Raw genomic sequence first — 62,670 nt, forward strand, 5'->3', positions numbered from 1 at the left:
AGGTTTGCAGTTTGTAATAACGAGTATGTAGTGTATAATAACGAGTAAGCAATGTATAATAACGTGTATGCACTGTATAATAACGAGTATGCTGTGTATAATAACGAGTATGAACCGTATAATAACGTGTATGCACTGTATAATAACGAGTATGCTGTGTATAATAACGAGTATACAGTGTATAATAACGAGTATGCAGTGTATAATAACGAGTATGCAGTGTATAATAACGAGTATACAGTGTATAATAACGAGTATACAGTATATAATAACGAGTATGCAGTGTATAATAACGAGTATACAGTGTATGATAACAGGTTTGCAGTTTGTAATAACGAGTATATGCAGTGTATAATAACGAGTATGCAATGTATAATAACGTGTATGCACTGTATAATAACGAGTATGCTGTGTATAATAACGAGTATGAACCGTATAATAACGTGTATGCACTGTATAATAACGTGTATGCACTGTATAATAACGAGTATGCTGTGTATAATAACGAGTATGAACCGTATAATAACGAGTATGCTGTGTATAATAACGAGTATGAACCGTATAATAACGAGTTTGCAGTTTGTAATAACGAGTATGCAATGTATAACAACGAGTATACAGTGTATAATAACGAGTATACAGTGTATAATAACGAATATGCACTGTATAATAACGTGTATGCACTGTATAATAACGAGTATGCAATGTATAATAACGAGTAAGCACCGTATAATATAGACTATACACTGTATAATAACGAGTATGCAATGTATAACAACGAGTATACAGTGTATAATAACGAGTATACAGTGTATAATAACGAATATGCACTGTATAATAACGTGTATGCACTGTATAATAACGAGTATGCAATGTATAATAACGAGTAAGCACCGTATAATATAGACTATACACTGTATAATAACGAGTATGCAGTGTATAATAACGAGTATGCAGTGTATAATAACGAGTATGAACCGTATAATAACGAGTATGCTGTGTATAATAACGAGTATGAACCGTATAATAACGAGTTTGCAGTTTGTAATAACGAGTATGCAATGTATAACAACGAGTATACAGTGTATAATAACGAGTATACAGTGTATAATAACGAATATGCACTGTATAATAACGTGTATGCACTGTATAATAACGAGTATGCAATGTATAATAACGAGTAAGCACCGTATAATATAGACTATACACTGTATAATAACGAGTATGCAGTGTATAATAACGAGTATGCAGTGTATAATAACGAGTATACACTGTATAATAACGAGTATGCAGTGTATAATAACGAGTATGAACCGTATAATAACGAGTATGCAGTGTATAATAACGAGTAAGCACTGTATAATAACGAGTATGCAGTGTATAACAACGAGTATGCACTGTATATTAACAAGTAAGCAACGTATAATATAGACTATACACTGTATAATAACGAGTATGCAGTGTATAATAACGAGTATGCAGTGTATAATAACGAGTATGCAGTATATAATAACGAGTATGCAGTGTATAATATAGACTATCCACTGTATAATAACGAGTATGCAGTGTATAATGATATATATCCACATAAGACAGTTTTGGCGTGCCATAGGTAATAGTATGACTACATACATGTACCCAGGGTATGCACCACAATGCATTATTGCAGAGAGTTGATCCACAGAGACCATCTAGGAGACACACACCAGTATAACGAATTGTGATGCTGCGTCAGGCACGAGGCAGCGTACCAATGTGCCATTAGCTGGGGTGACCACTACAGTGTCACTGCACACCACACATCAGTCATTCATCTACTCGCACTGTAAATGATTTAAAATACAACAATATTTGATGAATTATTATTAGTTTCTTTCTTACTTAGGGGCCAGTGAATGTGAAACTGTTTTGCTTCATGTGGATTTTTTCTGAAGCCTTTTAATGGCAGCAAATCCACTAATATTGACAATGCTACAAAATAATAAACTCCCTGCCAACCCATAATGAACTTAAGTACACTTTGTGCTTTGTGTATATGTACTTGACTCGTGCCTTGCACACATTTGTCACATAAAGTGAGCTTTCACCCATTATGGGTTGCCAAGTTGTTCATTATTGTTTAAATATATAGAATACATTGTTTTAGCCACATACATTACAAGAGAAAAAAACTTTTACAAAATAAGTAGATTGATAAGAAGATGCATGTTTTGGTAATTGTTTCATAAACAATGCTTTAATCAATATTTACATTCATTTTTCCAGGACGTTCTTCCAAGTGATAACCTCTACAGTAACAATACTTAGTTAGATAAGGATATTGTTGAGCAATGCATTTAGACTGGTCACCATAGAGATTTATCCTGCTTATTTCTTTATCCACAATGCACTGATCTTTTTTATCTTTATTGCTAAATACTCTAACCGCTCCTTCAAATAGTCCATGCCCTGGAACTGTTTCCATGGTGATTTGGTAATCAATGGCAACTTCATGGACATCAACTAAAGCATGATCTTCAAATGATGCAAAGCGTTGATCTGTATCCCATGTACCAGAAAATCGTAAAACCTGACAAAAATAACAACAACAGTATCTCAATATATAATATACGAAGGTCAAAGCTAAAATCCTAGAAGCTGCTGACTAAAATACATATGGAGGTGATGAAACGATTTGGGTCGTGTGGGGTGATGACATGATGATTGTGGTATATGGGGGTGAAATGGTGATTGGTTATTAGATGATGAAATTATGATTGAGGTGTTTGGAGGTGATGAAATGATGACTGGGGAATTTGGAGTCGATGAAATGATGATTGGGGTATGTGGAGGTGATGTCATGATGATTTGGGTATGTGGAGGTGATGTCATGATGATTTGGGTATGTGGAGGTTATGTCCAAATGATTTGGGTATGTGGAGGTGATGTCATGGTGATTTGGGTATGTGAAAGTGATGTCATGATGATTTGGGTATGTGGAGGTGATGTCATGATGATTTGGGTATGTGAAGGTGATGAAATGGTGATTTGGGTATGTGAAGGTGATGTCATGATGATTTGGGTATGTGGAGGTTATGTCATGATTTGGGTATGTGGAGGTGATGTCGTGATGATTTGGGTATGTGGAGGTGATGTCATGATGATTTGGGTATGTGGAGGTGATGTCATGATGATTTGGGGATGTGGAGGTGATGTCATGATGATTTGGGTATGTGGAGGTGATGTCATGATGATTTGGGTATGTGAAGGTGATGTCACGATGATTTGGGTATGTGAAGGTGATGTCATGGTGATTTTGGTATGTGGAGGTGATGTCCTGATGATTTGGGTATGTGGAGGTGATGTCATGATGATTTGGGCATGTGGAGGTGATGTCATGATGATTTGGGTATGTGGAGGTGATGTCATGATGATTTGGGTATGTGGAGGTGATGTCATGATTTGGGTATGTGGAGGTGATGTCCTGATGATTTGGGTATGTGAAGGTGATGTCCTGATGATTTTGGTATCTGAAGGTGATGTCATGGTGATTTGGGTATGAGAAGGTGATGTCATGGTGATTTGGGTATGTTGAGGTGATGTCATGGTGATCTGGGTATGTGGAGGTGATGTCATGATGATTTGGGTATGTGAAGGTGATGTCATGATGATTTGGGTATGTGGAGGTGATGAAATGATGATTTGGGTATGTGAAGGTGATGTCCTGATGATTTGGGTATGTGGAGGTGATGTCATGATTTGGGTATGTGGAGGTGATTTCATGGTGATTTGGGTATGTGAAGGTGATGTCCAAATGATTTGGGTATGTGGAGGTGATGAAATGGTGATTTGGGTATGTGGAGGTAATGTCGTGATGATTTGGGTATGTGGAGGTGATGTCGTGATGATTTGGGTATGTGGAGGTGATGTCATGATGATTTGGGTATGTGGAGGTGATGTCATGATGATTTGGATATGTGAAGGTGATGTCCTGATGATTTGGGTATGTGAAAGTGATGTCCTGATGATTTGGGTATGTGGAGGTGATGTACTGATGATTTGGGTATGTGGAGGTGATGTCATGATGATTTGGGTATGTGGAGGTGATGTCATGATGATTTGGGTATGTGGAGGTGATGTCATGATGATTTGGGTATGTGGAGGTGATGTCATGATGATTTGGGTATGTGGAGGTGATGTCATGGTGATTTGGGTATGTGAAGGTGATGTCCAAATGATTTGGGTATGTGGAGGTGATGAAATGGTGATTTGGGTATGTGATGGTTATGTCCTGATGATTTGGGTATGTGGAGGTGATGTCATGATGATTTGGGTATGTGAAGGTGATGTCATGAAGATTTGGGTATGTGGAGGTGATGTCATGAAGATTTGGGTATGTGAAGGTGATGAAATGATGATCTGGATATGTGGAGGTGATGAAATATAGTTTCTCTTTCAAATATGATAATAGTCACTGTCAGTCAGGGAAAAAACATTGCTCTGTAATTCAGACATTCTATAAATGTTACTAAGCACGCTACTATAACAACCTATATGCATGTACCATCTAAAAGCTTAGATATAGTGCATATGTCATACCAATGTTTGTCTTGGGGATTACGTAAGGGCCAATTTCACTGATGTGCCTTCTTTACCTTTCTGACTATGGCTTATGTATTCGCCTATATCAAGGTTGTCAGATAATTTCTGGGTTGCTATAGTAACAAGCTTAGTAATGGCTCAATTTTTAAAGCATTTTACCTCTGTTTCTTAACCTACATATATACACTTCATAGTCAAATATGCACAATGCATGTTAGGAAAAAAACCAATGATACCAATGGATTTGGAGTGAAATTTATGCTCAGACAAGACAACAGTGAGGTGCATAGACATCCCTAGAGGTGTATAAGTGACTGGCAGTGACTAATAAAAACAAGGAACATACTTCCTTCATATAGTTTATATCATCACTTGCTAGTCACTATCACTAATGATAATTTATTGACTTTATAGTTGAATATGAGCAAATCTTCCAGGATAACACTAGTCCTGGATCTGGTCACACAAGGCAAATGCAACACATAAAGTCGGCATATTAAAAATTTAAAACAACTAAATAAAGCTTCTAACCAAACTGAATAACTTATAAATATCTTGCCTGGCATCAGATAGATGATGACTTGTACATCTTACAAAAAATGCCTGATAATAGAACAAGATATACAGTGACATCTCAATTATCGGCTTAATCATAATTTGGATATAAATTTTATCAGTAACAATAGAAAATATTTACAATGGTTGCTCAATGATAAATGACACTATCAATAAACAAACTCAAAAACATAGTTGACAATGGCGAGGCAGGTGGCAGCACTTGAAAAGGCAAAACTGAACATCTCCAGGATTCATAAAAATAGCGTGGTGCAACTTCCTGGAGTGGCAAATGAATATTGGAGACTGGGTGTACCGGAACATCTGCATACATTTGTGATAGGGCTAAAGCATGTATACAGGCCGGGCCACAAGACTGTGGTCTACTTCTTCTTTGATTCGGCAGCCAAAATCAAATGTGTGATATAGATGGGGAAAGCAAGATAACTAAGTAGGCATGGCAATTCTTGGAAGTGATTTAATGGAATCGCCCTCTGCATTATACCTACACAGGCTCAAGCTACTAGCAGTAGAAAGAGCTTTATTATCTTAATTAGCTGCATAGTAAAACAAATCAATAGATGCATATGCTCAGTTAGATACTCTACTATGATTGTATTAGCATAACTAAATTACGCTATTCTGAAGAGATTGTGCTTTATCATAAAAGGAAAGTTTACTCTTGACTCGACCAGAACTCTGCTGTCCATCTGATTGATAGAAACAATTATAGACAACATCATTGGTAATGAAGGAAAAGCATATAAATTACGTAACTACTCAGACTGAAGCAACTGATAGAACTCAACATGAACCTAAATTGGATACAATATTGTCTAAACTGGACAAACTGGATAAACTGGATAATATAGAAATTGAGGTAAAACGTATTGCCAACGATTTAGGAAAACTTGGCAAACGAATTGATGACGTGGTGCCTTCGTTGGAATTTAGTCAGAACGATATCCAGGTGTTACAAAAGAAACTCGACGAAACAACACATGAGTTAAGAAAGGTCAATTATCGTAATGACGAACTTGATAACTATATTAGACGTGAAAACTTACGATTTTATGGAATAGGTGAGCAACCAGGTGAGGATACAGAAATGGTACTAAGGAAATTTATACGTGACGAGCTAAAAATACCTGAGCCAGACGCCATGGCAATTGAATTTCAACGGGTTCATCGGCTACATGGCCAACGCAGTAGTGATAGACCAAGAGGAATAATTGCACGATTTGTTAGATATAAAGATCGCGAGAAAGTTAGAAAATCAGCGGGAAATCTGAAGGATACTGCGTATTCGGTAAGAGAAGACTACAGCCAGGGAGTTTTACAAAAACGACGTGAATTGATGCCATCGCTTAAACAAGCCCGTCGTGATAATAAAAAAGCATTTCTCGTCGCCGACAAATTGTATATCGATGGTAATATTTATAACAAAGTACAAAATGGAAGGAATAAAGAAACTGAGAAGAACGATGACTAGAACGTAAGGGGGACTCGTACGTACGTACATAACAATTTTGAATTACGAATCGGGTATTGGAATGTACATGGGCTAGGTGATAAAACTCAGGATGACGAGTTTTTAAGTTGTATAGCTGCATATGATTGTTTATGTTTAAGTGAAACTTGGCTACCTAGAGAAAAGCAGGTCGATATAAATGGGTACGTGACCTACACTTTTCATAGGAGTAGGAAACACAAAAGGGCTAGGAGGGAAGTGGGAGGTTTTCTCATTTTGATTTGATTAGAGTTTGCAAATCTAATGGAATTAGTGGAAAGTAACGATGATTTAATTTGGTTTAGAATTTCGGCACAAAAAAGCAGGAGAACTAGAGATTTGTTTATTTGCTTCACCTACATCGTACCTGAAAACTCAACAGGTAACGTACTTAGGAATGACAATATTACACCATTTGGCTCAATTGAACAACAACTATGTAAATACAATGATCAGGGTGACGTAATCATTTGTGGGGACATGAATGCCAGGACTGGAAACATGTGTGATTATGTTAAATTAGATGGAACAAATCATTTACCATTGCCGGACGATTACGTCACTGATGACCCAATTGAATTGCGTCACAATAGTGACAAAGTAATTAATAAATATGGTGAATTATTGGTAAATATGTGTATTAGTACAAGAATGAGAATTTTGAATGGAAGATTTGGTACAGACATACCGGGGAAATACACATGTTTCCAAATACGTAATGGCATAGCATTAGGTGTCAGTACAGTTGATTACGTGATGGTTTCTGATTCAATGTTAACAGGTGATTTTTTGAAAGACTTTAAGGTCGGTGATATCACACGGCATTCTGACCATTCACCTTTAATATTAATGGTGGTATTTTGTGAATTTTCTGAACAGGAAATCGGAAATAAGTATTAGGATAGAAACGTGTTCGATGCTGAAAGCCATACGGCGATAATGTACGACTTGAGGGGTGATAGTCGGGCAGATTTTATCGAAACATATAATACACCAGCAATAACGGCTGAGATTAATGAATTAAAAAAAAAAATAATTATAATATTGACAAAAATGGGGTTGAATTGGCACTGTGTGATATCAAGAATATCTTACACAAAGTTTTGAAAACTGCAATGATAGAGAAAAAACGTTTTAGAAAAAGGCGTGGGGGAAAAATAAATATAAAGAAACCTTGGTTTGACATTGAGTGCAAGGAAATGAGAAGCGAGGTCAACGAACTTTATAAACAAATAAATAGGGATCCAACAAATTGAACGGTATACTGTAGTTTGGCGAATACAAAACGTGTTTATAAGAAAATGCTGAAACGGAAGAAGCGGGAATACCGGAAAAAACAAATTACTGATTTGGAATCAAGTTGTTTTTCAAAAGATTATTCATTTTGGGGTAAATTTCGTAGGCTTACCCAGTCAGAAAATGGGACAAACCCAAATATTTCGAACACAGATTGGTTTAATTATTTTGAGCGTTTGAGTAAAGTGCCAGTGTCCGAGACAGTGGGCTCTGAAATTCCCACTCATGATAATACACGACAAGATTATATTAATACTGTACAACTTGATATGGAGATTAGTACGGAGGAAGTGACAGCTGCAATAAAGAAATTAAAAATGAAAAAACAACCCGGGTTTGATGGCTTTAGAAATAGTAATCAAGATCTTATCATTTTTTCTGAACGATTTAGAAATGGCTTTGAATAAAGCACCATTTAATGGCTTTGAATAAAGCACCATTTAATGGGGTTGAATAAAGCACCATTTAATGGCTTTGAATAAAGCACCATTTAATGGCTTTGAATAAAGCACCATTTAATGGGGTTGAATTGGATGATTATCCACTAACATGTCTTATGTATGCCGACGACACCACTATTGTATCTGATAGTGCTTCGGGTTTACAGTTGTTACTTGCCAGATTCCAATTTTATTGTTATACGTGGAAAATGTTTGTAAACACCACTAAAACTGAAATTATTATTTTCAATAAGGATATTGTTGACTGTGATGACGATAACTTGGATTTTAAATTATTTGGAAATCAAATTGATATTGTTGTAAATTATACATATCTAGGCGTTGTCTTTGCTGAAAATGGTTCATTTAAGTTGGCATGTGCAATTTTAGCCGGAAAAGCTTCAAAGGCAGCGTACGCGGTCAGGAAAGGAATTGGTAACGAGATTTCACCAAAATTACTTCAAAAAATATTTGATTCAAAAATTAAACCAATTTTAAACTATGGAGCGGCAGTTATAGGAAATCGGTATTGTAAACCAATTGAAAATGTTCAGTTAAAGTGGTGTAAATATATATTAGGTGTGGGGCAAAATACAACCAACAGTGCAGTTATGGGTGAACTCGGACGATATCCACTTAGTATTGGCAGAAATCTAATCCGTATTAAATTTTGGAAACGTATTCTGAAAATGTCATCTAATCGACTCGTTTACAAAGCCTACAGAGAGTCTGAAAAAATGGCACAGATAGGAAAACCATGTTTTGCTTTAGCTATTAAGAAATTATTAATTAAACACAATATGCATACTGTTTGGGAGAATAGGTTTATCTCCCAAATTATCGATGAAACAACGTTGTTAATTGGAAAGAAAGAGAGATTTTTATTTCAAAAGTTGGAAAGATGCTTTATTTAACGATGTTCGTATATCCCCAAACAGTAGAAATAAGTTACACACGTTTCGCCAATTTAAAACAAATAATTTTTACGAGAATTATTTGGATATCGTTCGTGTTCCCCTGTACAGACAAGCTTTAACTAAACTCCGGTGCTCTAATCATAAGTTACACATTGAGACCGGTAGATATTATGGAACTCCAGTGGAAAATAGAACCTGCCAAATATGTATAGATGCTGTTGAAGATGAAACTCATTTTCTGGTAGTTTGTCCAGCATATAACCATATTCGAAAACCGCTTTTTGATAAAATTAACCGCATTGAACCACAATTCGAGTTCCTTTCGCCTATCCGTAAACTTACATAATTTATATTTTTTCTCAGGATAACCATGAAATCATCCAAATTCTTGTAAGATTTGTATACACAGCTTTTCAGATTAGATATAATTTGTTAGTGTGAGTTCTCCAATAGATGAGTTGTATATGTGTGTGTATGTGTATATATATATAATACCTTATTTTATTGAGGCGATTAAAGTCACGCCTGTAACTTTCGCATTGTAACCTGTTCCCCCAGGTTAGTGGGGTATATTTCTTTAGAGAAATGGAAATAAAATAATAATAAATAATAAATAAAATATAAATCAAGATTTTCTTAACTGAGGGACAGGGCATCCCATGTTCAAGTTTAACTGCAAGGTATGCAAAGTCACAAGAGAAAATCAAAACTGTGACTTTGTGCTGCCTTGATTGTTGAGTTGGTGTTGATCCAAACTATGTGTCATGCATCTGATTCTGTTTAGGTAGAAGTTTTCTGTCAAGCTTGATAGCAATGACTGAAACCAACAAATCTGTACATTGTTAATTTGTTTTTTGTGTGCATTTCTAGTTATGTAATGTCTTACAAATGACTGCAGGGAAACCACATCAAGGAGTTGTGTAGAGGATGTGTATGATTTTGTTTAGCTACCAAACAAGAACTAATAGAGAATACATTCATCCATGGTAAGGTCAAGTACAAACTGTGATTGGAAACTAATAGAGAATACATTCATCCATGGTAAGGTCAAGTACAAACTGTGATTGGAAACTAATAGAGAATACATTCATCCATGGTAAGGTCAAGTACAAACTGTGATTGGAAACTAATAGAGAATACATTCATCCATGGTAAGGTCAAGTACAAACTGTGATTGGAAACTAGTAGAGAATACATTCATCCATGGTAAGGTCAAGTACAAACTGTGATTGGAAACTAGTAGAGAATACATTCATCCATGGTAAGGTCAAGTACAAACTGTGATTGGAAACTAGTAGAGAATAAATTCATCCATGGTAAGGTCAAGTACAAACTGTGATTGGAAACTAATAGAGAATACATTCATCCATGGTAAGGTCAAGTACAAACTGTGATTGGAAACTAATAGAGAATACATTCATCCATGGTAAGGTCAAGTACAAACTGTGATTGGAAACTAATAGAGAATACATTCATCCATGGTAAGGTCAAGTACAAACTGTGATTGGAAACTAATAGAGAATACATTCATCCATGGTAAGGTCAAGTACAAACTGTGATTGGAAACTAGTAGAGAATACATTCATCCATGGTAAGGTCAAGTACAAACTGTGATTGGAAACTAATAGAGAATACATTCATCCATGGTAAGGTCAAGTACAAACTGTGATTGGAAACTAGTAGAGAATACATTCATCCATGGTAAGGTCAAGTACAAACTGTGATTGGAAACTAATAGAGAATACATTCATCCATGGTAAGGTCAAGTACAAACTGTGATTGGAAACTAGTAGAGAATACATTCATCCATGGTAAGGTCAAGTACAAACTGTGATTGGAAACTAGTAGAGAATACATTCATCCATGGTAAGGTCAAGTACAAACTGTGATTGGAAACTAATAGAGAATACAGTCATCCATGGTAAGGTCAAGTACAAACTGTGATTGGAAACTAATAGAGAATACATTCATCCATGGTAAGGTCAAGTACAAACTGTGATTGGAAACTAGTAGAGAATACATTCATCCATGGTAAGGTCAAGTACAAACTGTGATTGGAAACTAGTAGAGAATACAGTCATCCATGGTAAGGTCAAGTACAAACTGTGATTGGAAACTAATAGAGAATACATTCATCCATGGTAAGGTCAAGTACAAACTGTGATTGGAAACTAATAGAGAATACATTCATCCATGGTAAGGTCAAGTACAAACTGTGATTGGAAACTAATAGAGAATACATTCATCCATGGTAAGGTCAAGTACAAACTGTGATTGGAAACTAATAGAGAATACATTCATCCATGGTAAGGTCAAGTACAAACTGTGATTGGAAACTAATAGAGAATACATTCATCCATGGTAAGGTCAAGTACAAACTGTGATTGGAAACTAATAGAGAATACATTCATCCATGGTAAGGTCAAGTACAAACTGTGATTGGAAACTAATAGAGAATACATTCATCCATGGTAAGGTCAAGTACAAACTGTGATTGGAAACTAATAGAGAATACATTCATCCATGGTAAGGTCAAGTACAAACTGTGATTGGAAACTAATAGAGAATACATTCATCCATGGTAAGGTCAAGTACAAACTGTGATTGGAAACTAATAGAGAATACATTCATCCATGGTAAGGTCAAGTACAAACTGTGATTGGAAACTAATAGAGAATACATTCATCCATGGTAAGGTCAAGTACAAACTGTGATTGGAAACTAATAGAGAATACATTCATCCATGGTAAGGTCAAGTACAAACTGTGATTGGAAACTAATAGAGAATAAATTCATCCATGGTAAGGTCAAGTACAAACTGTGATTGGAAACTAATAGAGAATACATTCATCCATGGTAAGGTCAAGTACAAACTGTGATTGGAAACTAATAGAGAATACATTCATCCATGGTAAGGTCAAGTACAAACTGTGATTGGAAACTTTATTCCAGAAGCAATGCAATGTGGTCCTGAAGAGCCTTCTTGACAATGATAAAGTAACCTTGCTTTTAGGGCCATACTAAACACTCACTTTTAAACACTGGATCAACCATTGTGTACTTGAATAGTCTCTGTTGTCCACAAATTGTTCTTGAATGTAGGGAAGCACAGTTATCAATGCAGAACTCAGAAGGCTGCGAAATGCATTTCTGCTGATTCATACTGATATTGGGTGAGTCAAGAAGTACTGTAAAAAAATACACCAATCATGGCAATATATAGTGAATTGGGAAAATTACCCCTTGACTCTTTTATTAAGAAACAAATGATAAAATATGCCAATCGTATTGCAAATTCCACAAATACTCTACTTCAAGAAGCATACTATGTCAATAAAATTATTGAAAGTAAATGGTTTAAAAAAAATTGATTTGATATTAAAAAATATAAACCATTCTTATCTTTTAAATGAAACAAATATTATCTCATTATCAAAACTAAAAACAATTGATGAGAAATTAAAAGAAGAGTTTACAACTGAGTGGAAAAATGAAATAAATAATGACAATAGGAAAAAATCAAATTCTAAAAATAAACTAAGAACCTACAAACTTTTTAAAACCAAAATAGAACAAGAAAACTACTTAACAATTATGAAAAACAGTGAACTTCGTAAATCCTTAACAAAATTTAGACTTGGCAACCACTGTCTGAAAATTGAAACAGGCCAGCATACAGGATTGGATTTTAAAGATGAACAACATGTTGAAGATGAACAACATTTTGTCATAAATTGTCCTCATTACAACGAAATTACATTAAAACTTTACATTGTAGCTAATAAATGTATACCAAATTTTGACAAATTTAGTAATGAAAATAAATTCATATCATTACTATGTGACGAGAAAATATCAATTCCTTTAGCACAATATTTAAAAAACTGTTTTAATACAAGACAGCAGCACCTACATAAACTAAGCCAGTAATTCATTCCTTGTATTCAAATTTATCTTTTTTTAATGCTTTTTTGTTCCCTTACTTTTTATGTAGTTATTTTTCTTTTACTAATATCTGATTTGTAACCCTTTTCATCCCCTCCGGGGGATGTTGTGTGTTAATAAATAAATTAGTAGAGTAAAAATTAAATTAGTGCAGGGCTTGTCTCATCGTTTTCTTTCCAGGGTGTCTGATAGGCTTCATAGAATCAAAAACATCTAACTCATCACTGTCCATTTCCTTGTGACAATGGCAGTAAGACTTCCTTGCAAGTGATAAATATTCAGTTGAAAAACCACAATTATGATATGTGACATTTACACACCCTTCTAGCAGCTAGAGTATGTTTTTGTTTGCAAAACTGGAGTATGGCAATGTCGGAATGGTTCTGCCATTCACATCATTCCATCATTCAATGCAAACATCACAACAGGAATGTTGAAGAGTTACCACCACAAGAATGACAAGAACAATGACAAGAAGACTTGGGTTTCTATCATGGAGTAAGCTCACAACCAGAAAACAAAACCTCAGACACAGGTGAGTTGGCCACCCTGAAAAAATAATGCTTTTTCATAAAAACACCAGAAAGGAAGATCATTTTAATCTTGCTCGTCCTATTTGATGCTAAATGCATGAAATCAAAAAATCTATCTCTTGTCTAGGTGGGAATTTGACAAACCTAACTTACCCTGGTGGTCTACCTGTAACATGTGCTGTGCCCAAAGTCATGCAGGATACCCAGACCCCTCCATGTCAAATTCTTGGGTCAAAATATAGTGGCAAATTAATGAACCAAATTAACTTTGTCTGCTAAAAATATTTACATCACAAAACTAAACAAATCTGATAGAGGTCCACCTATAACATATCAAAGCAATCAAAGATGATAAGTCAAAGATGAAATTATTGACAGGGTGCAAATGACGAATGACAACGGAAAATCACCTATACAATGACAGTGGAGCTGAAAATGGGATAAGAATAAAATTAAACATAGTGAAATGTGGGAGAGGACCAGTAGCCAATACAATAAAGACTTCTCTGGCAGCTCCTAGTACAGAATGGAAACTTGTTCAAATTACATACTTTTTCATTTGGTGCATTCCTTTCAGCATGAGTGATCTGTTGAATCTTCAGTCTGGCACACTGTTTTCTGACTGATTCTGTCAGGTTATTGATTGCTTTCAAAAACTCTGCTGCAGCATGTTGCACCTAATATAAATAGTAAAGCAAACACTGAATATATGTATGTTGCTAATAGTGGAATACACTGTATACATGTATGTTGCTAGTAGTGGAATACACTGAATACATGTATGTTGCTAGTAGTGGAATACACTGAATACATGTATGTTGCTAGTAGTGGAATACACTGAATACATGTGTTGCTAATAGTGGAATACACTGTATACATGTATGTTGCTAGTAGTGGAATACACTGAATACATGTATGTTGCTAGTAGTGGAATACACTGAATACATGTGTTGCTAGTAGTGGAATACACTGAAAACATGTGTTGCTAATAGTGGAATACACTGTATACATGTATGTTGCTAGTAGTGGAATACACTGAATACATGTATGTTGCTAGTAGTGGAATACACTGAATACATGTATGTTGCTAGTAGTGGAATACACTGAATACATGTATGTTGCTAGTAGTGGAATACACTGAATACATGTATGTTGCTAGTAGTGGAATACACTGAATACATGTATGTTGCTAGCAGTGGAATACACTGAATACATGTATGTTGCTAGCAGTGGAATACACTGAATACATGTATGTTGCTAGCAGTGGAATACACTGAATACATGTATGTTGCTAGCAGTGGAATACACTGAATACATGTATGTTACTAGTAGTGGAATACACTGAATACATGTATGTTACTAGTAGTGGAATACACTGAATACATGTATGTTACTAGTAGTGGAATACACTGAATACATGTATGTTGCTAGCAGTAGAATACACTGAATACATGTATGTTGCTAGTAGTGGAATACACTGAATACATGTATGTTGCTAGCAGTGGAATACACTGAATACATGTATGTTGCTAGCAGTGGAATACACTGAATACATGTATGTTGCTAGCAGTGGAATACACTGAATACATGTATGTTGCTAGCAGTGGAATACACTGAACACATGTATGTTACTAGTAGTGGAATACACTGAATACATGTATGTTACTAGTAGTGGAATACACTGAATACATGTATGTTGCTAGCAGTAGAATACACTGAATACATGTATGTTGCTAGCAGTGGAATACACTGAATACATGTATGTTGCTAGCAGTGGAATACACTGAATACATGTATGTTGCTAGCAGTAGAATACACTGAATACATGTATGTTGCTAGTAGTGGAATACACTGAATACATGTATGTTGCTAGCAGTGGAATACACTGAATACATGTATGTTGCTAGCAGTGGAATACACTGAATACATGTATGTTGCTAGCAGTGGAATACACTGAATACATGTATGTTACTAGTAGTGGAATACACTGAATACATGTATGTTGCTAGCAGTGGAATACACTGAATACATGTATGTTGCTAGCAGTGGAATACACTGAATACATGTATGTTGCTAGCAGTGGAATACACTGAATACATGTATGTTACTAAATAGATTATGCAACCTTTGTGATAAAAATGAAGTAGAAGATGAGTATCATCTCATGATGTCATGTAAAAGATATACCCCCGAAAGAAATGTCCTATTCGAAATAGCAAAAACCAAAATCCAAAACTTTAAAAATTTGCCGCTAAAGACTCAATTCATAGCCTTGCTAAACAACAGTGGCCTAACACTCCCCGTAGCAAGGTACCTAAAGAAGTGTTTTGAAATAAGACAGCAACCCCAGTGACAACCTTCTCTCACTATTTGAGTTTTGCATTTTGTTTTCTATCTATCGTAGTATCATAATTTTATACTAGCTATTATCTGTAATGTATTAGCTTAGATTGTTTTTTTTGTTTTTTTTATTATCTATTTTCTGTTTTGTAACCTTTTATTCCTTTTTAAACTTTTGTAACCATTGCCAATCCCTCCGGGGAATGTGTAAGTGTTAATAAAATTACATTACAGTAGTGGAATACACTGAATACATGTATGTTACTACCCTTACAAAAGTTTCCTATAGGATTTTCAAAATCTTATAGGATTTTAAAAAATCCTATAGGACTTTTCATGAAATCCTATAGGACATGTATAGTCCTATAGGATTTTATGTAAATTCCTATAGGAATTAATAAGTCCTATAGGACTTTACACTGCCAGTCCTATAGGACTGGTGCATGAGATCATAAGTCGTATAGGACTATACAATTCCTATAGGACTTTACACTGCCAGTCCTATTGGACTGGTGTGTGAGATCATGAGTCTTATAGAACTATACAATTCCTATAGGACCTTAAACTGCCAGTCCTATAGGACTGGATATTTCTACATGTAGAGTAAGTTACCTAGATTCATATCACTCCCCTACAAAAATATTACATACTTTTTCAAATTGAACTTTAGTCAATCTCATTACAATCAGTTCTATTGTACGGCATGTTTTTTATTGTATTTATATTTGTTTTCATCCATCTTGCATCTTCGAAAAACTCCCAGTAAATGAATAATATATTAAGATAAAATTTTACTTTAAAAAGAATTATTAAAAAAATCAGATTGATATACGTTATTTCTATAGACTTTTAAAAGTCAGCACATTGTGAAAAAATATAAATACTGATGAAAAATCATTTGTAAAAAATTTAAAATATCCATGTTTAGTTTAATTTTTCTTTCAACTTTCCAAATGTCTATATTTTTATCACACAAAAGCAGAAAGTCTCTAGTTTTTACTGAATTGTTAAAACTTCATAAAAAGATTTGAGTAATTTTAGAACAAATAACCATGATTTTGATATTCTTGGGATCAGTTTTATTTTAATTCATAATTGGCAGATTAGAAGAAAAACATAACTAAAGCGCTTTGAGAAATTTTATAACTTTTAAATTATTGGGAGATAAGTTACTGAACACAGAGCCTGAACTTCCTGTGACCACAGATGGTGTACTTCCATCAGCCTCCTTCTGAGTGTTTTACCCATCATGCACTACAAGTCACACATTATTTGTGCCAGGGACTGTGGACCATGCTGTCACAATGACCTTGTAATATGGTGAAACTGATGTCATTTTACCTAATTTTTGGATCAAGAAGACCATAAACTTGTACAGAACATGTGAGTAACATAATTATGGTATATCTTGGTGTTTTTAATGTGTTTTTTAGCTTCAGAAAACACAAACACAAAAAGGTACTGTGACTGTGTACTTAAGGATTAGTAACACTGAATTAATTAACTAGCTGACTGTTGACTTCAAAAGTATACCATTTATCCTTTAAATTTAAAGACAGTTGTGATAACCATTTGCAATTACAAATGTATAAAGATTGCTGATCAATTTTCATAATTTAACTTTTGTTGTTTTAAAATAGTTATTTGTGATAATAATAATAATAATAACAACCTTTATTGATATCGTATCCCTTCTGGGATCTAGATTAGAATACAATAAGGATATAAGGAACAATAAAATACATAAGTAATTATAATAATAAATAGTAATACTGTGATAATATTATTATATAAATATTTTTTTGGTGTTATTTTGAGGCAGCTGGTAAATTGCTTTTCATGAAATTCTCTCTTTTATTGAAACAGTCGCTGATAAACTTGGCAATTGCTTGGACGGTTTCAGAATTTTTGTTATTGAGAAGTGCTTTCAGATTACCGGATAAGTTTACGTTTTCAAACAAAGCATCTCTTTCAAATTTGTACTGGTTACAATTGAAGAGGAAGTGTTCTTCATCTTCAATTTCATTGGAGTCACAGACAGGGCATGTTCTATTTAAGACATCTATGTTGTGATATCGCCCAACTTCAATCTGAAGTATGTGGGCACTCATCCTCAGTTTAGTCATAGATGATCTGTGGATGGGGTTTTTAATAATTTCAAGGTATTTTTCAAGTGCAAAATCAGTTTTCAGCTGTCTGTAGGTACGAAGTTTATTTTTGTGATTAGTGCCTTTATTGTCATTATGCATTGTTTCTGTGCAGTGTTTCTCAAACATATTTTTTAGTTTTTTTGTAGCTAATGGGATAATACTGGTTTTTTCGCAAACATCACTAATTTCCAAAAGGTTCAGTAATTTTTTTATGCCTGTGGTCCAATTACTGACGTTTTCTTTGTCCAAATTGGTGCCAAGTTTGTAGGCCTCAGAGATCAGAGTGGTTTCATCCATATGTTTTATTTTCTGCCAGTAGTTAATCATACGTTTGATGCTTAAGATGATAAGTGGATATCTTCCCAGTTCAAGTAAACATGCCAAGTTTGTGGCTTTACAGTTTACTTGTAGTAGGTACTTGCACATTTTGTGATGTAATTTTTCCATAGGCAAGGATTGTTTAAACAAGTCTGTTGAGTGCATATTAATAATATCGCTTGCCCAGATTTCACTACAGTAGAGTAAAATTGGTTTGACCATAGCATCAAACAATTTCAGATGTGTTTTGATTGGAATATTTGGGTCTGCATAGAGTAATTGTTTTAGTTTAAAAAGTGCCTTCATTGCTCTGTGACTAAGGTCTTCTTGAGCTCTGTTCAGTTTACCAGTAGCATTGATTTTAACACCAAGGTAGGAGTATGATGAGACGTTTTTCAATTTTTGGCTATTGATTTGAAATCTGAACTTACTTAATATTTTACCTTGCTTGTTGAAAATGATAATTTTTGATTTTGACACATTGATATCTAGTTTCCATTGTTTGCAGTATGTTTTCACTGTGCGTATTGCATTTTGCAGACCATTTTTAGATTGTGATAGGAGGAGGAGGTCATCCGCATACATCAAACATGACAAATGATTGTTTACAAGTAACGGGGGTTCATTATTGGATGATTCTATCTGGCATTTGATATCATTAATGAAAAGATTGAAAAGGAGTGGGCTTAAACCATCTCCCTGTCTGATACCCCTTTGAACTGGAAAGCTAGCAGTCAAACCACCTTTTAGTTTAACACAGCCAGTGGCATTCTGATAAATAGATTTAATTATGTTGTGAAATTTTTCTGAGATTTTGTTTTTGTGACGTTTATATAAAAGACCGAGGTGCCAAATGGAATCAAACGCCTTCTTAAAGTCGATGAAACATGCAAATAAATAGTTTCCTTTATTAAGATATTTTGTTATTAGCTGTTTGAGAACAAAGATATGGTCCGCTGTGCTGAATTTTGGAAGAAAACCAATTTGCTCTTTAATTATGATATTATTGCTTTTTACATGTTTGGTCAACCTTTGTTTCAATACGGCTGTGAAGAGCTTGCTAAGACTGTTTAAGAGAGTTATACCTCTGTAGTTGCCTGGATCAGATTTTTCCCCTTTTTTAAATATTGGAGTGATAATGCCCAAATTCCAAGAGCTAGGGAAATGGCCACTCGTTAGGATGAGATTGAACATTTTTTGTAGAGGTTTGATGAGCACATTTCTCCCTGTTTTAATCATCTCATTTCTAATATTATCAATGCCTGGAGATTTTTTATTTTTCAAGTTGCTAATTGCAGTTTGTATTTCTAACTGTGAAATATTTTGGTCTAGCTCAGTAATAGGTTTAATTTCCTTTTCAAGCTTAGCAATCTCTTCGTTTAAAGTGCTTTCATCAGTATTATTTATTGCATTTAATTGTCTGAAATGTTCATACCATTTTTGGTCTTCAATGTTTTCACTGTCATTATTAATTTGACCATTTCTAAGCTCCTTGATCAAATTCCAATATTCCTTTGGAGAAGAATTACCCATCTCTTCAAGTTTATTTAGTATATTTTTTTTATAGTTTCTTTTCGTTTTCTTAACCATTTGTTTGTATTTCTTTTTCAGACTATAGCAGTTGTTTCTCAGATCATTATTGTATGGGTCCGAACTTAATTTCCTGGATATTTTCTGGACATCTTTTTTAAGATTGCCAAGATCATTGGAGTACCATTTTGGTTTAATTTTTTGATGTTTTTTGTTTTTTCTAATAAAGTTTTTTTTAAGACTTTTACCAGCTGCCTCATGGTAAATATTTGAGAGTAAATGTTCTGCTTCATCAACTGCCTGTTGTGTGTCATCAAAGTTTGCATTGGAGAAATTATTGATTAGCTTACAAATCTCTTTGCTGTGTAAAGCATCATTATAAAGAAGTTTGGAATTATCATGCCAAGAATAAAAGTATTTCGGGCCATGAATTGTAGTATAATTATTTTGATTAGTTTTAGCAGTTTCACAATTCGTTACAGCATTTGTTTGAAGAAGAAAAGACATTTGACAGTGATCCGAAAGTGTCAAATTAAATTAGTGTGTGCATGTGGTGATGGGGGGGGGGGAGTGTATTTGCATATATAATTATGTAAATAGTCACCCAGTGCATGGCTTTTTCTGGGGGGAAATTCACTCATAACAGCAGTGAATTTCAATATTATATCCTAATATTTACCCTGTTGAACCAATTTTGATTTCTCTAACAACTTTTAATTTTAGGAAATTATAATTATAATTAAATGCTAATTTAATTCAAGTAATTTTACATTTAGAAAGTACCACTTTTTTCATATTACATTGTACTAGTAATTTTTTTCATTCAATTTGTGAAAGCCAAATTTAGAGGAATGCATTTAATAAAATCAATGAAATTCATGTAGTATTTAAAAACATTACACACATATGTACCTTCAAATTTTACTGTTTTAGCATATTTGCTCCATTAAATAATGAATTTGCTTATAAAATATACAGAGTTTTTTTCTATGGCAAAAAAAAAGTAAATTTTAATACACAGCCAATGCAATGTTGGGTTTATATGCACTTCTATTGGGAATAAACATCTAATAGTGCATATGCAGTAAATGGTAGTTTTTTATCTACTGTAAAATACTTCATTTTAGCTGAAAGGGCTTTTTGGGTATTTTGTGAGGAAATTATTTTCACTGATTTTTGATGAGTGAGTTTGAAATATCCCTTCAGTGAAAATAGCAAAAATAATTGCAAGTGAAAATAAAATATTTTACAGTATTTGGAATATTTTAATTAATATTTTAATGAAACATTTGAAACAAATTCTTTTTTTTATTACAGGTCCAATACTCAAATCCTGAATGACTTAACTCACAGAAGACTGCATTGACAATATTTTATTTTGTATTTCTTTATCACAAATTGAACCTTCTGACCCAAAATGGAGACTCTCTCTCATACTAGTATTAGAAATCAATGAATTTGAATTGAGGGTTCTGTGCATATTTTTAGAAACACAATATGCATACCAGTATTTTTGTAATTGTACTTTTTATACATTTTTTAAATTGTCTGGATACTGTGTATCACTCACTATGTACATCATTTTATTCCAAGGCAGTAAACGTTTATTTTATTTCAGTGTACATTTCTTGATTGACTGAAAAGTTTGTAATTGCTGGTTGAGATTGTTTACTGTTTTGTATTTTGGAATTACTCGGTAATATAAAATAATTTTTATGAAAAAAATCTAGTATTTAGAAACAATGACAGAGTGGAGGGAATTACATTTATTATTCAAATTGTCTGAGTCATCAACTTTATATTTTCATTGCATTTTATTTATGGTAATAGTTTTATCTTTTATTTTTCTTACAATTGTATTAAATTTATGTCTGGTACATGTTAAGCAATAAAATACTCTTGTTTAACTAATTTTAGTTTATGATGTTATTTATGTGAGTGATTGATGGGCTCTTTCCCCAAAAGAGCTGGGACAAATTCCTGTAGGATTCCTATAATATTTTGACACATGTTTTCCTATAGGAATCCTATAGGATTTTGTGCGAAAATATTATAGGAATCCTATTAGAATTTGTCCTATAGTATAGGACAAATTCTAATAGGATTCCTATAATATTTTGACACAAAATCCTATAGCATTCCTATAGGACAAAATCCTATAGGATTCCCACAGGACAAAATCCAATAGGATTCCTATAATATTTTGACACAAAATCCTATAGGATTCCAATAGGACAAAATCTTATAGGATTCCTATAGGACAAAATCCAATAGGATTCCTATAATATTTTCGCACAAAATCCTATAGGATTCCTATAGGAATCCTACAGGAATTTGTTCTATAGGATTCTTATAGGAATCCTATAGGAAACTTTTGTAAGGGTATTAGTGGAATACACTGAATACATGTATGTTGCTAGCAGTAGAATACACTGAATACATGTATGTTGCTAGTAGTGGAATACACTGAATACATGTATGTTGCTAGCAGTGGAATACACTGAATACATGTATGTTGCTAGCAGTGGAATACACTGAATACATGTATGTTGCTAGCAGTGGAATACACTGAATACATGTATGTTGCTAGCAGTGGAATACACTGAATACATGTTTTTTGCTAGCAGTGGAATACACTGAATACATGTATGTTACTAGTAGTGGAAAACACTGAATACATGTATGTTGCTAGTAGTGTAATACACTGAATACATGAATGTTACAAGTAGTGGAATACACTGAATACATGTATGTTGCTAGTAGTGTAATACACTGAATACATGTATGTTACAAGTAGTGGAATACACTGAATACATGTATGTTACTAGTAGTGGAATACACTGAATACATGTATGTTGCTTGTAGTGGAATACATGTATGTTACTAGTAGTGGAATACACTGAATACATGTATGTTGCTAGCAGTGGAATACACTGAATACATGTATGTTGCTAGCAGTGGAATACACTGAATACATGTATGTTACTATTAGTGGAATACACTGAATACATGTATGTTGCTAGCAGTGGAATACACTGAATACATGTATGTTGCTAGCACTAGAATACACTGAATACATGTATGTTGCTAGTACTGGAATACACTGAATACATGTGTTGCTAATAGTGGAATACACTGAATACATGTATGTTGCTAGCAGTAGAATACACTGTATACATGTATGTTGCTAGCAGTAGAATACACTGTATACATGTATGTTGCTAGTAGTGGAATACACTGTATACATGTATGTTGCTAGTAGTGGAATACACTGAATACATGCATGTTGCTAGCAGTAGAATACACTGAATTACATGTGTTGCTAATAGTGGAATACACTGTATACATGCATGTTGCTAGTAGTGGAATACACTGAATACATGCATGTTGCTAGCAGTAGAATACACTGTATACATGTATGTTGCTAGTAGTGGAATACACTGTATACATGTATGTTGCTAGTAGTGGAAAACACTGAATACATGCATGTTGCTAGCAGTAGAATACACTGTATACATGCATGTTGCTAGTAGTGGAATACACTGAATACATGTGTTGTTAATAGTGGAATACACTGAATACATGTATGTTGCTAGTAGTGGAATACACTGAATACATGTGTTGCTAGCAGTGGAATACACTGAATACATGTATGTTGCTAGCAGTGGAATACACTGAATACATGTATGTTGCTAGTAGTGGAATACACTGAATACATGTGTTGCTAGTAGTGGAATACACTGAATACATGTATGTTGCTAGTAGTGGAATACACTGAATACATGTATGTTGCTACCAGTAGAATACACTGTATACATGTATGTTGCTAGTAGTGGAATACACTGTATACATGTATGTTGCTAGTAGTGGAATACACTGAATACATGTGTTGCTAATAGTGGAATACACTGAATACATGTATGTTGCTAGTAGTGGAATACACTGAATACATGTATGTTGCAAGCAGTAGAATACACTGTATACATGTATGTTGCTAGTAGTGGAATACACTGTATACATGTATGTTGCTAGTAGTGGAATACACTGAATACATGTGTTGCTAATAGTGGAATACACTGTATACATGTATGTTGCTAGTAGTGGAATACACTGAATACATGTATGTTGCAAGCAGTAGAATACACTGTATACATGTATGTTGCTAGTAGTGGAATACACTGTATACATGTATGTTGCTAGTAGTGGAATACACTGAATACATGCATGTTGCTAGCAGTAGAATACACTGTATACATGTATGTTGCTAGTAGTGGAATACACTGAATACATGTGTTGCTAATAGTGGAATACACTGAATACAGGTATGTTGCTAGTAGTGGAATACACTGAATACATGTGTTGCTAGCAGTGGAATACACTGAATACATGCATGTTGCTAGTAGTGTAATACACTGAATACATGTATGTTACAAGTAGTGGAATACACTGAATACATGTATGTTACTAGTAGTGGAATACACTGAATACATGTATGTTGCTTGTAGTGGAATACACTGAATACATGTATGTTACTAGTAGTGGAATACACTGAATACATGTATGTTGCTAGCAGTGGAATACACTGAATACATGTATGTTGCTAGCAGTGGAATACACTGAATACATGTATGTTACTATTAGTGGAATACACTGAATACATGTATGTTGCTAGCAGTGGAATACACTGAATACATGTATGTTGCTAGCACTAGAATACACTGAATACATGTATGTTGCTAGTAGTGGAATACACTGAATACATGTGTTGCTAATAGTGGAATACACTGAATACATGTATGTTGCTAGCAGTAGAATACACTGTATACATGTATGTTGCTAGTAGTGGAATACACTGTATACATGTATGTTGCTAGTAGTGGAATACACTGAATACATGCATGTTGCTAGCAGTAGAATACACTGTATACATGTATGTTGCTAGTAGTGGAATACACTGTATACATGTATGTTGCTAGTAGTGGAATACACTGAATACATGCATGTTGCTAGCAGTAGAATACACTGTATACATGTATGTTGCTAGTAGTGGAATACACTGTATACATGTATGTTGCTAGTAGTGGAATACACTGTATACATGTATGTTGCTAGTAGTGGAATACACTGAATACATGCATGTTGCTAGCAGTAGAATACACTGTATACATGTATGTTGCTAGCAGTGGAATACACTGAATACATGTATGTTGCTAGTAGTGGAATACACTGAATACATGTATGTTGCTAGTAGTGGAATACACTGAATACATGTGTTGTTAATAGTGGAATACACTGAATACATGTATGTTGCTAGTAGTGGAATACACTGAATACATGTGTTGCTAGCAGTGGAATACACTGAATACATGTATGTTGCTAGTAGTGGAATACACTGAATACATGTATGTTGCTAGCAGTAGAATACACTGTATACATGTATGTTGCTAGTAGTGGAATACACTGTATACATGTATGTTGCTAGTAGTGGAATACACTGAATACATGTGTTGCTAATAGTGGAATACACTGTATACATGTATGTTGCTAGTAGTGGAATACACTGAATACATGTATGTTGCTAGTAGTGGAATACACTGAATACAGGTATGTTGCTAGTAGTGGAATACACTGAATACATGTGTTGCTAGCAGTGGAATACACTGAATACATGTATGTTGCTAGTAGTGGAATACACTGAATACATGTATGTTGCTAGCAGTAGAATACACTGTATACATGTATGTTGCTAGTAGTGGAATACACTGTATACATGTATGTTGCTAGTAGTGGAATACACTGAATACATGTGTTGCTAATAGTGGAATACACTGTATACATGTATGTTGCTAGTAGTGGAATACACTGAATACATGTATGTTGCAAGCAGTAGAATACACTGTATACATGTATGTTGCTAGTAGTGGAATACACTGTATACATGTATGTTGCTAGTAGTGGAAAACACTGAATACATGCATGTTGCTAGCAGTAGAATACACTGTATACATGCATGTTGCTAGTAGTGGAATACACTGAATACATGTGTTGTTAATAGTGGAATACACTGAATACATGTATGTTGCTAGTAGTGGAATACACTGAATACATGTGTTGCTAGCAGTGGAATACACTGAATACATGTATGTTGCTAGCAGTGGAATACACTGAATACATGTATGTTGCTAGTAGTGGAATACACTGAATACATGTGTTGCTAGTAGTGGAATACACTGAATACATGTATGTTGCTAGTAGTGGAATACACTGAATACATGTATGTTGCTACCAGTAGAATACACTGTATACATGTATGTTGCTAGTAGTGGAATACACTGTATACATGTATGTTGCTAGTAGTGGAATACACTGAATACATGTGTTGCTAATAGTGGAATACACTGAATACATGTATGTTGCTAGTAGTGGAATACACTGAATACATGTATGTTGCAAGCAGTAGAATACACTGTATACATGTATGTTGCTAGTAGTGGAATACACTGTATACATGTATGTTGCTAGTAGTGGAATACACTGAATACATGTGTTGCTAATAGTGGAATACACTGTATACATGTATGTTGCTAGTAGTGGAATACACTGAATACATGTATGTTGCAAGCAGTAGAATACACTGTATACATGTATGTTGCTAGTAGTGGAATACACTGTATACATGTATGTTGCTAGTAGTGGAATACACTGAATACATGCATGTTGCTAGCAGTAGAATACACTGTATACATGTATGTTGCTAGTAGTGGAATACACTGAATACATGTGTTGCTAATAGTGGAATACACTGAATACAGGTATGTTGCTAGTAGTGGAATACACTGAATACATGTGTTGCTAGCAGTGGAATACACTGAATACATGCATGTTGCTAGTAGTGTAATACACTGAATACATGTATGTTACAAGTAGTGGAATACACTGAATACATGTATGTTACTAGTAGTGGAATACACTGAATACATGTATGTTGCTTGTAGTGGAATACACTGAATACATGTATGTTACTAGTAGTGGAATACACTGAATACATGTATGTTGCTAGCAGTGGAATACACTGAATACATGTATGTTGCTAGCAGTGGAATACACTGAATACATGTATGTTACTATTAGTGGAATACACTGAATACATGTATGTTGCTAGCAGTGGAATACACTGAATACATGTATGTTGCTAGCACTAGAATACACTGAATACATGTATGTTGCTAGTAGTGGAATACACTGAATACATGTGTTGCTAATAGTGGAATACACTGAATACATGTATGTTGCTAGCAGTAGAATACACTGTATACATGTATGTTGCTAGTAGTGGAATACACTGTATACATGTATGTTGCTAGTAGTGGAATACACTGAATACATGCATGTTGCTAGCAGTAGAATACACTGTATACATGTATGTTGCTAGTAGTGGAATACACTGTATACATGTATGTTGCTAGTAGTGGAATACACTGAATACATGCATGTTGCTAGCAGTAGAATACACTGTATACATGTATGTTGCTAGTAGTGGAATACACTGTATACATGTATGTTGCTAGTAGTGGAATACACTGTATACATGTATGTTGCTAGTAGTGGAATACACTGAATACATGCATGTTGCTAGCAGTAGAATACACTGTATACATGTATGTTGCTAGCAGTGGAATACACTGAATACATGTATGTTGCTAGTAGTGGAATACACTGAATACATGTATGTTGCTAGTAGTGGAATACACTGAATACATGTATGTTGCTAGTAGTGGAATACACTGAATACATGTGTTGTTAATAGTGGAATACACTGAATACATGTATGTTGCTAGTAGTGGAATACACTGAATACATGTGTTGCTAGCAGTGGAATACACTGAATACATGTATGTTGCTAGTAGTGGAATACACTGAATACATGTATGTTGCTAGCAGTAGAATACACTGTATACATGTATGTTGCTAGTAGTGGAATACACTGTATACATGTATGTTGCTAGTAGTGGAATACACTGAATACATGTGTTGCTAATAGTGGAATACACTGTATACATGTATGTTGCTAGTAGTGGAATACACTGAATACATGTATGTTGCTAGTAGTGGAATACACTGAATACAGGTATGTTGCTAGTAGTGGAATACACTGAATACATGTGTTGCTAGCAGTGGAATACACTGAATACATGTATGTTGCTAGTAGTGGAATACACTGAATACATGTATGTTGCTAGCAGTAGAATACACTGTATACATGTATGTTGCTAGTAGTGGAATACACTGAATACATGTGTTGCTAATAGTGGAATACACTGTATACATGTATGTTGCTAGTAGTGGAATACACTGAATACATGTATGTTGCAAGCAGTAGAATACACTGTATACATGTATGTTGCTAGTAGTGGAATACACTGTATACATGTATGTTGCTAGTAGTGGAATACACTGAATACATGCATGTTGCTAGCAGTAGAATACACTGTATACATGTATGTTGCTAGTAGTGGAATACACTGAATACATGTGTTGCTAATAGTGGAATACACTGAATACATGTATGTTGCTAGTAGTGGAATACACTGAATACATGTATGTTGCTAGTAGTGGAATACACTAAATACATGTATGTTGCTAGTAGTGGAATACACTGAATACATGTGTTGCTAGTAGTGGAATACACTGAATACATGTATGTTGCTAGTAGTGGAATACACTGAATACATGTATGTTGCTAGTAGTGGAATACACTGTATACATGTATGTTGCTAGTAGTGGAATACACTGAATACATGTATGTTGCTAGTAGTGGAATACACTGAATACATGTATGTTGCTAGTAGTGGAATACACTGAATACATGTATGTTGCTAGTAGTGGAATACACTGTATACATGTATGTTGCTAGTAGTGGAATACACTGAATACATGTGTTGCTAGCAGTGGAATACACTGAATACATGTATGTTGCTAGCAGTGGAATACACTGAATACATGTATGTTGCTAGTAGTGTAATACACTGAATACATGTATGTTACAAGTAGTGGAATACACTGAATACATGTATGTTACTAGTAGTGGAATACACTGAATACATGTATGTTGCTTGTAGTGGAATACACTGAATACATGTATGTTACTAGTAGTGGAATACACTGAATACATGTATGTTGCTAGCAGTGGAATACACTGAATACATGTATGTTGCTAGCAGTGGAATACACTGAATACATGTATGTTACTAGTAGTGGAATACACTGAATACATGTGTTGCTAATAGTGGAATACACTGAATACATGTAACAGCGTCCGGATTACTTTCGGAAATTCCGTCGCGTTTCGGAAAGTTTTAATTTTCAAAACTTTTGAATATTTATTTGTGCTTTTAGGTTAGTGAGAAGGTTATAATAATTCTTCATTTCACTTTAACACTGTTTTTACACCCCTCAGACCCCTTTAAAAAGTCACATCTGGCCATTATAATGGCCACTATTTTCTTAATGGCCAGAGTATTGACCAGAATTTTTTAAGTGGCCAAAATATTTACTAGTGTTTTTAAAATGGTGGTTTTAATGACCCATGTTTTTTATACTGGTCAGAATAATTACAATTGCTTTTTGAATGATGGAGTTGATGAACATTTTTTTTTTATGGGCAGTAAAATGGTCATTTTATTTTTCATTACATACATAAAATGACCAGTATTTTTGTTCATGTCTCTAAATATAATGGCCCAGAAAACAGCCTCAATATACGTGTGGGAATTTATTTTTCCCAAGTTTCACTGGCGCTTCCAAGTACACTTAAATGAAATTTCGCGAATATTGCCTCGATCTCCAGTGAAATTTCATAGTAACGCTGATGCCAGTGACTGCTGGTGGACTGCATAACCTGCGGAGTATTTAGATGGTGTTGAATCATAGGACGATTGCAGTACTGCAACTGGCACATCAAGGTATGAATTTGTAATTATTTTACCATTTTACAATGACTTCAATACAATATTAGATACTTTTGTTGTTGTTTATGTAGCAGGATAGTCTTTTGGGGCTTTCGTTTTTGTTCAGTCATGGCACACTGTGTAAGTAATGCTTCATTATTATTCATAATTGTCAAACAACAAGCTCAAGTAGGTGTTAATGAGGATTAGCTCCTATGTTTGTTAATACAAGAAAAGTATAAACAAAGGTTATTTCCAACTCCTGAAATCTGCAAAAAAACATCAACGTAAATTTGTTTCCATTCATGGCAATGTTTTCAAATTATTTTAATAAAATAATTTAACTGACTGCAAAATGTTTGTTTTTTAAAATTTTTGAAGACTATGTATATTGTTTTTTTTTTTCTCTTCAGACAATACCAGCAATAGTGTACTGTACACTGGGAAATCTAATTTAGTAATCATGTATTAACTATACATGTATATATTATGCCCATAACATCAAATACCATACAGAATCCCTTTTTCCCGTAAACTAGTATAGATGATATATGCCTACAGTGTGCAACAGTTCATTTTACTTTGCGCACAAAAGAAAAAAGTAAAACTCATACTCAAAATAACTTTTAATTTAGCATGGATTTAAACTAAATTTCCATTAAATCTAATATTCTTTGCTCATCTTTGAGCCCAATTTGATTTGAATGAGTTGTAGAGATCAATATAAAAGGTAAGTGAACCTAAATGTATGCGCCTAAAGTAGGAATAAACAGAAGACACTTATTCGTAGCATTCACGTAGAGCTCTTTAGCAAAGGCTAAGAGGTCCAATACCTTAACCTGTGCTAAAAAAATTTGCATGAATACAGGCTAAGAAATACTAGGTACAGAGTAAATCTGGTCAGTCCAAAGCCTTAGCACAGGCAAAACAAAACATGCATGAACGCTTAGCTCGGCTAAAAAAACCATTGTATTTAATGTTCATTTATGAAATTTACTACTATATTCATAACTTTTTATTTTGGTGTGCCATTTCCTGCATGACAATCAACACTAACACATATAGAGAGATTGACTCAAGAAAAAATGTACCGATGATGAGATACTGTGCTACTTCCTGTTATTCTGCAGTTTGCACTTTCTGAATTTGCTTTGGTATTGTTTTATAACTGTAGAACTAACCTTCCTACTTACTCATACTGAGCACTCATAGTTAAAATTTCTGCAGATTTTGCCTATTCTTAATAAGTTTGGGTGTTCCTTACCCCGTGCTAACCATTGTTTCCTTCTGTGCATGAACTCAAACATATGAGATTAGCTTAAATCTTAGCCCGTACTTTGTGTAGCATGAACACTACTATTGAAGATACAGGGGGCAAATGGGCAAGACTTAAACAAAATATAATGAAGGTGTAATATGCAGTCAGTAAATGTCCTAGGCATTTCTGGGTCAGCCAAATTGATCATGGGTACTCTTGCTCAACTTGGACAAAAAAATATTTAGTCATAGACCTTAGAGAACAGGGACATGTTACTGTGGCTACCCCTTTCATGTAACCTTAGTTATAATCCCCCTACCCAAATTAACACCTTAGAGAAACTGATAATAAATCTATGTCAACACCACTGTTACATCTTATCCTGTTTCATAAGCCAAACATGGCTGCCAGGGTGTAGCTACACAAAATGAGACAATTTTGTGGTTGGAATATAATCAGAAAAATTAAATTTGATCAAAACTTGAATAGCCAAGTCCATTCTATTGATGCGAGTGAAACTAAAAATTAACAATTTTTATTCCACTATGAAATCAGGAAAGGGAAACAAAAATGGTAAGTTTTCTCTGCAAGGAAACAAAACTGCCTAAAAGTAAACAATGACCTGTGGAAATTTGTGTCATTATAACAAGTGGATTTTTCATCATATTTAGAACAGATATAGCATAGTGCACTTGTTATACACTGACTAATAGGAATACTAGTAAAAACTGTTTCAGATGTATAAATCTTCTAGGTACATGTATATGTATTAATGAGATTATACAGGAGGTTATAACCCACATTGCACATTGTCTCAGACAGAAGTTGCATGACCCTGTTTTCTAAGGTCATGCTTAAATCATAACCATCTGAATACCATTATTTCACTTTTCAAACTAAACTGTTTTTATATTTTTAATATCATTATTTTGATTTTGAAAAAAAAATATAGAAACAATATTACACTTAACATAATTACTCTATTAGCAGCACATGCGCTTAGGTAAATTACAGGGATCTTCAATGGTCGAAATATGTAATATTTTCATGATTTAGTATCCACAAATGTAATTTTAGAGCAAATATGGTATTGTATTGGATCATAATTATAATACAATTATTTATTTTGTGAAAGTACCTGGGGATCGATGAAGTTGTACATGCATGGTGGCATTCCCATTGTGGAGGGACTCTATAATTTTGTATGTACACAACTTCCTACTTTGAAAGACAAAATCATGCAGCTGCATTGTTACATAACATTCTTTTGTCTCTTGTAGGAAGTTAAATCCCCCTATTGTTCTCAGAAATTAGGTTCCAAGTACAGCAATGTACTGTCCACAGAGGGAATGTGTACTGTTCTAGTCTCTCAAGAGATGAACTGTGTGTATATATGGCACAACCCCTTAATATATTCGGTTAGGAAACAATTTGATGTTATTCTGTTTTATTTGATATTTATATTTTTTCAATCAGAATGTACCGGGTATCATCTTTTTGGAAGTATATCTGAGTTGCATAGGGGAAAAATTGACATATCACAAGATGTCATTTTATCCACATTGTTATTAGTGAGGACAGAAATATGCCAGAATACACAGACACCACCAATTTTTGTTTCCAAAATTGATTACAAAGTGTCTTAATTAAAAACTGGTCATTGTAAGCTAATAGCAATCTGAATTATTTTTTGCAGATAATGACAATTTAAAAAAAGGAAATACTATATAAATGGAACGCAAGAAGTTGAAGAACCAGAATTTATGGACGTTAAGGGGAAAAAAAAGTTTAACCAGTATTGATGGATGCAATGGTTTAGCATTTGCATGTTTATCAGTTTTACATTTGCACACAGATTTTGAAAGTTCCAAGTGTGTAGAGTTACTGTACATTCCTTTTTTTATGTTTTCCCACAAATAAAAGTGACATCTTTCATCTGGTATTTCATGATTTTCAGCTATCTTATATAGTTCTTCTTGCTGACCCTTTTGTACACACCCACACTCACTCCACAATCTTTCATCTTCTTAATAATAATTAACAGGAAAATATTATTGAAAAAATCCTGTAGAGATCAAAAACATGAACAAATTTGACACGCCTACATCTTTGAGAAAAAATATTTTACACTAGAAAAAGAATAGCACAAAAACAAAGAGGAGAAAAAACATTTTGCACAGCCCCCTCCTTAAGCTAATCGCCTCTCAAGAAAACTTGATGAATATCTGGAGGAGTATGACATTGCAAACCTAAAATATTATTATCCACTAAAACAGTCTGTATGGCTGTGCACTACATCATGATTTTTCAAAAACAAAACAAAATATTGCTTACATATTCTTGTTTTGTCTAATGTTTTCATTAATTATCCAATTTCTGTACTTTATGTGTTTGTACACTGAGCTGAATAATTAAGATGATGTTTTGAAGCACAGTGATAGAGGGACTGTGTTTGAAGCAATGTTTTAACCCCCCTCCCCCCATATGACATTTTTACTTTGCAAAGCTGTACCTCCCAGATCTTTAGTTGTTTATGCATAGATGGTCTTTGGTTATAAATTATTTACTTTCCAGTCATTTTTGAAGTGTAAACCTTTGTCATACTTTCTGCTGTGTTGACTTCCTGTCACTATGCTTTTGTTTCCTTTTGGTTAGCTAAACATATGAACGCTTGTTGAAAATCACACTTGGAAGTAAGAGTTTCTAATGGAATAGCAAGTAATCTAATCTATTCCTGAAATTGTTAAATTATATATAGTGTTATTTGGAAATGTCAAAATAAACTTCTAGGAATCTGTTATTCAGTTCAAAAAATAAACTGGTTGCATGCAGAATCTCAGAGAAACAATTGCATGTACATGCAGGAATGGTCGGATGTTGCAGCAGCAGAAGTTTGGGCCTGGACATTCCAGTCACATTTTTAAAATGATTTTAAATAATGTACGTATTCTTAACAAACTGTTACATGAGAGGGGGCAGAGCATGAAATAATATTTTAGTTTTGGAAACTATGCAAAGATGTGTGTTCAGTAATTCAATACCTTTGATGAGCCATTATTAATAGCACACATTAGGTTAGATTTGAATAGATTCCTAGTAAGATTGGTGCATTCTTAATTCAAAAAAACTTAAAAAGTTTTAATACTACTAAATTATACATATGTTTGATATAATTTATTGTAAAACATTAATGTTGTTGTGAAAATAGTTTCATACAAAATGGTGAAAATTTGCCAAAATCCTTGTATGTGTTGCCAGTGATATGCTAGTTTCCATTGTTATTTAAATGTACTCATCAGGGAGGTAATCCATTACAAAACATCATTAATCCACAGTAGTCTGGTTTCAGGCTACACCAAGTCATAGTCATAAGAGGGACTTTGACCAAGTACAGGCTAAGATATAAGCTAATCCCAAATGTTTGCATATCAGCTATACTCAATTGTGTTCACTCACAGGAGGGCCCAACAGTTATAGCACAGGCCACAGTGTTGAGGGTCTGTGCACTGGCTAAGAACACCCAAACTTGTTTCCCAAGGGAGGCAGCAATTATGAACAAACAATTAAACAGCAATGGTACAGTTCTATAACTACACTGTTAACCGAAATAAACCAACCACAAATTATCGAAACAACCACCATATATTTTTCTCCCTTAATATTTTTTTTTTCATTCCTTTTCCATGTTTTATTGATTTATAATGCTTATTTTCTTTTATTAATATCATCACCAGTTTTTTCAATTGTTTTTTTTTAAACCATTGTGGTGCTTCCGATACTAGTTTGCTGATAGTTGTTAGAAGGGAATTTTTGTGATGTTGATTGGTACACTCAAAAGCAATATCACATGTGCAATTTACGTTACACTCCAAAACGGCATGTGTGCGCATGCGAAACACCATATCTTCGACTTCTGGGGAAGTCGTCTACTAGTATCCCACCAGTCATTAATTACTCCGTACACGCTTCCACACTGATTGGGTCGCTGTAGTAGAGCATACAACAACGCCAATTTGGTTCGCTGTCTACGACATGCACTAATAAAACTCTGCATTCTGTAACGCCGTTATATACTGTTCCTGTGCATCCAAATAAATCTGTCTGTCTACGCTTGTGTTCCAGTGCACTTCGCTTCATAAATTAGAATGAAACATGTCAGCAGCAGAAATTTTGCGTTCGTAAACAGCGCCCCTTAGCCCGTGCTAAGGACTGGCCCTCCCAATGCATGGATGCAATTGGGTCTAGTCAAAATGCAAACATCAGCTAAAATCTTAGCCAGTACTTCATGTAGCATTTAAATCTGGGTTTGTTAAGGAGGGGGGCAGCACAATAGTACACACAGAGACGGTGTTTGGGTACAGTAGGGGGTATTTATTACTAATCTAAAAACTCACATTACTACTACTGATGAAATCAGTGGTCTGCCCCTTTAACAACTAGCGTTGGAAATGTCAAAGGTGACAGTTCAAAGGTGATATATAAATCACTTGTAAGGCTGATCCAGGGGAGACCACTGGTAACTGTTGTATGTACTACAAACCGAAAACACTACGAATGAAATTCCCCAAAATACCCAAACACCATTAGTGAGTAGGGAGGTTGGATGCAAAGCGCTGTGATGTTTCAAGACGGAGTAGAAAAGAGGGGTGGAGATATTTACGGAAAGCATCACTTTTCCAATCACCTAACAATTTTATGAGCTCAGATGGGATACCAGACCGTAATGCCCATGAGGCCCCTCCCCGCCGAAAGCTGTGGGTGGAAAATTGCGAGATGTCAGACACTAAAGGTGTCAGCAAGGAGACAAGACGCTTGGTAAAAAGTGGGGCAGTGACTGGGGGGGGGGGGGTTAGCAAAAGGCTGGGTTCTCAGGGGGGGCCAGGGGTAATGAGGAAGGCCGATAATATGGCAGCCGCAGGGCAGAGAGGATGGTTTGGGACCATTGGTAGTGGAACTAACAACAGGCGCTCCTTAGTTTGAATGCATGTCAGCAGCAGAAATTTTGCGTTCGTAAACATCGCCCCTTAGCCCGTGCTAAGGACTGGCCCTCCCAATGCATGGATGCAATTGGGTCTAGTCAAAATGCAAACATCAGCTAAAATCTTAGCTAGTACTTCATGTAGCATGAACACTATTATTGTCCAGCATTATAATACCGTGAACAAACAAACATGCCATTCACTGCTAAGTAGCTAGCTACACACATGGAGCTCTATGCTAGACCCCCCCCCCCCATATAACTTACTGAACCACCCAACACCGTTTTGTACACATGCAGTAGTCGTGGAATATTTTCACAGATAATTTTCATATCACATTAAACCATTCATAATAGAGAAAATAGCAAAATATAAAAATAAAGCAGAGCATCATGGGTATTTTTTAGTTGACTATGTCTTAGCCACTTTAAAATCACCTTCCATCAACCCTTCAACATAAACTTCTACAGTTTATAACACATGTTATGAAAAGTTACTGGTTAAGTATTTCAATTTAAAATGTTATAGTTTGGGTGTATTTGAAGACTAAACTTTAGTTTTTTGTCATTATTAAAATGGGAATTTTGTTTATGTTTGAGCTTAACCCCACTCATAAAGACAGGCTTTTTTTCGGATTAATAACTCGCTGTTTATGTGACTTTTTGGAGTAACCAGCTGTTTATGTGACTTTTTTTGGTGGAAAGTCAGTTGCTGAGTATTTTTGGGGTTGCACACTTTTCAAAGGTTCAGTAGTGAATGTCTTGTTTGTTTGTTCAAGGTATTAAAATGCTGGATATTGCCTTTATAAGAACAGGATGTAGTACAGAGTCTCATTGTCAGTCCATTTTTATCTCAAGAATAATGTCACAGAATGTGCTTGTATTGATTGTCAAGTTTAGTATCGTTATGAATAAGAATAGTTATGAATATAATAGTTAAATTTTCAAATGGACATCAAGTACAATGGTATTTTGGGTGATTAGCCTGGGCTCAATGTTTGCACACACTTCATTAGCACCCGTGATAAGGGTCTAGACAGAATTTTGAAAACGGGTCATCTTCTATGTTCAATAACCTATTGCATTATACTATATATTATTAAGTCAACAGTATCAAGTGCATGATTTGTTGTGATTTTAAAAACAAATTAATCCAAAACGTTATATTTTTTCAAGATATATAATTCCATATTTCAAATTTTTCAAAATCTTGTATTTTACGTTTACCTACAATTGTACTGGCTTAAAATTGAAGCAAACTGAAGCGAGTGAGGAAAAAGAGGAGAGCTGTCAATCCCCATGTGCCATTACCGGGTATATCTGTGACATGAAAAAAAAAATGACCATTTTATTCATGTAATGAAAAATAAAATGATCATTATAATACCCATTAAAAAAATAGATTGTCACCCACTCCATCATTAAATAAAAAATTACTATTATTCTGACCAGTGTAAAAATAGTGGTCATTATAACTACCAGTTTGAAAATACTGGCCAATATTTTGACCATTAAAAAATTTCTGGTTGGTATTCTGGCCATTAAAAAGATAGTGGCCATTACAATGGCCAGAAGTGACTTTTCAAAGGGGTCTGAGGGGTGAAAAAAACAGAGTTAAAGTGAAATGAAAAATTATTATAACCTCCTCACTAGCCTAAAAGTATGAATAAATATTCAAAAGTTGTGAAAATTAAATCTTTCCGAAACGCGACGGAATTTCCGAAAGTTATCCGGACGCTGTTATGTATGTTGCTAGCAGTAGAATACACTGTATACATGTATGTTGCTAGTAGTGGAATACACTGTATACATGTATGTTGCTAGTAGTGGAATACACTGAATACATGCATGTTGCTAGCAGTAGAATACACTGAATTACATGTGTTGTTAATAGTGGAATACACTGTATACATGCATGTTGCTAGTAGTGGAATACACTGAATACGTGCATGTTGCTAGCAGTAGAATACACTGTATACATGTATGTTGCTAGTAGTGGAATACACTGTATACATGTATGTTGCTAGTAGTGGAATACACTGAATACATGCATGTTGCTAGCAGTAGAATACACTGTATACATGTATGTTGCTAGTAGTGGAATACACTGAATACATGTGTTGTTAATAGTGGAATACACTGAATACATGTATGTTGCTAGTAGTGGAATACACTGAATACATGTGTTGCTAGCAGTGAAATACACTGAATACATGTATGTTGCTACATGTAGTAGTGGAATACACTGAATACATGTATGTTGCTAGCAGTAGAATACACTGTATACATGTATGTTGCTAGTAGTGGAATACACTGTATACATGTATGTTGCTAGTAGTGGAATACACTGAATACATGTATGTTGCAAGCAGTAGAATACACTGTATACATGTATGTTGCTAGTAGTGGAATACACTGTATACATGTATGTTGCTAGTAGTGGAATACACTGAATACATGCATGTTGCTAGCAGTAGAATACACTGTATACATGTATGTTGCTAGTAGTGGAATACACTGAATACATGTGTTGCTAATAGTGGAATACACTGAATACAGGTATGTTGCTAGTAGTGGAATACACTGAATACATGTGTTGCTAGCAGTGGAATACACTGAATACATGTATGTTGCTAGTAGTGGAATACACTGAATACATGTATGTTGCTAGCAGTAGAATACACTGTATACATGTATGTTGCTAGTAGTGGAATACACTGTATACATGTGTTGCTAATAGTGGAATACACTGTATACATGTATGTTGCTAGTAGTGGAATACACTGAATACATGTATGTTGCAAGCAGTAGAATACACTGTATACATGTATGTTGCTAGTAGTGGAATACACTGTATACATGTATGTTGCTAGTAGTGGAATACACTGTATACATGTATGTTGCTAGTAGTGGAATACACTGAATACATGCATGTTGCTAGCAGTAGAATACACTGTATACATGTATGTTGCTAGCAGTAGAATACACTGTATACATGTATGTTGCTAGTAGTGGAATACACTGTATACATGTATGTTGCTAGTAGTGGAATACACTGTATACATGTATGTTGCTAGTAGTGGAATACACTGAATACATGTGTTGCTAATAGTGGAATACACTGAATACAGGTATGTTGCTAGTAGTGGAATACACTGAATACATGTGTTGCTAGCAGTGGAATACACTGAATACATGTATGTTGCTAGCAGTGGAATACACTGAATACATGTATGTTGCTAGTAGTGTAATACACTGAATACATGTATGTTACAAGTAGTGGAATACACTGAATACATGTATGTTACTAGTAGTGGAATACACTGAATACATGTATGTTGCTTGTAGTGGAATACACTGAATACATGTATGTTACTAGTAGTGGAATACACTGAATACATGTATGTTGCTAGCAGTGGAATACACTGAATACATGTATGTTGCTAGCAGTGGAATACACTGAATACATGTATGTTACTAGTAGTGGAATACACTGAATACATGTGTTGCTAATAGTGGAATACACTGAATACATGTATGTTGCTAGCAGTAGAATACACTGTATACATGTATGTTGCTAGTAGTGGAATACACTGTATACATGTATGTTGCTAGTAGTGGAATACACTGAATACATGCATGTTGCTAGCAGTAGAATACACTGAATTACATGTGTTGTTAATAGTGGAATACACTGTATACATGCATGTTGCTAGTAGTGGAATACACTGAATACGTGCATGTTGCTAGCAGTAGAATACACTGTATACATGTATGTTGCTAGTAGTGGAATACACTGTATACATGTATGTTGCTAGTAGTGGAATACACTGAATACATGCATGTTGCTAGCAGTAGAATACACTGTATACATGTATGTTGCTAGTAGTGGAATACACTGAATACATGTGTTGTTAATAGTGGAATACACTGAATACATGTATGTTGCTAGTAGTGGAATACACTGAATACATGTGTTGCTAGCAGTGAAATACACTGAATACATGTATGTTGCTACATGTAGTAGTGGAATACACTGAATACATGTATGTTGCTAGCAGTAGAATACACTGTATACATGTATGTTGCTAGTAGTGGAATACACTGTATACATGTATGTTGCTAGTAGTGGAATACACTGAATACATGTGTTGCTAATAGTGGAATACACTGTATACATGTATGTTGCTAGTAGTGGAATACACTGAATACATGTATGTTGCAAGCAGTAGAATACACTGTATACATGTATGTTGCTAGTAGTGGAATACACTGTATACATGTATGTTGCTAGTAGTGGAATACACTGAATACATGCATGTTGCTAGCAGTAGAATACACTGTATACATGTATGTTGCTAGTAGTGGAATACACTGAATACATGTGTTGCTAATAGTGGAATACACTGAATACAGGTATGTTGCTAGTAGTGGAATACACTGAATACATGTGTTGCTAGCAGTGGAATACACTGAATACATGTATGTTGCTAGCAGTAGAATACACATAATACATGTATGTTTCTAGTAGTGGAATACACTGAATACATGTATGTTGCTAGTAGTGGAATACACTAAATACATGTATGTTGCTAGTAGTGGAATACACTAAATACATGTATGTTGCTCGCAGTAGAATACACTGAATACATGTATGTTGCTAGCAGTAGAATACACATAATACATGTATGTTGCTAGTAGTGGAATACACATAATACATGTATGTTTCTAGTAGTGGAATACACTGAATACATGTATGTTGCTAGTAGTGGAATACACTGAATACATGTATGTTGCTAGTAGTGGAATACACTGAATACATGTATGTTGCTAGTAGTGGAATACACTGAATACATGTGTTGCTAATAGTGGAATACACTGTATACATGTATGTTGCTAGTAGTGGAATACACTGAATACATGTATGTTGCAAGCAGTAGAATACACTGTATACATGTATGTTGCTAGTAGTGGAATACACTGTATACATGTATGTTGCTCGCAGTGGAATACACTGAATACATGTATGTTGCTAGCAGTGGAATACACTGAATACATGTATGTTACTAGTAGTGGAATACACTGAATACATGTATGTTGCTAGCAGTGGAATACACTGAATACATGTATGTTGCTAGCAGTGGAATACACTGAATACATATGTTGCTAGCAGTGGAATACACTGAATACATGTATGTTGCTAGCAGTAGAATACACATAATACATGTATGTTTCTAGTAGTGGAATACACTGAATACATGTATGTTGCTAGCAGTGGAATACACTGAATACATGTATGTTGCTAGCAGTAGAATACATGTATGTTGCTAGTAGTGGAATACACATAATACATGTATGTTGCTAGTAGTGGAATACACTAAATACATGTATGTTGCTAGCAGTAGAATACACTGAATACATATGTTGCTAGCAGTGGAATACACTGAATACATGTATGTTGCTAGCAGTAGAATACACATAATACATGTATGTTGCTAGCAGTAGAATACACATAATACATGTATGTTGCTCGTAGTGGAATACACTGAATACATGTATGTTGCTAGTAGTGGAATACACTGAATACATTTATGTTGCTAGTAGTGGAATATGCTGAATACATGTATGTTGCTAGTAGTGGAATACACTGAATACATGCATGTTGCTAGCAGTGGAATACACTGAATACATGCATGTTGCTAGCAGTGGAATACACTAAATACATGTATGTTGCTAGTAGTGGAATACACTGAATACATGTATGTTGCTAGCAGTGGAATACACTGAATACATGCATGTTGCTAGTAGTGGAATACACTGAATACATGTATGTTGCTAGTAGTGGAATACACTGAATACATGTATGTTGCTAGTAGTGGAATACACTGAATACATGCATGTTGCTAGTGGTGGAATAAAATTATCAATCAAATAATCTGAATCATATCAATGAATGATCTTATGCATAAAGTGTAAGTGCTACACAGTACATACTTTGTTTATTGTTGTCACATAAACCACATAGCATGTTTGGGACAATGTGACAGGATTATGTGACCATCTTCATATCCTAATGGCATGTTTGAGACAATGTGACAGGATTATGTGATCATCTTCATATCATAATGGCATGTTTGGGACAATGTGATCATCTTCATATCCTAATGGCATGTTTGGGACAATGCGACAGGATTATGTGATCATCTTCATATCATAATGGCATGTTTGGGACAATGTGACAGGATTATGTGATCATCTTCATATCATAATGGCATGTTTGGGACAATGTGACAGGATTTTGTGACCATCTTCATATCATAATGGCATGTTTGGGACAATGTGACAGGATTATGTGATAATCTTCATATCATAATAGCATGTTTGGGACAATGTGACAGGATTATGTGATAATCTTCATATCATAATGGCATGTTTGGGACAATGTGACAGGATTATGTGATAATCTTCATATCATAATAGCATGTTTGGGACAAGGTGACAGAAGTATGTGATAATCTTCATATCATAATAGCATAATAGCATGTTTGGGACAAGGTGACAGAGGTATGTGATCATCTTCATATCATAATGGCATGTTTGGGACAATGTGACAGGATTATGTGACCATCTTAATATCATAATGGCATCTTTGGGACAACGTGACAGGATTATGTGACCATCTTCATATCATAAGGGCAATAAGTATCACAGAAGTATCAATAAGTATCACAGAAGGCTTACCTGGAGTCTCACACAATAAACATCACAGATGGCTTACCTGGAGTCACTCTCACACAATAAAACATCACAGATGGCTTACCTGGAGTCTCACACAATAAACATCACAGATGGCTTACCTGGAGTCACTCTCAAACAATAAACATCACAGATGGCTTACCTGGAGTCTCACACAATAAACATCACAGAAGGCTTACCTGGAGTCTCACACAATAAACATCACAGATGGCTTACCTGGAGTCACTCTCACACAATAAACATCACAGATGGCTTACCTGGAGTCTCACACAATAAACACCACAGAAGGCTTACCTGGAGTCTCACACAATAAACATCACAGATGGCTTACCTGGAGTCACTCTCACACAATAAACATCACAGATGGCTTACCTGGAGTCTCGCACAATAAACATCACAGAAGGCTTACCTGGAGTCTCACACAATAAACACCACAGAAGGCTTACCTGGAGTCTCACACAATAAACATCACAGATGGCTTACCTGGAGTCACTCTCACACAATAAACATCACAGATGGCTTACCTGGAGTCTCACACAATAAACATCACAGATGGCTTACCTGGAGTCTCATACAATAAACATCACAGAAGGCTTACCTGGAGTCTCACACAATAAACATCACAGATGGCTTACCTGGAGTCTCATACAATAAACATCACAGATGGCTTACCTGGAGTCTCATACAATAAACATCACAGAAGGCTTACCTGGAGTCTCACACAATAAACATCACAGATGGCTTACCTGGAGTCACTCTCACACAATAAACATCACAGAAGGCTTACCTGGAGTCTCAAACAATAAACATCACAGATGGCTTACCTGGAGTCACTCTCACACAATAAACATCACAGATAGCTTACCTGGAGTCACTCTCACACAATAAACATCACAGATGGCTTACGTGGAGTCTCAAACAATAAACATCACAGATGGCTTACCTGGAGTCTCATACAATAAACATCACAGATGGCTTACCTGGAGTCTCATACAATAAACATCACAGATGGCTTACCTGGAGTCTCACACAATAAACATTACAGAAGGCTTACCTGGAGTCTCACACAATAAACATCACAGATGGCTTACCTGGAGTCTCACACAATAAAACATCACAGATGGCTTACCTGGAGTCTCACACAATAAACATCACAGATGGCTTACCTGGAGTCTCATACAATAAACATCACAGATGGCTTACCTGGAGTCTCATACAATAAACATCACAGATGGCTTACCTGGAGTCTCATACAATAAACATCACAGATGGCTTACCTGGAGTCTCAAACAATAAACATCACAGATGGCTTACCTGGAGTCTCAAACAATAAACATCACAGATGGCTTACCTGGAGTCTCACACAATAAACATCACAGATGGCTTACCTGGAGTCTCACACAATAAACATCACAGAAGGCTTACCTGGAGTCTCACACAATAAACATCACAGATGGCTTACCTGGAGTCTCAAACAATAAACATCACAGATGGCTTACCTGGAGTCTCATACAATAAACATCACAGATGGCTTACCTGGAGTCTCACACAATAAACATCACAGATGGCTTACCTGGAGTCACTCTCAAACAATAAACATCACAGATGGCTTACCTGGAGTCTCATACAATAAACATCACAGATGGCTTACCTGGAGTCTCATACAATAAACATCACAGATGGCTTACCTGGAGTCTCAAACAATAAACATCACAGATGGCTTACCTGGAGTCTCACACAATAAACATCACAGATGGCTTACCTGGAGTCTCAAACAATAAACATCACAGATGGCTTACCTGGAGTCACTCTCACACAATAAACATCACAGATAGCTTACCTGGAGTCACTCTCACACAATAAACATCACAGATGGCTTACGTGGAGTCTCAAACAATAAACATCACAGATGGCTTACCTGGAGTCTCATACAATAAACATCACAGATGGCTTACCTGGAGTCTCATACAATAAACATCACAGATGGCTTACCTGGAGTCTCACACAATAAACATTACAGAAGGCTTACCTGGAGTCTCACACAATAAACATCACAGATGGCTTACCTGGAGTCTCACACAATAAAACATCACAGATGGCTTACCTGGAGTCTCATACAATAAACATCACAGATGGCTTACCTGGAGTCTCATACAATAAACATCACAGATGGCTTACCTGGAGTCTCATACAATAAACATCACAGATGGCTTACCTGGAGTCTCATACAATAAACATCACAGATGGCTTACCTGGAGTCTCAAACAATAAACATCACAGATGGCTTACCTGGAGTCTCAAACAATAAACATCACAGATGGCTTACCTGGAGTCTCACACAATAAACATCACAGATGGCTTACCTGGAGTCTCACACAATAAACATCACAGAAGGCTTACCTGGAGTCTCACACAATAAACATCACAGATGGCTTACCTGGAGTCTCAAACAATAAACATCACAGATGGCTTACCTGGAGTCTCATACAATAAACATCACAGATGGCTTACCTGGAGTCTCACACAATAAACATCACAGATGGCTTACCTGGAGTCACTCTCAAACAATAAACATCACAGATGGCTTACCTGGAGTCTCATACAATAAACATCACAGATGGCTTACCTGGAGTCTCATACAATAAACATCACAGATGGCTTACCTGGAGTCTCAAACAATAAACATCACAGATGGCTTACCTGGAGTCTCACACAATAAACATCACAGATGGCTTACCTGGAGTCTCAAACAATAAACATCACAGATGGCTTACCTGGAGTCACTCTCAAACAATAAACATCACAGATGGCTTACCTGGAGTCTCACACAAACATCACAGATGGCTTACCTGGAGTCTCACACAATAAACATCACAGATGGCTTACCTGGAGTCACTCTCAAACAATAAACATCACAGATGGCTTACCTGGAGTCTCACACAATAAACATCACAGATGGCTTACCTGGAGTCTCACACAATAAACATCACAGATGGCTTACATGGAGTCTCATACAATAAACATCACAGAAGGCTTACCTGGAGTCTCATACAATAAACATCACAGATGGCTTACCTGGAGTCACTCTTAAACAATAAACATCACAAATGCTATAAACTTGGATTTCACAAACATTCTATACCATATGCCTTGATAGTTTGACTGTGCATATAGAGATTAATCAACATACATGTAGCTTTGAATTGCTACCATATGCATAATAATTACATGATATACATTACCTTGCTTGTTGTGGTATCAACTGAAGTCCAGTCAAGGCAGGCACACCAGTGAGTGTCCACACCAGCATCATGGCAAGAACGATCAGCTGAAATTTCTTTGAAAAGACTGATTGCTTTAGTGTCTGTATTGTTAACAGAGTAGTTCAAAACATCTTTCAGCATGGCATGCCAGTCAAATGGTGTTGTGAGTCGATTAGAATTATCTTTTAAATTTATGTATAGTTCAGGATGTGATTGGCGAATGGCTTTAGGAACAAATACTGACATAAATGTGAGTCTTTCTTCCAATCTTCCTTGTAGAGTAGCACGAATGGCTGTGTAGCGGGCACCATGGTCACCAAACATTACGAACAGTGTGTTATCAAAATGATGTGTACTGTACATTTCAGTCAAATAGTTATACAAGTCATTATCAGCCAAGTGTATCATGTTCATATTACCATGTGTTAGCTCTGTCAAAAACATAAAACCAAATTTGCGAATATTTTTATACTTGACTTGGAATTCTTTTAAATAATCAAACATGACTTTGTGTTGTAGTTTAGCACCATCACACAATTTAGGCCGGCTAATACTGTTATAGTCTGGAGTTGACCTTACTGAGGTCAACCAATAAGGACGCATATAATGGTCAGTAGGCTGCTTATCAAAACCAACATATTGTCTATTAAAGGCACCAAGGAATGGTGAATCCTCTGCAAACATTGTAACATAGCCTTGTTCTTTAAATTGCTTCCATATGAAAGGATAACTATCTACAAACCCTGCATCATCCACATTTCTTCTTGCTTCAGGAAGGTTCTCTGCAAGATGTCCTGTCAACATTGGAATCAGAGCAGCTGCCGTGGCATCACCAACAATATTATAGCCATTAAGTACAACAGATTGCATTGTTTCAGTCAAATACTTGTAGGATTTTGGCATTTGTCGAATAAAGTTCATATGTGATGTTGAATCAAATCCTAGAACAATGACATCCAGACCCAAAGCTGATTTTGGTAGAGTTTTGTCAGTGACGCCGGGTATTGGAGAAATATGGGCATGCATATCAAAAAGCCAACTATCATCATACTCTTCATCATTGTCACAACTAACATAAAGAAAGTCAGACTCAATATTGTCTGTCAGCAAAACGTCTTTTTTATGATCAACTTTTTCATCAAGCGCAATGACCTCAGACTCTGTGAATGAACAGACTTCATCAGATTCCCGCAGAATGTATGAATAACTACAGAATGAAGGTCTGGGTGTAGGTAAACTCGAAAGGTTTAAAAAAAGTTTTCTACCAGTCTCATCAACATATGAAAGATCCGGGTGGCCATTCTTCTTTTCACAATTTATTGGTTCTTTATTTTCCATTAGATGCACAATGCTGGTATGAAATGGTTCTAGAACAGGAATTTGACAGGGAGACTCTTTGTAATCATCAAGATCTAATTCAGAAGCATTAGTCTCAACATCAAATATACTGTTTGAGCTGTCTTCATATTCACTGCTCTCCTCCTCCTCACTCTCAATAACATAATTCTTTATATCATGGTCACCTTTTGACACATTAGTTTTCACTGCTGTCTCGAGTTGATGATTTTTTGATCTGTTCTTTTCTTTTGTGACATTTTTTAGTCTTTTCCTGTTAGTTTTAGAAATGGTCGTTTCATTATGCTTTACATGTGTTTTAGCTTCAGGAGATGTTCTTGACTGTGCAGATGCTTTTGAATGAATTATAGAAAATGTGATATTTGATGTTGATTTATTTAGTTGACCTCCAAGTGTATTTTGAAGAACTCTTACAATGATATTATCTGAACCACCGCATATACATGGTGGTTGCATACATTGACAGTCATGTGTCTTTCGCAATATTTGTTTCATACCATACAAGTTGAAAATAAACAGCAGCAATGCCACACATAGTATGACAACAAATATCTGCTTCAGTGGCTTGCATGTTTTCATGGTCATCCTATTCTGCACCTGCAGGACATACAAAGTAAGGAGAATTAGAAATGATCAGCAAATTTTACTCCAGCCTGTAGCCAATTAGAACACAGTTCATAAAACATTGTCAGTGAAATGATGAACCTAAGGTTACAACAAGTTATGCCATTTCAAAAGCTGTGTGCTGATTGGTCAGACAAAATTCTCCTCACTACTACAGATCAGTCTGGGCATAACTTAACATTTAAACTAGCTTTTAGCTTAGCTTGATTTCAAAATCACCATATATGTACAGTACAGTGTGAGTGTAACTTAAAGCGAACCTAAATGCAGCCTTAATTTATAGTTGTGTATATTCTAAACTGTATTCAAAATAATATTGCAGTGGTTTAATGTTGTTTTAATTATAACTGTAGCTTGGATAGGCATTTGAAGTGCTTGCAATTAAACACCATGGAGGCCATTCATGGAGGGGAATAAATAACGAACGAACATATTTAACATCCGGGTACTTTTCAAAGCTATGACGTTTTAGTATCTGATCACATTTGTATACGCCATTGTACATAGCCGTTCATGCTGCCAAGCATTGTGGGACACTACTAGTATAAACTCAACTTTTATATGCACAATGTGCTTTTTTTTTAATACAAAAATTCTGAAGAATTATTTTTCCCACTGTTTACAATCAAATTAATGTGGTCTGGGTTAGAGCATTATGCATTTGAACCACAGTATTCTGAAAGTGGAAGGCCAACTTTGTACTTCCCCGATCATAAGCCCCTCCCGAGTATGAAGCCCATCCCTCTATTTTTACTAGGTATTTATCGAGGTGAGGGCATTCACAATTATAAGCCCAGAGTTTTCTATCGATTTCGTAGTTTGCTATCTTTTTCCCAACATCGCCCAGTTGTGACGTCATATAGCAGTTGAACCAAAACTCGGCAGCCGTGAGGCGTCCGTGTCACCCCAGGGCAACAACACGAACGCACAGACTATTTGAACTAACGATTAAATGTCTGCACTTCTTTTTATGTCTAGATTTTTTCATTTATTTTAGCCTCATTTTCACATATACATGTATCTTGAAAATTGTACAAGATAGTTGCTGTTAAACAGTTATTGCAGCCACAAAAAACAAGGATTTAAAACAAAGACAACAACAATGAGAAGGACAGACATTTCCCTCTCATAAACCTTTCTTTCATCTAATTATACAGGCAAAGTAAAATTATCTCATGTACGATTGTTTTGTTTTTTTATTTGATATAAACTTTCAATCTAAGCTACTCAGTATCCAATAACATTCAATTACCTTAAGTTTGTGTTGGTAGCATGTTTCTACTCAGAGACAGACATCTGTTACATTCAATTACCTTAAGTTTGTGTTGGTAGCATGTTTCTACTCAGAGACAGACATCTGTTACATTCAATTACCCTAAGTTTGTGTTGGTAGCATGTTTCTACTCAGAGACAGACATCTGTTACATTCAATTACCTTAAGTTTATGTTGGTAGCATGTTTCTACTCAGAGACGGACATCTGTTACATTCAATTACCTTAAGTTTGTGTTAGTAGCATGTTTCTACTCAGAGACAAACATCTGTTACATTTAATTACCTTAGGTTTGTGTTGGTAGCATGTTTCTACTCAGAGACAGACATCTGTTACATTCAATTACCTTAAGTTTGTGTTGGTAGCATGTTTCTACTCAGAGACAGACATCTGTTACATTCAATTATCTTAGTTTGTGTTGGTAGCATGTTTCTACTCAGAGACAGACATCCGTTACATTCAATTACCTTAAGTTTGTGTTAGTAGCATGTTTCTACTCAGAGACAAACATCTGTTACATTCAATTACCCTAAGTTTGTGTTGGTAGCATGTTTCTACTCAGAGACAAACATCTGTTACATTCAATTACCCTAAGTTTGTGTTGGTAGCATGTTTCTACTCAGAGACAGACATCTGTTACATTCAATTACCTTAAGTTTGTGTTAGTAGCATGTTTCTACTCAGAGACAAACATCTGTTACATTCAATTACCCTAAGTTTGTGTTGGTAGCATGTTTCTACTCAGAGACAGACATCTGTTACATTCAATTACCTTAAGTTTGTGTTGGTAGCATGTTTCTACTCAGAGACAGACATCTGTTACATTCAATTATCTTAGTTTGTGTTGGTAGCATGTTTCTACTCAGAGACAAACATCTGTTACATTCAATTATCTTAAGTTTGTGTTGGTAGCATGTTTCTACTCAGAGACAGACATCTGTTACATTCAATTATCTTAAGTTTGTGTTGGTAGCATGTTTCTACTCAGAGACAGACATCTGTTACATTCAATTACCTTAAGTTTGTGTTGGTAGCATGTTTCTACTCAGAGACAGACATCTGTTACATTCAATTACCTTAAGTTTGTGTTAGTAGCATGTTTCTACTCAGAGACAAACATCTGTTACATTTAATTATCTTAAGTTTGTCTTGGTAGCATGTTTCTACTCAGAGACAGACATCTGTTACATTCAATTACCTTAAGTTTGTGTTGGTAGCATGTTTCTACTCAGAGACAAACATCTGTTACATTTAATTATCTTAAGTTTGTCTTGGTAGCATGTTTCTACTCAGAGACAGACATCTGTTACATTCAATTACCTTAAGTTTGTGTTGGTAGCATGTTTCTACTCAGAGACAGACATCTGTTACATTCAATTACCTTAAGTTTGTGTTGGTAGCATGTTTCTACTCAGAGACAGACATCTGTTACATTCAATTACCTTAAGTTTGTGTTGGTAGCATGTTTCTACTCAGAGATAGACATCTGTTACATTCAATTACCTTAAGTTTGTGTTGGTAGCATGTTTCTACTCCGAGACAGACATCTGTTACATTCAATTACCTTAAGTTTGTGTTGGTAGCATGTTTCTACTCAGAGACGGACATCTGTTACATTCAATTACAAACTCTTGATTTTTATTAATATCTCCATAAATATATGAACAAGTTATACAAAACTTCAACTGCAATTATATATTGGTTGATAATATTTCAAAGTTTAAGAATGAATGAACAAAAATGACTTGAGTTATCTTGGCTATAAAGAAGTGCTTACAACAATGTGGATGACAACGTCAGACATTGTATCTACTATACAGCACATTATGATTATTGGCATGGTAATTCAAACTAATACATAAATATTAAAGTCACTGATTATTTTTCTGTCATCACACGGAATTACTGAAAAATTGTCACTGTAAAAAGTTAACTAATACTGCCAATTTTAGAAGTGTGGATTCAGTTACCTGGCAAATTCATGCACAGCTCCTTAGCATGGCCTAAGAGGTCAAAAACGTTAGCCTGTGCTAAGAAAACATTGGTGAAATCTAATCTGTTTTTAAGACTCGGACCAGACCTTAGCACAGGCTAACGACATTTGCATGAACACTTAGCACCAAGAAAGCCATTGTAATCAATGGTAATTTAGAAAATTGACTATTATATTCAAAGCTATTCATTTCACTACACCATTTTCGACATGACAATCAACAATGATACTCCTTACCTGTTATTCTGCAATCTGCACTTTCTTGGCCCGTGTTGGTGTAGCCTGAACACAACTATTGCTTCAATTTCCCACTTCTTCTGAAAACAATTGTGTTTGATTTACCAAGATTAACTTTTAATTTCCAATAATTGTGCAGATTGTACTTTAAAGCATTTATAGTGTATGCGTTCTTCAACCTTCACAGATATCTTTAACTTTATTACACAACTGCACCATCGTAGGGTGCTGTATGGTAAGGATACAGATCAGAAAAAAACAAACACAAATAAACAAAAGACAACAAAAATTTCAAAATTACAAACAAAACAAAATAAAGGATATATATAAAAAAACGTATTACGATTAGGTTTTATAAATTGTGTTTTTTTAAGTATTTTGCAAGTGCAGTACTACTACTTATAATGCAGGTGAATATTAAATTTCGGTTAGTTGTACTACACATTTTTAATTTACAGTCTTCTAAGAGGGTATTTCTTTCTTGAGTGAAGAAGCAACAGTCAAGGATGAAATGTTTTCCATCTTCTACAGTACCTGTGTTGCATTTTTTGCACAATCTGTAGTTTGCCTCAATTTTTGGAAATTTTCTCCTGCCTAAATCTATTTCCAAATTATGGTCACTAAGTCTAAACTTGGTAACCATTTTTCTCAAATTGAAGTCCTGAGTTTCTGTTAAATATCCTTCAAATTCATATTCCATTTTAAACAAATTATACGTTTTAAGTTTGTTTCCTCATGGAACTACAAACCTGTTCCATGGGACATTTACCATGTTTGTATATATTTATTTTTTTATTTTTCTTTCAACAATTTTGTTAATTCAGTGATGTTTCCCACATTATATATTTTCTTTACTTCAGATAATTCAGCATGTCCAAATATTGTTTTAACATGTTTTATCCAGCTTGAGTTTGAAGACACTGTTTCTTTAAGTGCACTTTTTAGAATATAATTTTCAGGTAACAAAGACAATCTGTGCCAATATTTAATTAGTGATAAAGTTGCCTTAATTCTTATAGGAATTCTACCAATTTCGTCTCTTATACTAATCAATGGTGTTATTTTACTAACATCTAAAATAAACCGGTAAAAGTGGTTGCATGCTTGCTCCAAGTAATTGTTTTCATTCGTAATTTCATTGGCCCAAATCTCTGACCCATCTAACAAAATTGGAGAGATGAGTTGATCAAAAAGTTTAAGGCTTAGTTTTGTAGAGATCATTTTATGATTTAGTATAGTGTGACGTATACTAAATAAAGCTTTCATAGCTTTATTTTTTAGATTTGACTGATTTATTTAAATTTACCATTTGGTGTGAAAATGGTTCCTAAATAACAAAACTCCTTAACAGATGTTATCTATTCATTATTTATTTTGAAATTCATATTTGTTACTAAACAATTACTGTTGTTAAATATCATTACTTAAGTTTTTCTAACATTAACATTTAGGTACCATTTTGTACAATAATCATTTAGTTTGATCAGACAGTTTTGTAGACTGTCCGCGGACTAAGAAATAATTGCCAAGTCATCCGCGTACTGAATGCAATTTACCAATTATCGAGCAGAACACCATACAGAGCTCACCCCTATCAGAGCCACGGACTGACTAGAGTCCCTGTATGCGTTTGTTTGAAGATCAGACCACGCAGACGCACACATTAGCAAATTATTTTTATAAATACTAGCCAGCATATATTCGCTACTTTACCATGTGACGACCAGCTGTCACCAAAAACTGTCCATGACATTACAACATGGCATACCCGAGTAAAGCCAGAAAATAGTGTTCGTCCTATACTTACGGTTTTGGTATTGCAATTGAAGCAATGGCTCGATCCGGCGTACAACGTGTAACACCATATGTGGCAGCTTACACGCGTCACATTTCAGGTTTTGTTACATCAATACTTTACATATTCACCGAATCCGTTGTCAGTATCACCGAAAAGAATGCAATGTCAACGAAAATAGCCTCTCTAATTCGGACAACTTAACGACACAGCACGATTGGAATATCTGACACATGACATGGCGTGAGAGTGCGCCCTCTATGAGACGCGATACCATAGTGACGTCATTCAGACAACAACCTGTTTCCAAAAGTAAAAACCTAATTCTTTCACTCATATATGCTGCCTAAATTAATAAGTAATATCATAATTATCTTAATCCATACAATGACTAATTTAATAAGTAATATCATAATTATCTTAATCCATACAATGACTAATTTAATAAGTAATATCATAATTATCTCAATCCATACATGTTGACTAATTTAATAGTAATATCATAATTATCTCAAGCCATACATGTTGACAAATTTAATAAGTAATATCATAATTATCTCAACCCATACATGTTGACAAATTTAATAAGTAATATCATAATTATCTCAATCCATACATGTTGACTAATTTAATAAGTAATATCATAATTATCTCAATCCATACATGTTGACAAATTTAATAAGTAATATCATAATTATCTCAACCCATACATGTTGACAAATTTAATAAGTAATATCATAATTATCTCAATCCATACATGTTGACTAATTTAATAAGTAATATCATAATTATCTCAATCCATACATGTTGACTAAATTAATAAGTAATATCATAATTATCTCAATCATATATGTTGACAAATGTAATAAGTAATATCAGAATTATCTCAATCCATACATGTTGACTAATTTAATAAGTTAATATCATAATTATCTCAATCCATACATGTTGACAAATGTAATAAGTAATATCATATTTATCTCAATGCATCCATGTTGACAAATTTAATAAGTAATATCATAATTATCTCAATCCATATATATTGACAAATTTATTAAGTAATATCATAATTATCTTAATCCATACATGTTGACTAATTTAATAGTAATATCATAATTATCGCAATGCATATATGTTGACTAAATTAATAAGTAATATCATAATTTTCTCAATCCATATATGTTGACAAATTAATTAAGTAATATCATAATTATTTTAATCCATACATGTTGACTAATTTAATAGTAATATCATAATTATCTCAAGCCATACATGTTGACAAATTTAATAAGTAATATCATAATTATCTCAACCCATACATGTTGACAAATTTAATAAGTAATATCATAATTATCTCAATCCATACATGTTGACTAATTTAATAAGTAATATCATAATTATCTCAATCCATACATGTTGACTAATTTAATAAGTAATATCATAATTATCTCAATCCATACATGTTGACAAATTTAATAAGTAATATCATAATTATCTCAATCCATATATGTTGACTAAATTAATAAGTAATATCATAATTATCTCAATCATATATGTTGACAAATTTAATAAGTAATATCATAATTATCTCAATCCATACATGTTGACTAATTTAATAGTAATATCATAATTATCTCAAGCCATACATGTTGACAAATTTAATAAGTAATATCATAATTATCTCAACCCATACATGTTGACAAATTTAATAAGTAATATCATAATTATCTCAATCCATACATGTTGACTAATTTAATAAGTAATATCATAATTATCTCAATCCATACATGTTGACAAATTTAATAAGTAATATCATAATTATCTCAACCCATACATGTTGACAAATTTAATAAGTAATATCATAATTATCTCAATCCATACATGTTGACTAATTTAATAAGTAATATCATAATTATCTCAATCCATACATGTTGACTAAATTAATAAGTAATATCATAATTATCTCAATCATATATGTTGACAAATGTAATAAGTAATATCAGAATTATCTCAATCCATACATGTTGACTAATTTAATAAGTTAATATCATAATTATCTCAATCCATACATGTTGACAAATGTAATAAGTAATATCATATTTATCTCAATGCATCCATGTTGACAAATTTAATAAGTAATATCATAATTATCTCAATCCATATATATTGACAAATTTATTAAGTAATATCATAATTATCTTAATCCATACATGTTGACTAATTTAATAGTAATATCATAATTATCGCAATGCATATATGTTGACTAAATTAATAAGTAATATCATAATTTTCTCAATCCATATATGTTGACAAATTAATTAAGTAATATCATAATTATTTTAATCCATACATGTTGACTAATTTAATAGTAATATCATAATTATCTCAAGCCATACATGTTGACAAATTTAATAAGTAATATCATAATTATCTCAACCCATACATGTTGACAAATTTAATAAGTAATATCATAATTATCTCAATCCATACATGTTGACTAATTTAATAAGTAATATCATAATTATCTCAATCCATACATGTTGACTAATTTAATAAGTAATATCATAATTATCTCAATCCATACATGTTGACAAATTTAATAAGTAATATCATAATTATCTCAATCCATATATGTTGACTAAATTAATAAGTAATATCATAATTATCTCAATCATATATGTTGACAAATTTAATAAGTAATATCATAATTATCTCAATTCATACATGTTGACTAATTTAATAAGTAATATCATAATTATCTCAATCCATACATGTTGACTAATTTAATAAGTAATATCATAATTATCTCAATCCATACATGTTGACAAATTTAATAAGTAATGTCATATTTATCTCAATCTATATATGTTGACTAAATTAATAAGTAATATCATAATTATCTCAATCCATACATGTTGACTAATTTAATAAGTAATATCATAATTATCTCAATCCATACATACTAAATAAATATCATAATGGCTATTTTTGTGAGTGAAAACATAACTATTTACTATTCATCTAATATCCGACTTTGTGTGCCGGTGTTTAGTATGCCCTCTACTAACCAAACCAATTCTAGTTAATTATAAACATGGTATTTGTTTTCGTGACAAATCTTTGACCCCAAATGGTGTTATTTGAGATTGTATTAAACACGAACATCGACAATGGTGGATGAATGGAGAAAAGCCAAAATACTTGCAGCATTTTACATGGCATTGCCTCTACTGACCTGGATTGCTTGTTATAACTATCCCTGGTTGTTTGGTGGTGGTTACAACAAATGGTGGGCAGCGTTATCAGCTTGTATTATTGCTGTAATTGGTCTCCGTCGTCTTCCAAGGTCAAGGGATGGACCCATTACACATTCCGTTAGCAAGAAAGACATTTGACCTGCAATTAGACTAAGGTACTTAAAATAATATTTTCAAGAGTGTCATTTTTGTCGGCACTGTTCTATTATTGTTACAGAACTCCCGTACGACCACGTAATATTTCCAGGCTGGGACAAAAGAACGTAGGTAAGATCACGTAATATTGCTGTTAAATAGAACTGTTTTTACTTACGACCACGTAATATTGCTGGGACAATAGAACGTGGATAAGATCACGTAATATTGTTGGGACAATAGAACGTAGATAAGATCACGTAATATTGCTGGGACAATAGAACGTAGATAAGATCACGTAATATTGCTGGGACAATAGAACTGTTTTTACTTACGACCACGTAATATTGCTGGGACAATAGAACGTAGATAAGATCACGTAATATTGCTGGGACAATAGAACGTAGATAAGATCGAGTAATATTGCTGGGACAATAGAACGTAGGTAAGATCACGTAATATTGCTGTTAAATAGAACTGTTTTTACTTACGACCACGTAATATTGCTGGGACAATAGAACGTAGATAAGATCACGTAATATTGCTGGGACAATAGAACGTAGATAAGATCACGTAATATTGTTGGGACAATAGAACGTAGATAAGATCGAGTAATATTGCTGGGACAATAGAACGTAGATAAGATCACGTAATATTGCTGGGACAATAGAACGTAGATAAGATCACGTAATATTGCTGGGACAATAGAACGTAGATAGGATCGAGTAATATTGCTGGGACAATAGAACGTAGATAAGATCACGTAATATTGCTGGGACAATAGAACGTAGATAAGATCATGTAATATTGTTGGGACAATAGAAGTTAAGATCACGTAATATTGCTTGGACAATAGAACTCTTTTATATACCGTCACGTAATAGTGCTGGGACAATAGAAGTTAAGATCACGTAATATTGCTGGGACAATAGAAGTTAAGATCACGTAATATTGTTGGGACAATAGAAGTTAAGATCACGTAATATTGCTTGGACAATAGAACTCTTTTATATACCGTCACGTAATAGTGCTGGGACAATAGAAGTTAAGATCACGTAATATTGCTGGGACTATAGAAGCTAAGATCACGTAATATTGCTTGGACAATAGATCTCTTTTATATACCGTCACGTAATAGTGCTGGGACAATAGAAGTTAAGATCACGTATTATTGCTGGGACAATAGAAGCTAAGATCACGTAATATTGCTGGGACTATAGAAGCTAAGATCACATAATATTGCTTGGACAATAGATCTCTTTTATATACCGTCACGTAATAGTGCTGGGACAATAGAAGTTAAGATCACGTAATATTGCTTGGACAATAGAAGTCAAGATCACGTAATATTGCTTGGACAATAGATCTCTTTTATATACCGTCACGTAATAGTGCTGGGACAATAGAAGCTAAGATCACGTAATATTGCTGGGATAATAGATCTCTTTTATATACCGTCACGTAATAGTGCTGGGACAATAGAAGTTAAGATCACGTAATATTGCTGGGACAATAGATCTCTTTTATATACCGTCACGTAATAGTGCTGGGACAATAGAAGTTAAGATCACGTAATATTGCTGGGACAATAGATCTCTTTTATATACCGTCACGTAATATTGCTGGGACAATAGAAGTTAAGATCACGTAATATTGCTGGTACAATAGATCTCTTTTATATACCGTCACGTAATAATGCTGGGACAATAGAAGTTAAGATCACGTAATATTGCTGGGACAATAAAAATTAAGATCACGTAATATTGGTGGAAGAGTAGAACGTAGGTCAGATCACGTGATATTGCTGGGACAATAGAAGTTAAGATCGCGTAATATTGGTGGGACAATAGAACGTAGGTCAGATCGCATAATATTTCTGGGATATTAGAACGTAGGTCAGATCATGTAATATTGCTGGGACAATAGAACGTAGGTATGATGACATAATATTTCCGGGTCAATAGTAGTACGGGGTAAGATTTAAAGCGCGACAGTCGTCGCGCTGCGCATGTGCGGCATTTGTGTTGATTAACATTGATGCGCTTTTCTAATGGTAATCACAAGTATGAAGTTTTATCTGGGCGCGACTTGCACTAATTGCCGTCGGTGACTCCTTCGATACTTTCCAACCACCTAAAAATACCTAATTAAAGCTTCGTAACGTCACAGTTTGTACTCGTTGAAGGTACTAACTAACCTTCATCATATATCTCGCGCATACGTAGCGACTACCGCCTCTTATGTTTGCATATCGGATAGACCCAATTGCGTTCATGCACGTGAAGAAACAGTGGTTAGCACAGGTCAAGGAATGCCCAAACTTATTAAGAATATACAAAATCCTTAGTCATTTTTAACTATAATTTCTCAATAGACTAACTCGGAATGTATACATGTTAGTTCTACGGTTATAAAACAATACCAAAAGAAATTCATTTTTTTCTCTCGAGAACAATGTGTTTTCGCATTGATTATCATGTCGGAAATGGCATACCGAAATGAATAGTTATAAATATAATAGTAAACCTTTCAAATTAACATTGAATACAATGACGTTTTTGGTCCTTGCGCCGAGCTAAGCTTTCACTCGCGCTTCGTCAGCCCGTGCTAAGCTTATGGACCGGGTCTTAAAAACGGATAAGATTTAATCCGTACTTAGCATTTCTTAGCCCATGCTAAGCGTTCACGCACGTTTTCTTAGCACGGGCTAACGTATTTGATCACTTAGCCCGTGCTAAAGGTTGTGCATGGACGTTATAATGGCACTAGTACGACCATGCATGGAGCATGGACCATGTAACATTGCTGAGATAATAGAACGTTGATACGATCAGATAATATTTTCGGGCAAATAAAACTCTGGTACGATTACGTAATATTGCATAGCAATAGAACGTTGGTATAAGATAATATGTTTGGGCAAAGAAAACGCAGGTACAACCACGTAATATTGCTGGGCAAATAAAAGATTATTTAATATTGTTGGGTCAGTAGTATCATCAGATTGTCGACAACGCTTGCTTGAATTCATGAACAATTGCATAAACTGCGAGGTATTGAAAGATGTGGAGAGCCATTACTTCAAAATAATAATACATTAACTTTATCTAGTTTCCATTCACTGTAGTTGTCATGGTAATAATAGTAGTAACTAACGGTTATATATATATAATTTGAACTTCACAGGCTGATCACATTTAGTGCTACATGGATAAGTGGGGGAAGATGAAGAAAATACCGAATGGACTGACGCTGTGATTATCATCTACGCCTACGTGTCGACCTCTTGTGGTACGTGTTCCACATAATTGAAATTCTACAATGAACGTGTACAGTATACGGAAAACGGAGCTGAAGACACACGTAGTTACTCTTTATTGTTGGTCAATGTCGATCTGCAATCAGTTATTTTCTATTATTCACAATACTCTGTTAATAACAGGATATTTGAGCAGTGTTTAAATTATCTGACTGGCTCATTTGCATATCACGTGGGACGGAGATGTCTTCTGTCATTCAGTTCTACGCGCCATTCTTGATTGTATTTGTTCTGCTGCTGGTTCTCTTTTATCCCACCTCCTTCCCATTATTTTAGTGATACCAATTTTGTTTTTTTATACTATTGCCAGTAGCCTGGCCTTTTTGACTTTGCAAGTGTTTTGTATGCAAGCATGCTAAGTACTGTAATTCAGGGATTCTCTAGTGTGTAGTACATCTAGTATGTTTTGTGGGGATACTCTAGTGTGTAGTACATCTAGTATGTTTTGTGAGGGATACTCTAGTGTGTAGTACATCTAGTATGTTTTGTGAGGGATACTCTAGTGTGTAGTACATCTAGTATGTTTTGTGAGGGATACTCTAGTGTGTAGTACATCTAGTATGTTTTGTGAGGGATACTCTAGTGTGTAGTACATCTAGTATGTTTTGTGAGGGATACTCTAGTGTGTAGTACATCTAGTATGTTTTGTGAGGGATACTCTACTGTGTAGTACATCTAGTATGTTTTGTGAGGGATACTCTAGTGTGTAGTACATCTAGTATGTTTTGTGAGGGATACTCTACTGTGTAGTACATCTAGTATGTTTTGTGGGGATACTCTAGTGTGTAGTACATCTAGTATGTTTTGTGGGGATACTCTAGTGTGTAGTACATCTAGTATGTTTTGTGAGGGATACTCTAGTGTGTAGTACATCTAGTATGTTTTGTGGGGATACTCTAGTGTGTAGTACATCTAGTATGTTTTGTGAGGGATACTCTAGTGTGTAGTACATCTAGTATGTTTTGTGAGGGATACTCTAGTGTGTAGTACATCTAGTATGTTTTGTGATGGATACTCTAGTGTGTAGTACATCTAGTATGCTTTGTGAGCATTAATAAATAAAGTACCCTTATTTTGTTCCTAATATATGTTGTCTTGTTCTATGTATGACAGATTTGTGATTAATTCACCTTTACATACGTTGTACGGACCAATGATTGTACAGTGACATATTCAACATAATTAGAAGTGATTTTAATTAGCAGTTTGACAATGCCAAATAACGTAAATGAAAGCAACAAAACGTACAACGTTAAGCTTTGGGACCCTGCAAGTAGGACAGTCTCACTGGTTCTCACCTCAAGGGGTTACGACCCCCGTACCAGCCCCCAAACAGAAATTAAACACACAAGTATAAAAACTACGTGATAACACTACCAGTTGATTTATTCGTGATTAAAATTGGACATGATTCAAAATGACAGTAGGCGTGTTCAGTGTGTGCAAAAACAATACTTTATTTGAGATTTGACAGTCACGCGTGACGCGACGTGGCGAAGCGTACTCAGGCCATAAGAAAATAGTTCTCATGTGTTTTTGAAAGTTAAAGGGTGTTGATATTTCTATTCAATGAATTCATGTAAATATTTCCCAGTCAAAATGAATTAAAACCTTATAACTACCCCATAACATGTCATGTGCAAAATGAGTTGTTTGTTGTTGTTTATTAACTCACACACCGTTTCAATGAGCAAAATGTAAATAAAATTACTAGTAAGTTAAACACACTAAAAATAATTTTAAAAAGTAGGTACTAGATGTTATTTGTGAAAATGAATAGAAAAAATACTCACATGCAATTATGTGAAAAAACTACGCCTAAGAATACAAAATTTCTTCACATTTAACCATGGCCACAGATTACAAAGGAACTGTGATTTAACCACAATCTATGGAGGAACTGTGATTTAACCGTTAAAACAGACACATTTTTTCCCATATTACTTATTAATTCATTTCATTTATGTGCTCATTGCAAATGCCAAAGGAACCATATTCCATCCTAGGGACAATGTGATACGACTGTATGGTCGTCTTCCTATCATAAACATATTGTGGTAATTTAATGCTGTCAACCATGTCTGGTCTAACACAGGGCCCTGTAGACATTAATCAAGGATTCTCTAAATTCAAATCCGTTAGTGAATTGTTGTAATTTTCTTCAGGCATTTAACATGATATATCAGTTGTTTTAAAATTAAAAAATGACAATATTGTTGCTTTTGTGTAGCTATTTACCTTAATACACGTGTGGATAACCTTTAATAGTTTATGATTTGTTATCTAACACGAATTACACTGCACTAATATTTCATTAGGTTACCAGTGATTGCAAATTACGCAACAGTTTTTAAGGTTTTTCACT

At 34.6% G+C, this 62,670-nt stretch overlaps 1 protein-coding gene across 2 annotated transcripts; it reads right to left on the minus strand.

Annotated features, from left to right (window-relative positions):
* Positions 1 to 2,208: 2,208 nt before the first annotated feature.
* On the minus strand, positions 2,209 to 53,851 carry LOC100375624 (uncharacterized). 2 transcript variants are annotated; one of them, XM_085502413.1, is made up of 5 exons: positions 53,607 to 53,851; positions 51,800 to 51,876; positions 46,297 to 48,270; positions 14,329 to 14,454; positions 2,209 to 2,569 (listed from the first exon to the last, which is right to left on the minus strand). In XM_085502413.1, the coding sequence occupies exons 3-5, from the start codon at positions 48,256 to 48,258 to the stop codon at positions 2,237 to 2,239; spliced, it is 2,421 nt and encodes an 806-aa protein (XP_085358539.1). In that variant the 5' UTR covers positions 48,259 to 48,270; positions 51,800 to 51,876; positions 53,607 to 53,851; the 3' UTR covers positions 2,209 to 2,236. The 2 variants fall into 2 exon arrangements, with proteins under 2 accessions (XP_085358539.1, XP_085358537.1); XM_085502411.1 differs by having other exon boundaries at positions 51,800 to 51,879.
* Between the last annotated feature and the right edge of the window lie 8,819 nt (positions 53,852 to 62,670).

The sequence above is a fragment of the Saccoglossus kowalevskii genome, chromosome 1, assembly GCF_978046115.1.
Source record: "Saccoglossus kowalevskii chromosome 1, keSacKowa6.1, whole genome shotgun sequence".
Taxonomy (NCBI): domain Eukaryota; kingdom Metazoa; phylum Hemichordata; class Enteropneusta; family Harrimaniidae; genus Saccoglossus; species Saccoglossus kowalevskii.

Coding starts and splice junctions, on each gene's coding strand:
- LOC100375624 (XM_085502413.1), bottom strand. CDS start 48,258: ATGACCATGAAAACATGCAAGCCACTGAAGCAGATATTTGTTGTCATA. Junction 14,455..46,296: donor TTGATACCACAACAAGCAAG/GTAATGTATATC, acceptor TATTTATATTAG/GTGCAACATGCTGCAGCAGA. Junction 2,570..14,328: donor GGAATGCACCAAATGAAAAA/GTATGTAATTTG, acceptor TATTTTTGTCAG/GTTTTACGATTTTCTGGTAC.